General features: G+C 36.8%; 4 protein-coding genes and 1 long non-coding RNA gene across 5 annotated transcripts in view; 3 read left to right on the forward strand and 2 right to left on the reverse strand.

The window, feature by feature from the left end:
* LOC140170359 (cystine/glutamate transporter-like) overlaps positions 1-1,764 on the forward strand; it is a 20,699-nt gene extending 18,935 nt beyond the window's left edge. The window contains exons 9-10 of the mRNA XM_072193729.1: positions 1-172; positions 506-1,764. The exon at positions 1-172 is cut by the window's left edge and continues 3 nt beyond it. Coding sequence (XP_072049830.1) covers positions 1-172; positions 506-570 — 237 coding nt within the window. The 3' untranslated portion in view covers positions 571-1,764. The remainder of the gene's footprint in view (positions 173-505) is intronic.
* An 8,462-nt stretch (positions 1,765-10,226) lies between these two features.
* LOC140169097 (uncharacterized) lies at positions 10,227-22,826 on the forward strand. The gene is made up of 9 exons (XM_072192369.1): positions 10,227-10,336; positions 11,358-11,413; positions 12,863-13,157; positions 17,829-18,170; positions 18,517-18,582; positions 18,851-18,916; positions 19,128-19,193; positions 20,371-20,602; positions 22,409-22,826. Exons 1-9 carry the CDS (start codon positions 10,285-10,287, stop codon positions 22,590-22,592), a joined length of 1,359 nt encoding a protein of 452 aa, XP_072048470.1. The 5' UTR covers positions 10,227-10,284; the 3' UTR covers positions 22,593-22,826.
* A 9,522-nt stretch (positions 22,827-32,348) lies between these two features.
* LOC140170361 (cell adhesion molecule 2-like) lies at positions 32,349-49,393 on the forward strand. Its single transcript, XM_072193730.1, has 5 exons — positions 32,349-32,488; positions 33,358-33,413; positions 43,352-43,646; positions 44,587-44,931; positions 45,708-49,393. Exons 1-5 carry the CDS (start codon positions 32,434-32,436, stop codon positions 45,800-45,802), a joined length of 846 nt encoding a protein of 281 aa, XP_072049831.1. The 5' UTR covers positions 32,349-32,433; the 3' UTR covers positions 45,803-49,393.
* An 854-nt stretch (positions 49,394-50,247) lies between these two features.
* LOC140169098 (uncharacterized) lies at positions 50,248-58,001 on the reverse strand. The gene is made up of 5 exons (XM_072192370.1): positions 57,733-58,001; positions 56,259-57,482; positions 53,324-53,389; positions 51,853-52,075; positions 50,248-51,195 (listed from the first exon to the last, which is right to left on the reverse strand). The coding sequence occupies exons 1-5, from the start codon at positions 57,785-57,787 to the stop codon at positions 50,967-50,969; spliced, it is 1,797 nt and encodes a 598-aa protein (XP_072048471.1). The 5' UTR covers positions 57,788-58,001; the 3' UTR covers positions 50,248-50,966.
* Positions 58,002-70,571: 12,570 nt separating this feature from the next.
* Positions 70,572-72,089, reverse strand: part of LOC140169099 (uncharacterized) — a 13,852-nt gene continuing 12,334 nt past the window's right edge. The window contains exon 3 of the long non-coding RNA XR_011861352.1: positions 70,572-70,697. This is a non-coding gene — a long non-coding RNA (uncharacterized lncRNA). The remainder of the gene's footprint in view (positions 70,698-72,089) is intronic.

The raw sequence follows: 72,089 nt of genomic DNA on the forward strand, positions 1-72,089 counted from the left end.
CCGCTTCTTTTTCCAATCTTATTCATAATAACGTCTTTGTATATTGTGGGAGTATCGTTGTACTCTGCTCCCGTGGACTGCGGCATCGGGCTCCTGATTACACTGGTTGGAGTTCCATTATATCTAGTTGGGGTGACGTGGAGGGCACCACAACGTTTGGAAAGTATAAAGAGTACGTGAATATGGTTTATAATTTTGCGATTTATTTGTTAAAGAAAGATTTTAAATCTTGATATCAATACAAATATTTGTAGTGAGATTTGAATAAGGTGACAAGTGACAAAACATTTATGACCGAATCAATATATGTCACACTTTCAGGGTTCGAGATCGAGTAATTCCGCTGTATTGAGAATTAAATCAATTAGATTTGCGATTAGATAGTAAAGTGCGGTAATAATAACGGAATTGACACCTCTTTTTATCAATCATTGTCTTCAGAAATGCTACACATTCATTCATATTGTCGTGTGTACTTTTTAAACCTGTTCTTTTTTCTTTTTAGGAAAAGCGACACATCTTCTCCAGAAAACATTTGTAGCAGTGCACCAAGAAGTCAAGATGGACTAACTATAAAACAGTACATAGTTTTTTTGGTTTTACCTCAAATGCTTACCGGAGTAAATTTCGCAAACCTCGCGATCGCCATATCAAGAGCTATCAAGATACTCATAATTTCGAAAAGTATCTTCCCAAAGAGAGAATGGTTATGACCACACTCAGCTTAACTTTGAAATGTGTCTACGTATATGTGTGTGGCCTCTTGTTTCTGAGACCAAAGTAGGTTGCATTACGTTTCACTACCTGATGTTCTTATCTGTCAATGAGTTGACCAGATCACAAGGATGTCATTATAGCAAGAGGCAGTATAATATAGCATAAATGAGTCAATGAGTTACATAAAAATGACCTTGTGTGGTATTTGGTTCCCAAGAAGTGAGTTTTGTCTGAGGCAATTTGTGGTTAAATGTTGATCCCTCACTACTATTACTGTCGATTTGGTTGAAAAAGAAGGTGAGACATGATCAAATCTCTCCAGGTAGCAAAAGGTAATGCGGACCGACTAACTTTACAGCATTTATATTAAATAGATTTACATACCTCATAACATAGATTCCTGTCATCTGATTGGTTGAAAGTGCAGTCATTGAATTAACTATGCCCGCAAAATGAACTATGGACCGGTCCATGGAAATGGACCGGTCACGTGCGTCACGATCAAACTGCGCGTTTTTCCCAGAGTAAAATGATTTTACGCACGCGTTAATATTTTCACGCGCTATAAATACGCAAAAATCGCAGATTGTAATCTGTGTGCCGTTCGCATTGAAACTATTAATTTCTCTTCCCAAAATCGATGCTTTTAACCAAACAGATGACAAGAATCTTAAGATTTGGTATATAAAACAAATATTGACTGCTTTTTATTCGGGGCATGGTTAAAATTATAGGCCCGCGGTGATCTCAAAACCATGACTATGCCCCTCGGCTACGCATCGGGGCATAGTCATGGTTTTGAGATCACCGCGGGCCTATAATTTTAACCATGCCCCTCATAGCAGTCAATATTTGTATAATAAAACATATTCTGCACCCCAATACACATACTTTTGAAAAAACACACCAAAAACAGTAGGATGCAATGATGATAATACTGTTATAAAATATGGGAATGACGAAAAATGCTATTAGGCTTACGTGGACATAAACATTAGAAAAGGAGGGATATAAAAAGGGAAAAAAGAGAAGAAACGAGGGAAAAGGTTCAAGAGCAGATAAAAGTATTGGAAATATGGAAGGAGAATAATAGAAAATGTGAATAGAGAACAGAAAGAAGAATGTCTTTAGTACGAGTTGCGATCAAGCGTTCGATTTTTTTTATTTTGTCAATAGAGGGCGATGTTACTGATTTATACCATATATATATTTATGTGTAGAAGGCGAAGATACATTGCGATCTTAATGATTTATACTTTGATTCTACTCGGCTATATGCCTGGATCACAACGAATATATCCGCAGATAGGGACCGGGGATGGGGAATAGCTAACCCAAAATGCCAGCAAACACAAAAACGTTTTTAAAACGTTTTAAATAAGTTATATTTTGGGTTTTGGTTTAAGTAAAAACGTTTTAATAACATTAAAATGTCGGGTTATATAAAGGTCATGAAATCGTTTTAAAACGTTTTGTATGAAAACACACTACAACAATTTTTTTTAATGTTTTCGAAATGTCATTGTAAACTATTTTTGCAAACATTTTTGGCCAAATATTTTGTCAACACTTAAATAACATTATGTTAAAATATTTGAACCCAGCAAACACAGAAATGTTCTTAAAATGTTTTTTACAAAACGTTTTCATAACATTTAAATGTCGGGTTATATAAAGGTCGTGAAAACATTTTAAAAACGTTATTGTAAATATTTTGGGCAAACATTTTTTGCAAAATATTTTTTCAACCCCAAAATAACATTCTGTTTAGAATGATTTGTACCAAGTTTTCAAAAATGTTTTTGGAATGTTATTAAAACCCTTTATATAACCCGACATTTAAATGTTTTCTGTAAGCAATTTGTGTTTGCTGTGCAGTAAATTACCAACAAATGTTTTGAAAACGTTTTATACCATTAATGTACCCTTTATACACTGTAAATTGGCCAGAACACATGGAACGCGTTCATTAATGTAACGGTTTTTTAACACATGACACGTGTTCAACTTATTTAGAGAACACTAGTGTTAATGTAGAGAACACAGGTGTTATTACCTCAGAACACTAGTGTAACATGTTCTAATCCTTTAAACTCTGGTGTTCAAAATTACTATCTATGAACTCCTCGGACACATGAAAGAAATGTAACAGTTTTTTTACACATGACACGTGTTCAAACATTGATTTTCAGAATGCTGGTGTTCAACCTTTATTTATACATTTTCAAAATCTCATTACTCGACAATAAACAAATGCATGGTAGTATAAACAAGATAATGGCGGTGTTCCGAAGAATTACGATGAAATCAGAGAGTTTTCACCTAAGGCAAGCCCAAGGCTCGAACCCTCGCCGATCGTATCTCCCGGCTGACAGCGCAACGCATTTTAATCCGATTAAAATCGCTCGGCCATAGTCACCCTCTTGTGTCTCTCCTATGCTTGTTCATCGCTGTCAACAGATAAACGGGCTCCGAGTCGCTCCCAAAGTTGCCCTGAATTTCATTCTTCTCTAAATCCTTCGAATTTACTCTCACTATCATCCCATTTGTCTTGGAAAAGACAGTTTGTTATAGCGTTTCCCGGAAGCGTTTCCACGTTGCATCACCATTGTTGTTGTTGTTGTTACTTATATCCCTCCTTCAAAGGAGCACCGTGTATTTCTCGCTGACACGTCGCAGCTCTCCAACGCCTCTATCTGCTCATGCGTTCCATTTTTGAACACCAGTATTCAATATAATCATTCAGAACACTTGTGACACGTCTGATCAATACTATGTGTTCTACATTATACTAAAAAGAACACTAATGTGCAAGGCTTATCATATTTTCAAATACACTAGTGTTCTAAAGAGACAATTATGAACACCTCGGACGCGTCTGTCAGTGTATATAGTTGTAGTTCTTGCCCCTATAATATTCGTATCTTACTTGTCACCAATGCGCTATAATTTTTGAGAAAAATGCAAAAATAGGCACAAAATTGGCCAGGGGTGTAGTACCCCCTTAAGGCTAGATTAGTGTTGTTTAACCTGAACCCTCGTATCACATCATCCCAAAATATATCACAGGTGATCTGATTTAAGGTTAGAGTTAGGCTTGGGTTAGATTAACACTGGTTTTGGGATATATTAACGCTGGTTTTGGGATATATTAACACTGGTTTGGGGATAAATTAACGCTGGTTTTGGGATAGATTAACACTGGTTTTGTAGATTAACGCTGGTTTTGGGATAGATTAACGCTGGTTTTGGGATAGATTAACACTGGTTTTGGGATAGATTAACGCTGATTTTACTCATTATCTTGTACTTATTGTTCGTATCATCAATTGAACATGTTTAAGTTTTTAATTTCTCCTTGTGGAAAAATATGACTCTTATAAAAAATGCACACCTTTGCACGGTCAAAAATATCTTTTCTATTGGAGGTGACAAAATGTTATTCATGATGACAGAATTCCATTGAGGTTAATTTCACAATATAGGCCTATATAGTGTAAAATAGTTTGCAATAATACTTGAAAAATGGAAATAGATACCATACACAGAAACTAAAACGTTTGTTGAGCTCTTTATTATATTGCCTTAATTAAATATCTCACTGGAATTAATCCAGAATTTAGTTTTAGTTTTAGCTTCACCAACTAAATAGGAGAAACGGAAATAATTCTTTTCGTCAAACTATGTTCACATTTTTGTGTATTGTTTCCTTATTGAATTGAGTTCTAAATATAGTTCCTAGAATTTTGTTATTATTGGAATTCGATTTCTGTCGGATGAAGAGCGACAAACAGAACTAGAAGGCTATATATTTGTACACAAATACGGCTATACCCGCATGTTATCGGTTTGCACAAACTTACAGTCCTTATTTGCTGAGGACTTAGGTTGCTGTTGTCAGTCTCTCTAATTCACAGTGAAGCTATGCAATTTGATAGATTGAAATTCACAATGTGCAATTTGATTAGGGAAAGCTATTCCAGAGGGAGTATGTAAATTAAATGGAACAGCCATTTCAGAGGGAGTATGTAAATTAAATAGAACAGCCAATGGGTATGTAATTTAACTGGAACAGCCTTAACGTTTCTGTCATCTATATTATTATAATTACGCAATTGTCTGTGAATGGGATGGGGTGGGTGTTATTAACAATATAATTCGCAGGTGCAATCTGTGTACAAACTCCGAGCCCTGAAGTTGCTTTATTTGATGATAAACGGACAGCCCTTTTTAACATTTAGGGCCCTGGCCCATAATATTTGACTTATGAGGCTCATGTACACATGTTGAAGTATAATTCTCAAGTGCTATCAGTAGACTTAAGCTGGGCACTGTAGCTGCTTTATTTACTGAGTAACGGCTGGCCCTATGTTTTAGCGTTTGGGGCCCTGGGCCCATATTATGTGACATATGGGGCTTATAACAATATAATTCTCAGGTGCAGTCTGTGGCCCATAATATTTGACTTATGGGGCTCTGTGCATATGTTGAAATATACTTCTCAAGTGCTATCAGCAGACTCAAGCTGGACATTGTAGCTGCTTTATTTACTGAGTAACGACCGGCCCTATGTTTTAGCGTTTGGGGCCCTGGGGCCCATATTATGTGACACATAGGGTTCATATATACATAAAACAATATAATGCTGAAGACCTATTAGTGTACCAAATCTAAACCCTGTCGCTACTTTATTTGTTGAGAAACGACCGGCCCTTTGTTTTAACATTTGGGCCTCTGGGGCCCCTAGCCTTAAACATCTGGGGCCAAAATGGGCAGAAGACACATTACAACTTAGGGCCCATACATGTGCCAGATATGAGCCCTAGTGCCCTTGTAGTTTTATAGCTAGCCTTGTTAACCTGTTGCCCTTATTTTAACATTTGGGGCCCTGGGGCCCATAATATATGACATATGGGACTCATGTATACTTGTATATATAGAGTACCCCTGGCTCTATCAGTGTACCAACTCAGGGCCCGAGGCTGCTTCATTTAATGAGAAACCGCATGCTTTGTATTTTTACATTTGGGCCCCTGGGGCCCGTGACCTTGACCTCTGGGGCCCAGATGTGCAAAGGATAAATCTACGGGGTAGGGCCCATAAGTGTACTACATTGTAGTTTTAGCGCTAGCTTTGTCAATCTGTTACCCCTTGTTTTAACATTTGGGGCCCTGGGGCCCATAATATATGACATATGGGGTTCATGTATACTTGTATATATAGAGTACCCCTGGGGCTATCAGTGTACCAACTCAGGCCCCTGAGGCTGCTTCATTTGATGAGAAACGGCATGCTTTGTATTTTTACATTTGGGCCCCTGGGGCCTGTGACCTCCTCTGGGGCCAAGATGGGCAAAGGATAAATCTACGGGGTAGGGCCCATAAGTGTACCCCATATGGGCCCTGTGGCCCTTGTAGTTTTAGCGCTAGCCTTGACAGAATGTTGTGTTTGATGGAGGAAAAGGAGAAGTAGAAGGAGAAGAAACCATACTAGAAGGCTATATATTTGTACACAAATACGGCTATACCCGCATGTTATCGGTCTACCCAAACTTACAGTCCTTATTTGCTGAGGACTTAAAATAAAGAAATTGTAAAAAAGTCGCCCAATTGGGCAGAAAATGTGTAAAAAGTGAAAGTCCAAGTCACAAGCTTTAATTGAATGTAGGTTGCACTATCGTAGCACTTAAAATAAAGAAATTGTAAAAAGTCCCCGTTTCCAGAGGGAGTATGTAAATTAGATGGAACAGCCATTTCAGAGGGAGTATGTAAATTAAACGGAACAGCCTTTTTGGGGACATTTCAGAGGGAGTATGTAAATTAAATGGAACAGCCAATTGGTAATAGTCTCTCTTACTCACAGTGAGGCTATGCAATATGATTCAGGGGAAACTATTCCAGAGGGAGTATGTAAATTAAATGGAACAGCCATTTCAGAGGGAGTATGTAAATTATACGGAACAGCCTTTTGGGGCCATTTCAGAGGGAGTATGTAAATTAAATGGAACAGCCAATGGGTATGTAATTTAACTGGAACAGCCTTAACGCTTCACGCTGGTATTTCCAATTATGATAATACAATCTGTCTGTTTAGTCCTACGTGTGTGGGGTGGATGGGTGTGTGGGTGTTAGTAACAATATACTTCTCAGGTGCTATCTGTGTACATATTCTGAGCACAGGAAGCTGCTTTCTTTGATGAGAAACGGTGGCCCTTTGTTTTAACATTTGGGGCCCTGGGGCCCAATATATATGACTTATGGGGCTCATGTACATATGTTAAAGTATGATTCTCAAGTGCTATCAGTAGACTCAAGCTGGGCATTGTAGCTGCTTTATTTACTGAGTAACGGCCGGCCCTATGTTTTAGCGTTTGGGGCCCTGGGGCCCATATTATGTGACATATGGGGATTATATATACATATGACAATATAATACTAAAGACCTATCTGTGTACCAAATCTGAACCATGTAGCTGCTTTCTTTACTGAGTAATGGCTGGCCCTATGTTTTAGCATTTGGGGCCCTGGGGCCCATATTATGTGGTATATGGGGCTCATATGTACATATAACAATGTAATTCTCAGGTGCAATCTGTGTACAAACTCTGAGCCCTAAAGCTGCTTTAATTGATGAGAAACGGCCGGCCCTTTGTTTTAACATGTGGGGCCCTGGGGCCCATATTTTTTTTTTTACTTATGAGGCTCATGTACATAATGTTGAAGTATAATTCTCAAGTGCTATCAGTAAACTCAAGCTGGGCATTGTAGCTGCTTTATTTACTGAGTAACGGCCGGCCCTATGTTTTAGCGTTTGGGGCCTTGGGGCCCATATTATGTGACGTATGGGGGTTATACATACATTTGACAATATAATACTAAAGACCTACCTGTGTACCAAATCTGAACCCTGTAGCTACTTTATTTGTTGAGAAACGACCGGCCCTTTGTTTTAACATTTGGGCCTCTGGGGCCCCTAGCCTTAAACATCTGGGGCCAAAATGGGCAGAAGACACATTACAACTTAGGGCCCATACATGTGCCACATATGAGCCCTAGTGCCCTTGTAGTTTTATAGCTAGCCTTGTTAACCTGTTGCCCCTTATTTTAACTTTTGGGGCCCTGGGCCCCTTCGCATGCGGGTATAAGGAGGAGGAGAAGAAACCACAGGATGGGAAGATACCCTGCATGCTATTGCATGCGGGTATAACCACAGGATGGGAAGATACCCTGCATGCTATTGCATGCGGGTATAACAAGCTGGACATTGTAGCTGCTTTATTTACTGAGTAACGACCGGCCCTATGTTTTAGCGTTTGGGGCCCTGGGGCCCATATTATGTGACACATAGGGTTCATATATACATAAAACAATATAATGCTGAAGACCTATTAGTGTACCAAATCTAAACCCTGTCGCTACTTTATTTGTTGAGAAACGACCGGCCCTTTGTTTTAACATTTGGGCCTCTGGGGCCCCTAGCCTTAAACATCTGGGGCCAAAATGGGCAGAAGACACATTACAACTTAGGGCCCATACATGTGCCACATATGAGCCCTAGTGCCCTTGTAGTTTTATAGCTAGCCTTGTTAACCTGTTGCCCTTATTTTAACTTTTGGGGCCCTGGGGCCCATAATATATAACATGTGGGGCTTATGTATACTTGTATATATAGAGTACCCTGGCTCTATCAGTGTACCAACTCAGGGCCCGAGGCTGCTTCATTTAACGAGAACCCGCATGCTTTGTATTTTTACATTTGGGCCCCTGGGGCCCGTGACCTTGACCTCTGGGGCCCAGATGTGCAAAGGATAAATCTACGAGGTAGGGCCCATAAGTGTACTACATATGGGCCCTGGGGCCCTTGTAGTTTTAGCGCTAGCTTTGTCAATCTGTTACCCCTTGTTTTAACATTTGGGGCCCTGGGGCCCATAATATATGACATATGGGGTTCATGTATACTTGTATATATAGAGTACCCCTGGGGCTATCAGTGTACCAACTCAGGCCCCTGAGGCTGCTTCATTTGATGAGAAACGGCATGCTTTGTATTTTTACATTTGGGCCCCTGGGGCCTGTGACCTTGACCTCTGGGGCCAAGATGGGCAAAGGATAAATCTACAGGGTAGGGCCCATAAGTGTACCACATATGGGCCCTGTGGCCCTTGTAGTTTTAGCGCTAGCCTTGACAGAATGTTGTGTTTGATGGAGGAAAAGGAGAAGGAGGAGAAGAAACCATAGAATGGCAATATACCCGTTCATGCTTCGCATACGGGTATAAGAATGGCAATATACCCGTTCATGCTTCGCATACGGGTATAAACACACAGATATTAGCGCTAATTATGACAACAGGGTAAGGGACAGCAGATCATAATCCCTGCTGGATTCAATCGTTTTTATCTGATCCCGCATTGACGTTATCATCTGAAAAACGGTGAGTGTTCTTTTGACCTTCTTGTTCTATCCTGAGTAAATCTTACTTCAAATGAGATAAACGAATAATCTGGCAAACTGAACAACCTTGGCTCTGCCAACCTACCCACATCCCTCAAATCTGCCTGTAACCTGCCTAGTAATTCATTTAATAGTTTTACTGAAGTACTGAAGTATGTTTGCACGTTTTACTAAGGGGTGGGTGCAACTCCCCTCACTTTATGGATCTCTATGAAACCCCATATGATGTTATATTTGCTACCAAAAGATAGCTAAGGGTATGCTCTATCCAGTTATACTAAAATAAGTACCAACATTCTCCATAAAGCGATATAGAGAATGGCTAAATATGAAAGAAAATCCCTAATCTAATCTAAACAATGTTATCAAATTTTAACTCAATATTAATGAGAATATTTTTATAAGAGCTATAAGCATCTGCCAGCTGTGTCAATCCCCCCTCACACATGTACGGTTGTATGTCAAACATTTTGTAATAATGAGCGCAAAAAGATGTTTCTAAGATTAACTTAAAGGCCTATTCAACGACTTGCTGTGAAAAATATTTTGGCCATCTGCACCACCAAATGATCAGCAACTATACCGGCCGATTTGATCGCATAAAACATGTATAAAAATCGTTCTGAAAGTGTAAATAGCTATCTACGCAGTACCATGCCGAATTCGACAGCCTGCTCCTGTGATTAGAAGAAAAAGAAACGGAAGTAAAACAGTACGAACGTATATTTATTGTATCTTCATTTTGATATCCGATTTTGTTTGTACATGTATCAAACTGCTTTCACGTTTACCAATTTTCTGTTTCCAATCCATAGAATATCTATTCATGTTCCATAAATTTAAAAATATAAATAATAATGAGGGATAAGATTTGCGATACGCACCTCTCCGCACCTCTGTTCGAGGCGAATGTAATAAACTGGAAAATAAATGTTCAGCTATAAGAGTTCCCTTACAAACATGCTTGAATTAACACTAAGTTTTGAATGGTGTGCCTGTCATTTTGACACTAAGTTTTGTCTTTTCCTCCTAGGTTTTGATTTGAACAGTGTTTCTCATAATTTTCTACACACGTGGAACACCGGGCAAGGTCCCAGTGCTGACAGTCAAAAGCATGGAGGTTGTCAACTGTCTTCTTTGTTTCATCTTAGTCACTTCTTTACCAGGTAAGTTGCCTTGCAGGGGGTATCGAACCAACCAGTCCACAAATCATTGCACCAATCAAGCTAATCCAAATACTTCCATTCCCAAACGTCTCAGAGCAAGGCTGTGTCGCAAGGAGGTAAATAATACGTTACTGTGTGGATAATTTATGTTGATCTTGCTCGAAACTAAGAACAAATTATTTACTAGGTGTAATTTTAAAGACATTTTAAAAGGAAATGGTAATACAATTTTATTGATTTTTTTGATGTACATTTCCTGTATGTTATCTTATGTTAGGTCTTAAACGGGTTTTTTTGGTAGTAAAATAATGTTTTTATAGTGACACACATCACTAACAGATTCGAGGGGCATGATTACCTGCTTTAGCGTTTTCTGAAACATGTTGACATTTATTTTAATAAGACATTATAGCAATTTGTTAGTAATTCAAAATAAACCATGAGCAAAACATATTTCTAAAATATAAATTATTGCAGTATTTGACCAGATATAATTTTCCCGATATTCCTGTGTAATTCCCACGTTTGGCAGGAAATGACCAACCCTTGCTATCCAACTATGATAATACTTGATGTTGCACAAGTATAGAAACAGGTAAAATCACCATCGAAAAGTGAAAAATAAAGAAAGAAAGAAACAGCAGACAATCCATTCTTTCAACATTTTATTAACTACAGATAGATTATATTTAATACTATTTTAGAATGCTCAAAGACTTGTTATGAGCATGTATACCGTAAAACCTCGTCAACAAGCATATAGAGTGTCATTGATGAATTAATAAATTAATCCAAGTGCCATCCATCGACAAAATTATAACTTATGGAGTTTGCGCAAATAAATTACCTATACACGCATAATCAAATAAGACCAATCTATTGTATTTTATATGTACGGTTAATGGCATTATGTTAAATGGTTTATGAGGATGGTCATGTCTCATGCTGGTCAGCAATTCCACGATTAAATCTTAAAATATTGTTTTAACAAAGTCCGCATTTATCACACTCTCTTTCTTAGTATGCTTTTGTACTACATATATTACGACCACTTCCGGCAGCATCACAAACGGTCAGGTATGTTAGTACTTATCATTTGAACCAAGAAACCTGTGAAATGGGGATACTTTTAGGCTCTATGTATGCTTTCAATAGCCCAGTTGGTTACCCCTGCCCTTGTTGTCGCGCCTGCCCAACACCTTTTGCAGGCTTCAGAACTACAAGTTCAACGGTATCATACTAGTCAATACTATACCGTAGAATTTCATCTACAAACATACCTCTACACGAGTGTTTCGAGTTTGAGCAACTATATTACTGACATAGGCGGCTGTACAGACGTGCATCATAAGACCAATCTATTGTAAAATTGTGTAAAAGGGTGTAATAATGTCATCCTTATATACTAGTATATATTCTTTATACATATTTTATTAGCTAACCTTTGTCCTGGTACCTTCCAGAAACCAATACAACCATTAGGCAATCATTGTAAAAGGCATCTGGACATTTTGTGAATTTCAGTTTTGTTGTCAGTACATGTGACCCCTGTCATTCCGTCAATTAAAGTTTGTTCGGCTTTTATTAATTAGGCGGAAATTATTCGGCTTTTCTTACTGCGCGAGTCAATAAACTCCCAACTCACGCTCGGGTTAATTCATATAAGCGTGCGCCGGTCACGCATAACGCAACGCTCAACTAGCGTAAGTACTGTACCCAACGGTGTTATGAGTCTTATTTTTTACGCCTTATATAAACCGAACAAACTTTAGCTTGATCTTACTTATTTCATACAAAAACATTGCATTACGTAATGGGAATTCGACAGGATTTTAGGATTTTGGATGAATGTTTAAATTACAGTTTATCGAAATCATCCTTTTCAGCGATGTTGTAATACTTTGGGCCAGTGTGTGTAGACACGCAGCTCATGCCAAACCTTAAGAGATTGAAGTTCGTCTCACACGCGGACCAGAGGATGATTTAAGTACTACCCACCACCCCACTGTGTTTATCGTGCAGCAAGCGAGCAGTGTGAACATGACACCACTACTTTGCTATGCTGCATAGAAGTGCATGGTTAAATTTGAATTTGTACAGTTATATTTACATAAAAAACGTTGTGAAGATGCTGATCGATTTCATATTTTATGTTATCTACAGAAGGTGTGAATTATCCTTTATGCATACATCACTTTTGTTCTGAAATCGACCAAGTAATAATGACACACGCACAATTCTTAAACAACATCTTTTGCACAGAATTCAATGGGATTTGAAAAGTAAAGTGGCAGTTGAAACTCTAGTGATAACACGTTTGCAGTGCATGATGGGGCTTCCTTAAATCATCCTCTGCACGCGGACGTAACACTTCAGTTTTATCGACATTTCCGAAAAAAGGATGGTTTGATGATATGCTTCTCGATTTATCACATTTTTAAACGACTTCAAAAAACGACACTGATTTGTTTGGTCCTCGACGGACATCTGAATGTTACTTTAATACATGTACCACTTTATTTACAGCTGGCTGTAAACAGCGGTTCTTCCATATCACTGATTTGCACCGTCAACAAGGGTATGAATGGTGAAGATGGCAGTGCATTGTGGGATCGCTCATCAATCCCTTTAACATATAACGATAATTTACTACAAGATGCGGATAAATATGGAATCACTAAACGAGACAGCCCTACTGGCAATCACACACGGTATATTTTGACGATCCGCCGTGTTACTTTGATGGACGAGGGTAACTACACGTGTCAGAATATAAAGGTCACTCCTCCGGAAACTCGGGGTGTACACGTTTCTGTTTCTTGTAAGTACAGCACATAATGCACTATTTTCGAATTCTTACTCTCTCATACGATAATTTCCCTCTTTTGATAGCTTCCTTTATAGAATAAATAAGTATTAATAAGTATTTTATAACTTAGTTATCGAATACATCATTATGCTTTCAAAGTGTTTGATGCACCATATCAAAGAAGCTAATCATTGTCACATTTTCACAACCACAACAAATTTACTAAGACCATTAATTGCAATTCTGGGTAAAAACCACATGTGCCTGCTAACGGTCAAAAATTTTTATTGCATGAGGTGAAAGGGCTTTGGTAGTAGGTTACAAAAAGTCACATCAAAAATTCCTCCGGAGCTTGTTGCCGTAGCAACGGCAGTTTTTATGATTTTCGTGATTTTTGCTTATTTTGGGGTGAAAATAAGGGAAAATATGTACTTTTCTGAATTGCTCCTGACTTTAAATTTGAGGTCACATTAAAAAAGCAACCTTACCACCATAAAGTATTATTTTTGTGCTTTCCCCAGATGCAAGAAATATTTCAATAATATTTCTCCATGTGCAATTTTAGGGCTGGGCAACATTGCCAATTAAGCACTTTTGAAAAAATGCAATTTTTACCCTATCTTTGAAGTCTGAAAACTAATTTTGCTTGAGCACCCAGAATTATTTCCTCTTTGATGGTACTTGAGCAGACATTGCCCCTTTCAAATTTGGTAAAAAATCTCTGGGGCTATTTGACCTGTAAAGCCAGTGTTGCCAGAAAGTTTGATAATTTTCAAAAATGCATTTTTCGAAATAATGCATTTTTCTACATGTTTACTCATGTAACCTTTAATACCACCAACTTAATTGAAATATTTGCACACTTTGCACACATGATTAGACACACACTGCAACGGAAGCAACACTTTGCGGCTGGGGACAAGTCCTGTCCTGCAAAAACCGGTATTGCCAAAAAATCTTACTTCATTAATCCAAATTTCCAATTTGTGCATTTTACAATATTATGTATTAAGTTTATACTATCAATGTTAGTTGAATATAATGTGCATTTAAACATCATCTGATACAATACATGTTCAGACACATGGGCAAGTTTCTCGACAGGTGGCTTAGTAAGCCTTAGGCTTAGGCGACCTTGAGGATACTATAGGCTAAAGCCTAGTTTGACCCAAAATAGTAATTTTACAATTTTTACATTTTTTTGAAATATGACAAATGCATCTTGGAAAGTGTATCAGTTTATTAAGATGGATGTTAAATCAAAAAAGTGACCTATGATTTTGACCTATGACCTCTTGTAATTCATAAGCAGGCCTAAAATGCCGGTTTTCAATGATATTGTTCATTTTGGGTAAAAATGGACCCTTTTTACCATTTTTAGCAATTTTTTGCATTACAAAAGTTTTAAATTACACTTAACTTTATTGATAAATAGGGCTTCTTTAATTTTAGGCTATTGAGAGAATTCAACAAGTATGCAGTTTCCATGGCAACGACCATTAACATGATTAATGCTCATTTTTAAGCAAATATCTGTGAAATAGAGCTAATTTCCCAGTAAAATTAGCAAAAAATGGGCGTAAAAGGCCGTTTCCTTGTAAACTGGCATCTCTTTGAATTCTCCTAATAGCTTAAAATGTTATGCCAATCAAACAATATTTTAGGCTTTATGATAATCCTGTTAATGAGAATACACGAAACTGCTGATTCTTGATTACGAATCCACAAGGCATAGCCGAGTGAACTCGTATCAAGGAATAACAGTTTCAAGTGTATTCGCTGATTTAAACCATTGCTTTATACTAACAATACACTCTAAAACTGGATTCTTGCATAGAAACGTGTCAAGTGTTCATTCGTAGAAAATAATCTTCAGTAATGAATAGACGTCATAGCAATGGTTTAAGTACATTTTCCAGACATAATTTGTGTGATCTAGCCTGTAAATATATCAGATATTTTGTGTAATCTATTATGAGAATGATGAGTTTTAAACCTGACTCAACAGGCTTTCGTAGACTACATCTACACAATTTTTAGCGAAACATGGCACACAAGGCTAACAAAGAATCGAGGCTATATATTGTAGATGAATCCAATTTCATGCATTCCTACACCTCAATGGCAGCCATAGCTGGCCATAGCTGCCCCCCTTAGGTCTATCCCACCTGAAATGTGAAATGATATGGCCTTGGCAGTGGCGGATCCAGGGCAGTCAGAGGGGGATTTGAGAAAAATAGAGAAAAATGTACGAAATGGAGTGGCCCTCCCGTCCCACTCGGGCCCTGCATATTGGCGGGCCCGCAGTAATTTTCACATGCGTTTAGGACAAGGACCCGCCTTCAAGCAATGCCTAAAATAATCGCCTTTCCTCCCTTTTCTCTTCTCTTTTTCCCCTTCCCCTTTCTCTTCTCTTCGCTCCTTTTTTTTTTTTTTTTGGGGGGGCGGCCGGAATGAGGGGGCCGGGCCCACTGCCCCTCCCCCAAATCCGCGCCGGGGTCTTGGCGGGGATATGAAACTGCTCCCCCTTCCACCGAATGATCATACCATGATACTTTTGGAATGACAATTTTTAACCAAATTGATAGCATATAGGCCTACACATACAGATAGAAAATTATCTTGAGGATTGTGTTAGAAATAAGGGGAAATAGGGAAAATAGGGAGTGTTTTAATTGCAACAGCCTATCATGACCCACTAGCTTCTTCACCAGTTGGATTATTATTTGCATTGTAAACATGGTAAATATTGTCTGCACGGTTGTTTCGATGTGATGTTACCTTTCCACCCTGGACAAGTATATCTTCAACAGGTCCTGTATCAACGTAAAAGTAGAAGTCAAATTGATGGTATCAGAACGGATGTCTTAATTTAGGAGAGAAATTCAATAAGGGTGTCAAATAATGCAAATGTCAATATTGATGCCCCGATGGGAGTTTGAAGTTTATATTATTGTGCGTATCATTAATTTTACATGGCTACGTTTTCAAACAAATGCACGCATGTTTCACGAACTCAAAAATTACGGGGAAGCCTGTGGGTAAATTAATTGTCATATAATCTGGCAATACCATCATTGCCTAAGTTTCAAAACCTGTTTGTGATGGTGGTTAAAAGGGTCCATTTTTGCCCAAAATGACCAAAATCATTAAAAACCTGCATTTTAGGCCTACTTATGAATTCCAAGAGGTCATAGGTAAAAAAAGGTCACAGAAAAATATTGTGATTTACTTTTTTTTGACCCAAACGTCCATCTTAGTAAGCTGATACACTTTTTTATGGTGCATATATCATTTTCCAAAAAATTTTCTATGTAAAAATTACTATTGTGGGTCAAAAGCAGGCTTAGTATCCTCTAGGTCGCCAAGCCTAAGGCTTACTAAGCCACCTGTCGAGAAACTCGCCCATGTGTCTGAACCTGTATTGTATCAGATGATGTTTAAATGCACATTATATTCAACTAACATTGATACTATAAAATTAATTGAATAAATAATTGTAAAATGCACAAATTGGAAATTTGGATTAATAAAATATGATTTTCTGGCAATACCGGTTTTTTTGCAGGACAGGACTTGAACCCAGCCTCAAAGTGTTGCTTCCGTTGCAGTGTGTGTCTAATCATGTGTGCAAAGTGTGCAAATATTTCAATTAAGTTGGTGGTATTAAAGGTTACATGAGTAAATATGTAGGAAATGCATTATTTTGAAAAATGCATTTTTTGAAAATTATCAAACTTTCTGGCAACACTGGCTTTACAGGTCAAATAGCCCCAGAGATTTTTTACCAAATTTGGAAGGGGCAATGTCTGCCCAAGTACCAACAAAGATAGGGTAAAAATTGCATTTTTTCAAAAGTGCTAAATTGGCAATGTTGCCCAGCCCTAAAATTGCACATGGGGAAATATTATTGAAATATTTTTGCATCTGGGGAAAGCACAAAGACAATACTTTATGGTGGTAAGGTTACTTTTTTAATGTGACCTCACATTTAAAGTCAGGAGCAATTCAGAAAAGTACATATTTTCCTTATTTTCACCCCAAAATAAGCAAAAATCACGAAAATCATAAAAACTGCCGTTGCTACGGCAACAAGCTCCGGAGGAATTTTTGATGTGACTTTTTGTAACCTACTACCAAAGCCCTTTCACCTCATGCAATAAAAATTTTTTGACCGTTAGCAGGCACATGTGGTTTTTACCCAGAATTGCAATTAAGTCCATCCTGTTTTTAGCTTGACAACAGTTAACTGCTGGGTTCAAAATCACGAATGGTGCATTAGGTGAAAGTGCCGTATTTAACGTTAGGTTTGGATATTTAATTATTTTCCTTATTTTCCACCCAGCTGGGAAATAATAAAAATAACTAAATATCCAAACCTAACGCGAAATACAGCACCTCCGCGTAATGTGTTATATTTATATTCCTGAGCAAAAGACCCGTAAGGTCCAGGGATATATTGGAACGGCTCTATAGTGATACTTTAGAAACATTACTATGTGTTCATTAAACAATTAAAACAATAATCTCAACCATATGAAGTGAGTATCCTCAAACGGACGTCACAACAGAGCGTGTTCACAGACGAAAATATCGTCATCACCAGTGTGTTATCTCTTAGCATCAAATGAGACTATATCTTTAAATTATCATCTAATTTAACATTTCACTTTTCATATAAAGTTCCTCCCACGAGCTTCAGAATGACACATAATGGCATCGATGTTATGGTGGTGACGGCATTAGAAGGAGAATCATCAGATATAGTTTGCACATCTATTGGTTCCCGACCAGAGACCGATATTTGGTGGTATCATCGCATTAAGGGAGGAAATTTCACAAGGATCACTAATGGTGTGTCACAGAATGCTACAACAAATCCTGATGACACTGCTAGATTTGATACAATCAGTACTTTGCAATATATCAACAGCAAAGAGTTCAATGGTGGAGAACTGAAATGTGAAGTAAACGGAATGGAATGGGCAGATAACGTGGACGCCATTTCTTACTTAAATATACAATGTTAGTGTGTTATTTCTGTTTTATTTCTTAATTTTGTTTTGTATTAAGTTATTTTTAGTACAGCCACAACACAGATACCTCCATTATGAGAGATAAAATATAAGATAGATAAAATGCCATTTATATAGCGTACTATGCGAAGCTTCGATGTAATATACATTAAAACTTGCAAAACAGTATAATATTTTTAATCCATAAAAATTAGTGCTGTATTTTTCTGGAATAGGGAGTAGCCACATATTTTATTATAAAATGCTGTAATCAATCCCATTCAGTCAAAGCCATATTCTATAATTCTATAATATGAGTGTAACTAATATTTAAAAAAACATGTTTCTCCTTTTAGTTGAAGGAACTACGAAAACAAACTTGGCAACTGATGAGCTATTAGATGTGCCGCTTACATACACCGGTATGTTGAAAACTCCCTGAGTATCTTTCAAAATTATAGTCAAGGGATTTTTGACTATATTTTGTACATTGCTAAGACTTTCCAACTTAGTGAGGGCGCACTTACATTTTGTCATCTTAGCTTAAATAAATAACGTTGTTGGTGTTATTTAATGTTTTTTCTATTATTCTACAGCTTTTGCTAGAACGTGTCGTATACTTGATGTTTAATGTCATTAGCAATCATATGTATAACTTAGTAGATAATTAAACATGTATGTGTCTTTTAGATGAATTAACGGCAAAAACAAACTTGGCAACCGAGGAGGTATTAGAAGTGTCGCCAACATACACAGGTAAATGAAAAATGACCCTTGTCATGATTATTATTATGAATCTATCTGCACTTGTTCAGTTCAACTGGTAAAGCAACTTGCTTTTGTTTTGTTTTTTAAATAGTGTAGTGTATTTTATGTGAATGATTATATAATGTTATTTGCAATCAGATTCAACGCACTCTATGTCTATGGATGTTAATACTAATTGGAAATGTATGTTTCCTAATAGATGAAGAAACTGCTAATACAAACTTGGCAACCGAGGAGATGTTAGATGTGTCGCCTGCATACACAGGTAGGGATATTCAGGTGTTTCTTGAAGTCATAATGGATATATAAATGATCTTATTATGAAATAGGTTTATTTTTTTTTCGAACCTGATTTCTTTGCATATTAGTAATGTTTACACATAGCCCAACTTACACAGGAACCAGCCAAATTTGTTATGTTTGTTGGTCAACAGAGCGAATTTTGACATTAAAGTCATATTATGACTTTAGTCCGCCATAGAACTGCATGTTAAGCGGCCAAAATAGCTACATGTAATAGGGTTTCTTTCAGTTTGCGTTGTTATTTGAGTTTAAAATGGAGAGGAACCCTTCCCGCCAGTTATTACTAATATTATTTCAGCACTATTTGGGGGTACAGAATAAATAAATTTGATGGAAATCGTACATTATGGCTTTATGGCTGACAGATGTTTTCCATGGGACATGTAACTTCACAATAGGAGAGTGGGGAACAAGTTCATTCAATCAAATTGGAAATTGCGTCTTTCTTTAAAATAATAGAACAATTAAATTATTACAAAAACGAAAAAATGAGAAGCTTTGTAGTTGTAGTAGTAAGATTAATAATAATTGTGTAAGCTAATTTACCTTTATCATGGTTATCTAATTTGTATGACAAAGGAAGTGGTCAGATGTTAAGTTTTATCTACACCCCTCCACAACGGAAGTGACAAAAGCCATTGCCCCCCGTGGTAGCTTTGACCTTGTATTTCAAAATAACCGATCTTATGCATTTTGGTGGTCAAGGCGACCATTAAGATTTTTTTAGTTGTTCAGTTGAATTTATCATGTCAGAAAACATATCTAGAGACCAAAATCATTGACATTGGGTAATCTTAACCGTTTTAGTAAAAATGCACCTAGCCCAAAGTGCGTTGACCTTTGTCACGTTTCTGACTAAAACTCCGTAACGAAAGGTCACATGTAGAGCAAACTATACCTTTTTGGATTCCTTATGACCAGGGAGTAATTTGGTATACTTTTCAAAAGAATTGGGATCATTTAAATTTGGAACCTTGTTTGACCTTAATTGACCCCTACCTAAAATGCCTGACACTTTGAAGAGGACAGCCTAAGCCAAATATGTTCAGTACCTTTCAGTCATGCCAAAAACACTTTCAAACCTATGTTCCAAGATTTTGTCACGAAACATTAGCATTCTTCTTCTACTAATGTTGCAGTGAATCACGGACAAGGAATGAGGTCGATGTCAGGATTAGGGATACCGATAGGTCAGACCAAAACATCGCCATCATTGTCTTACTCACAAACTCTTCCTATGATGAATAACATTCACAATATCTACATTCATCATTCGTGGAAATCAGCTATAGTTGTTCTCAGTGTTTTGGTAGCTATTCTCTTTGTGGCAATCATAGTAATAGTGTTTGTATTGGCTGCTGTATGGCGCAGGTATGTTTTTGTACAAAACATTAGGCGGACGCCTTATTTAACATTAGCTTTGGACGTTTAATTAAATAAAGAAAATAATTAAATATCCAAAGCTAACGCTAAATATGACGCTTCCGCCTAATGATCGGACCTGTTAAAATAATATAATTGCCGTTTTCGTAAATAGCTAGGTAAATAGTATCCCTATGGAATTAAACTTATCTAACAAGTCACCCGAGATGATTTTGCATGGCGAGTATTTTTGCATGGCTGCTGTATGGCGCAGGTATGTTTTGGTCCTGTAAAAAACATCAGGCGGACGCCGTATTTAACATTAGCTTTGGACATTTAATTATTTTACTGATTTTTCACCCAAGTCACCAGAGATGATTTTGCATGGCGAGTATTTTTTAAACATCTGGACATTTTGTTTAAGCGCACGACCCTTTATCATAATTTGTTTGTTTGTATGTTAAATTGTATGTAATTAAATAATGAGGTTAAATAATAATTAAATAATAACCTCCACGCTATGCGTTTAGCAGGGTCCTCGTCAGTCAATACCGTATTTATCATTTCAATCATTGCATGAGATAAATTATTTGTATTGTAAATTGTATGCCTGTATAGCTAAGCATTATTATATTAATTTATCATGTATACTAATTCACATCATAAACTGTAATATTATATACATTGCCTAGCTTATGTATTCAACTATGCAAGTAAATTGTATGCCTGTATTCTAATATAATCATATTTATATATTATTATTGCTTATATATTACCTTACATCATGAACTGTAATATTATATAATACATTGCTTGTGTATTCAAATTATATTAATTATTACAAATTATTGTTAATACATGATTTCGTTCATATTCTTGCAATTTACTTTAATTAATTATTTCTTATTAATATATTTAATGAATTACTGTACTCAATGTTAATATTGTCTATGATGTATATGTTATTGATTGATGAATAAACTTGAACTTGAAACTTGAACTTGATTTTACTTTTGACCTTTCCTATGTACATATAACCATGATAACTCGGGAACAGTATGCTGCGGGTAAGTCAATCTTCATGACGTCATATTGGCATGGGACCCGTCAATCACTTTCTCCCCAATCAGAGTCAAACATAGACTAAGTGCCCCTCAATATCAATCCCGACGCTATGCCTCTGCTTTGGTATACGAAAACAAAATTTAAGCTATTTTGAACTTTGACCCGTGTCGAGGGCTTCCTGTTTGTTTGAGGATGGAAAGCGTGTTTTTTTGCACCAAAGAGGTTTGGAGTAAGAACCGTAACATACTGGGGAAGCTTTAGGGGCGCGAGCTTCCCCAGGTAAAGTGAAGGGGTGGTGAATATAACAGGGCATCAGAAGAAGAAGAAGGGGCGACAAAAAAAATTATTAAAGAAAAAAGGCTGAAAATTATCAAAAATGTTTGAAATTGTGAAACAAATGTAACTCTACAATTTTGTTTTTGTTTTTAGCTTGTTGGCGCCTATTATCCTTTTTTTACCTCTTCACTTTTTCAAACCATTGAAAAAAAAGTTGGGCCAACCTTTTCTTCGGGCTGATGAAGCGGGCGGCAAAATTCACCTTTTCTCCAGCCCCGGGTAGGAGAGACCTGGGTACGCCACTGCGTAATCATTATGTTTACGTGACCTTTGAAAGCTTGACTAATACAAACACCTCACAATCCCCATGTATATACTATTATGTGTTTGAAATGATTAATCATTTACATTTATCGATAACAAAAGAAGTTTCTTCGGAATCTAACTAACCATGTTGTTATGGCAACCTTGCAGGCAAACACATGGAACATGGCGGGTAAAGCAAAACGCACTGAAATTGAGGGCGCAAGGAGCTCAAAATCAACAAGATGTTTCCTGGATATCTCTACCAAACATTTCCGACGTGAGTGGATACTCCGAGCGTGATCACACTAGCGAGGAGCGCTTTGTAGAACATGAAGATGAATCTCAAGCTTAAGTGTCGATACTGTGCAGATTGGTCTCAAAATTATTCAGAAACGTTAGTATAAAAAATAACAAATAAGGGACATTGTTTTCTGGCAGGGAGTTGTACTCATCCCATGGCACCTACGGACTGTCGGTACATATCGCCACATGAATGCCAGAAAAAAAATTCGCTGATGAAGCTTAGTTTTGATAACGTAGTCATGTGAAGTTGTGAACAAATAATATAAATCATATTGATGCAAAATTGCCCAAAATTGTAGTATTATAAGAATAAGTGTTTGGAGTCTGTTAATTTTGATTTGGAGGAAACCCTTTTTAAAACATATGATATTACTAACAATATAAGGCCGTCGGTACATTTGCAATTGTGTGCACCCTGGTTTCGAAATGTTGACTATCGATATCACTTAGTAGCCGGTATCCAACAAAGGCATCTAACAATTTTTTTGAAAACTATGGCGTGTGAAGTTAAGATAACTCAATTTGCCGACGACACTACAATATTTGTGAGGGATTAAAAGTCAATAGTAAGTGTTATATAAATTCTTGACCGTTTAACAGAAATTTCAGGTTTGCAACTGCAACAAAAAGTGACGCAGTTGTATTGGCGCAAGCAAATGTTGGAAATAAAATCGTTGGTGATATTAATTGGAAATTTGAACTAAACAATAGCGTCAAATTATTATCAGTAGTAGTTAACCCGTCAATTAATATTGAAGAGTTGCCTGCAAATCGGGAACCAAAAATGGACTCAATAGAAAAGTCAATAGGAGCTTGATCAAAGAGAAACCTCTCAATGCTACTGTTGTACTGGCCCTCGTCTCGGTTCATTGTTGTTCCTTGCTTTCCGATGGTGATGGTCTCCTTTATCCATCTTGTGTATTTGTCACTCGCTATTTCAACAATCCAACAATGAACCGAGACGAGGGCTAGTACAACCTAAGTCACATCGATGACGACCTGTTGATGGAGAAATCGTCCGTTGCCAAGCAGCGATCAACAACAGTTGTTCAGCGATCATCACATCAACAGTAGAATTGAGAAAGATAGCTGGTAGCTATCGAAACGTCTGCACGTAAGTGTGTTTAACTTGGACTAGTATATGAAAAAATATACAGTTTTATGGAAAAGTACAATAATAGATTTACCGCAATGATGTAAATAAAGTATATGATGTGTTTTGTTTTAAGTTTGTATGGGGAGGTTCAGAAAATGTTAACCCACTGAGCACTACCTGCCGATCTAACATTGCCACTGACTGGTCAATTACATGATATTTTCGCTTTAATCACCAATCAGAATGGAGCTTTGCAAATAATTCACCCCCAATTTTTTGTGTGGTGAAATCATTCTAACAATGTTGCTGATTGGCCAATTCATTATGAAAACTTCTTTTTGGCCAATCGGCAGGTAGTTCTCATGGGGTTAAGAACAACATTCGTAAATTAGTACGACAGCGGTTTCTTAAAGTGTTTAATTTTAAATTCTTTTTGGACTCATTGAAGCTGTTATGGAATAAAAATAAAAGTTGGTTTCACTAGAAATCAGTACATGGAATGTTTTCTCGTGTATGAAAATTGAAACAAAAAATCACATGATTTTAGATGTTTCCTTGTCTGTTCAAATTTCTCTTCCTTGTTGCTCTTGACAAAGATATGAAACTTTTTGGAAAAAATGAAACAAAAATAACTTGATTTTGTTTCCTTCTCTGCACCACTGATCATGCTGATCATCTCTCTTCCTTGTTGTTGTAGATATCAAAACTTTTGAATATGGGGTTTTATGGATAATAAACACATGTCAAATACTAATGCAACTATAGTTTGATCAGGTCGTAATCGCCGGGAATTGTTAGGCTTCTACCACTACGCTGAAAAGTAGACCCACATTAAGAGTGATTTAATTGACCTGTCTGGTATAAAGTGTACATGTAAAGAAAGTAGACAAAGTATAGGACTTAAGGTTATTAATTATTTTAAACTGTTGTGATTTGGTAGTTCACGGCATCTTACGAATGGTAGTGAGCTTTGGCAAAAATTGCATTGCTCAATTCATAGCGAGCGTATAGAAGAATTAAAATATCACAGATATACTTTATAGGTGCTGCGGTTCTTGAGTTACGTTGTGAAGAGGGCTGAAACAACAACACTTTTGTAAAACGTACATAACTAATTAACAACAATAAATTAAGCAATTTTGCAGAGTATACGATTTGTAGAAAGAACTTTTGCAAAACATCAAGGTGTTAATTTTCAATAATATATTGATCTAGATAATGAAAATCGATTTTAGGTTGCTTCGACCAACAATACCTCGTCTACCCTTAAATTGACAATAATTGATGCTTTTGGTGAGATGTTAAAAGACAATTTAGGAAGATGTGAATACTGTATTATTACACTGTCATCCCAAGAAACCACCACGCAGTGTATACTTTAATGAAACTGCCTTTTAATTCGGAAGCAAAGATATTACAAATACCATATACTTCATGGAATGCAGTTTTATACTTAAGGTTAGCAACTATTTTAAACTGTTGCGATTCAGTATTTCACAGCATCTTGCTAATAGTAGTGAGCTTTGACAAAAATTACATTGATCATTTCACAGCGAGTGTGTAGAAGAATTCAGATAGCACAGATATACGTTTGTAGGTCCCGAAACAACAACACTTTTGTAAAACGTACATAACTCATTAACAACAATAAGTCAAGTATGGTTTCAAAGTATATGATTTGAAGAGCTTATTTCCAAACCGTGTTAAGTCCACTATCCCATGTTTCTGATTTCCCTGTGCGATATTGCAATGTGTTGTGATGCTAGGTATTATAATTTCAGTTGGATGCACCATTACAAAGCAAACAGTGGATGGACGCACAGTAACAATACTGTATGAGGCTTTTGTCTCCCAAATGAGAACAATAGTCTGCATATTGTTATGGTAAATAATAGCTTGTTGATGGTACAACTCATTGTTGCTAATGTCAAACTTGTCAAAGTAATTATGATTGTATCTCACAAGTAAATGAGACACATGGGGTTGTGGACTTAACACGGTTTTGAAATAAGCTTTTCATTTGTAGAATGAACTTTTGCAAAACATTTTAGATTTAGATTTAGATAACAAAAACGATTTTTTGACTGCTTCGACCAACAATACATCGTGTACCCTTGAACTTTATGTACTTAAATCCCAAGTAAACAGGCAGTATCTGCTTCAGATATATGTGATGTGATCAAGCAAAACCAGTCAGAAGTCGGTTACATTGATTTTGAGATATAGCCAAACAAAGGAAGTATTTAATTATGTTTCTCATTATTTTGGAAACTCTTTGACTGATCACATCTTTGAAACTGGTTGTCCAAATTCAATGGTTATTTTTGCCTAACGTAGCTTTGCAAATGCTGTTTGCAATCCCATAAGAAACTGAAAATTGAATAATGTCCGACTTCAGACTGATTTTGGTCAATCACATTATGTGATGTGATCATGAAAATCAGTCAGAAGTCGGAAATATTTTGAGATTCAGCCAAAGAAAGGAAATATTTCCCTTTGTTTTCTCCTGTTTGGAAACTCTTTAAAGGCCCATTCAGTGATTTGCTCATCCGGACGATCGTAAAAATCATCAAAATTCAGATTTTGGTACCTTTGTCATTGTCATAGATATACTAACATAGCCTGCGAGTGGTTCAGCCGAAGGCCGTGTATTTAAGACAAAGTAATACATTTCACACGAATCTGTAATTTAGATACTGACAGTATCTAAATTAGCTACGTGTATTTGACCAGCATAGCAACCAGCTCGAGGAAGGGGAACTGCATTATGCGCACACTGGTAAGGTTATTTTCCCTTTGTAACGTCAACCCGACCAATATTGGATCAACAAGGTATCATTATCAGATACTGCTTGTAAAATTACTCTCTGAATACAAAACAAATCACTCTTTTTATGGAGTGCCTACAGTGGACACTCAAAATTGGTTTTGTTGTTGTTGTTTTGTTGTGTTTTTTGAGTGTGTGTTTGAGTGTTGTTGTTTTTTTTAATGTCACTGCTAGTTCACTCTTTTCAGATATTATTTTAAACTGTAAATCATTGAATTGAATTTATACTCCTTACTCTCACTCTTTGTGCGTGATCACTGTACAGGCTCTCTCTTAGAGTGAAATTCATACTTTTTCTTTAGACTCAGTCGTCATGCATGACCTTAGAAACCTGAACTAATAGATAACATCAACAGGGACATAGAAAGTAAATCGGTTGTTTAGCCTGTTATAAATATAGCACTGATTAAATAATCACCGTACCTGAACCAGAGTCCATGCATGTTGCTTTAGTTTCAAGGTTTAAAGTTCTAATGTAGGGCGTCGAGGAAATAAAACTGTTATTGTCCTCAGAAAAAGTAGGTTCTTAAAGTACTGACTATTATTAATGAATAATTAGTGAATGTAATTTAATAGCAACATGGTCTAAAGCAATAAGGGAGTGTAAGATTTAAAAATTAAACAATAAAGAGCTGTCATTTTCAGATATGGAGATCAACATAGCTTCTCTTTTGTATGTAGACTTTCAGCACGTAAATTTAGCATTATAGCATAACAAAAGTGTAATTTCCACCAGAGGCACGAATCTATTCGAGTGTCAAATTGCTTATTTTCACACTAAAGAACATAATTATGTTATCCTTTCTGGCGCAATTCGCTGTATAAGTGACGTCATAATCGGATTAACTACCATAGCAATAGAGGAATACAATTTTTGAATAGCGTCCTGCACTACAAGCAGATTGCACTCTAACAGGTGCTAGTGATCATCATAATATGAATATTCAATAGAATTACGAATTAGGTCTTTATCCCAGTTCTTTGACATCTATGGTTCAATGCATAGGTACCGAGTGAACGTTGTAGTGCAGGGCGATATATTCAAAATTGTATTCCTCTATTGCTATGCATGGTAGTTAATCCGATTAACTACGTCACTTCTACGGCAAATTGTGTATAACAGATATATCAAGGTATAAAAGCTTTCTTTTGAACAAACTCAAACTTTTACACGTATAAACTTTCAAACATACACGTGACTATAATCCTCTCCTGGCTGACAAGGCCCTCTTCAGTCGGAATACGTCCAACCTGAACTAAGTATCAACAACCATCATTCTGATGATGCCTACCGACCATGATAGGCAAGTGAGTAAAAGTTCGGTTTTGTTCAAAATGAATCTTTTTATAATGTTTACCAACAAACCTGACGAATCTATTCAGTGAGTAAAATATGCCATGGTTTGGTTTGGATGATAAAAGTCACATTGAGTGGCATGTACAGTACATTGTACACACTCGGATTCACAACTTGCTCAGCTATCAGGCCACAGTTCTTTAACCCCAATACATTTGTACATTCATTGAATGACCTTTGAAAATTTGGGTACAAAAACTCATACTCTGCAACTTGAGGCACAATTTTGCATGACCAGTGTTTAATTGAGGTTATTAAACTATGCCATTGGGATGAGGCCATTGTGGTCCATAGTGACAGCATTGGATGTAGGCATATTCTGGGATGCTGTGAAAATCTTCTTTAGGTAAGAGGTTGACATTTATTAACACGTGTTCGGGAACCGAATCCCGTTCTCGTGGGTTATGTTGCTCCATCTTTATGATTCGCGGCTGGTTTACATAGTTGATAGTCATTGTGTATACTAGATTATTTAAGTTTGTTAATTACCAAATACTCAAACATTCATAGATTATTACAGAAAGGCGATCATTAACTACGCATTCAACTTAGAACAAGTTTCATTTTATATAATATTGGTTTTGGCTCTTAAAATCAAACAATTTGTTTCCCGTAGGCCGCAGGATTGAATTTTTGGAGCAATTTTACTGCATTTTTTATTTGATAAATCCTGAACAACTATACGTTCAACCAAAAAAAATGAACACCAAAATCTTTTAATAGATTTCAGATTTTTGTTTCGTACATTTTTGTTTTACAAAGCAGTAAATCCTATGTAAATCAATATATAACATGCCCTGCTCTATGACATTAAATATTTGTATTAATGAAGTATACATTCCCATAATTATATCATTTCTCTAAGGCCAAGGCCTAAAAAATTGTTTGATTGGCGTAACCCGACCTACCCTAAAATTGGGCCCGACCAAAAAAAAAAAATAATAATAATAATAAAATTAAAAAAGATTAATAAAAATAAATAAATCTAAAAAAGAAGAAAAAAGTTCCAAAGCCTTATCAAACCAAGAAAAAAAAAAAAGAATCCCGACCTACCTACCCTAAAATTTGTTTTATGTTACGCCAATCAAACAATTTTTTTAGGCCTAAACATAAAATCAAAGGCAATAAAAAACAGGAAACAAACTCGTTGCTATTAGCCTTATGCTAAAATTTGCTCCTGTTTCATTTTCTTTGTACAATGCCAAATGCTATAGGTTTCTACTGAATACGAATTTATTATATTTTCGTCAAACCCTTTTCAAATTATCTTTTTGGATTTTAGCCCTAAATATTATTCCAAGCAGTTCGTCTTTGCAAATCAATTTGTGTTGAATTAAGAGCGACACAGCACAGAGACGGGAAGAAAGAGGAAATATTGGCGTCATATATGAAAACAAAAGGAGTGTATATGTATTAAAGGGAAACAGTGCATAGTCCCGACTGGATTTAATCGTTTTTACTTGATCGTTATCCTCTGAACAAGGTGAGTGTCCTTTTCAATCGTTAAGTTAGGCGTGCAGCCTAACTTATTTCTTTCTTGCCATTTCTTTCTTCTTTCTTTCTTTCTTCTTCTTCTCACAATTTGCTACTACTTCCACATCCTTGATCGGATTTTGACCAAACTCAGTCACAAGCAGTATTGGGTAGCTGGCTACAAAAGTCATGAGTTGTTTAACGTCAGAGGTCATCCAAGAGGTCACAGGGGTCAAAAAAGGTCATTTTAACCGAAAATGCTCCGATTGAGCTGAAATTTAAATGCAATGATCCTTATGACATTCTGAACCTATTTTAAATATTTTAAAATTTATTTAAGGTCATTAAGGGGCCATAAAGGGGTCAAAGGTCACGTTTTTCAAAATGCTCCAATTGAGCGGAAATTTAAATGCAATGATCCTTATGACATTCTAAACATTCTAAAAACATTTTAAAATTCATTTAAGGTCATTAAGGGGTCATAAAGGGGTCAAAGGTCAAGTGTTCCAAAATGCTCCAATTGAGCTGAAATTTAAATGCAATGATCCTTATGACATTCTAAACATGTTGAAAATATTTTGAAATTCATTTAAGGTCATTAAGTGGCAATAGGGGTCAAAGGTCAAGTTTTCAAAATGTTTCAATTGAGCTGAAATTTAAATGCAATGATCCTTATGACATTCTTAACATATTTTAAATATTTTAAAATTCATATAAGGTCATTAAGGAGGTCATACAGAGGTCAAAGATCAAGTTTTCAAAATGCCAGCTTTCAACGATGAAGGTATATTAAAACGGCAATTAATGAAACAGTCTTATTAAAATTAATACTATCCAGCACAGTGTTGCTGCTTGATCAGATCGTCACAGTCATCCGCCTAACTTACCTCGTGCCCTTGCAAAGGGCACAGTTGCTCTAGTTGTAATTATGTTTCTCTATTCTTACTGAATCTAATCCCAATTTAAAATTATGGATTCAATTGGTAAGTAAAATGATGTAGGCTATATTTTAATTGATGGGGTGAACGTTTGGACAGTATTTATTGTGGGACATTAGAGCACATCAGACATATCGAATTGCATTCTGAATACGAAGAATGTCCTTTTGATATCAAATAATTTTGATATTTTGAAATTCCCAATGTAATACACATTTTATGACAAATGATTAAAAATTGATATTTTTGATATTTAACAGTACTCGAAGTAAACTTATACTTAAAGTGTATGTAGGTGGGATGAAAAGCCGACGATCAATTAAAAATTTTGACCTTTCGTATTGAAGATATGGATTTTTTTTCCCAAAACACAAAAAGAAATTAGGTCTTTTTGGGAAAATCTGCAATATGAAAGGTCAAAATTTTCAATTGATCGTCGGCTTTTCCTCCCAGCTACATACACTTTAAGAATATATCATTAGATTTATAAAATTTACTTCGAGGACTGTTATATATCAAAAATGTGAAAAATATCAAATTTTAATAATTTGTCATAAAATTTGTATTATATCGAAAAAAAAAAAAAATGAAAATTATTTGATATCAGAAGACATTCTCCGTATTCAGAATGCAATTCGATATGTCTGATGTGCTCTCATGTCCCACAAAAAAAATACTATCGAAACGCTCAAAACGCTCATTCCTGATCTCTTAAACACACATAACTATCTACATGATCTACATATGCCGCTCTAGTGAATCTAATGGCTGGAAGTTTTAAGATCCCCTCGACATTTTCTGTCTGAAATATGCCTGAATCAGTTTCTTAATTTTCGCGCGCTACTCATCTTAGACATTTTCAGTGTTACAATGCGGTACCATGGATTTGACTTATGGCGCGCCTAAAACTTCGGTTTACTCACTTTATGAGATGCGAAGATTATGTGTTATCCAGTATGTATACCTTATTATGTTTAAAGCAATTCTGTGTGATTTGCATAAAGAATAGTTTCCTATTTAGATGTTTGCTTTCACTGATCACATTATCCCCTTTTATTTTCGAGCCAAACAAATGAGGTATAACGAAGAAAATTGCGATTTCATTCCAGCGCCTACAATGCGTGTTGTTAAATATACACAAAGACCACAGATGGAAATTGTCTTGTGCTTCACCAGCGGGATCATCAGTTGATTACCACCTGTCTTGGGGAGTTTCGGCCCTCTTATAGACGAATCCAACGAGCCAAGTCATGGTCAGGATTTGGTCGGCCATATTTGGTTCCCCGCATGCACCAAACAGGTGTTGTGAGTGCCCAATTGGGTGGATTAAACCCGCTTAAAATTCGATGTTACATTCTTTTGTGTTGTAAACTGTCATCATTCTTTTGTCTACGTGTAACACGGGTGATAGAATGCAGTTTAAAATACCCTTCAAGGCCGCATCATTTCACATTTTAGGTGAGATAGCTGGGTCCCCGTCGCGGCTATGGCTGCCATTGAGGAGTAGGAATGCGTGAAATTGGATTCGTCTATAATAAAGACTCCCTCGAGGTGGGGGCCGGCAGTGAAAACACCGCCTCCCGCTCGTGAGCTACTAATACGACTAAAACTATGCTTCTAGCATCTGTTGCTAAATAAATAATCTGCTTCTCAGAAAATGTAACAGGCACAGGCACAGGCCAGCCAACCAAAATAGGAGATCAAGCACCAGCTAGCACCCATACTATCGTATTACATGATTGTAATACTTCACGGAGCATCGCATCGCACTCGACGTGTGTACACATATGCTGACATCCATAAGCTGCAAGCACTCGATCGGTGAACTCTGAATAAAACCGGGCATCCCCGGTTTTATTATAAAAAGTTACATTTTACTGTTATTAAAGTACTTCAGGCTTAGTCCTTTACGTGGTATTTTAGTACACCACTGGGATTATTTATGCAACAAGTAGAAATCCGAGGAAAATTGAGGGCGTCGCTGTGAAGCAAATCACACATTATGGCTTTAACTGCAAGTGTCTACTATTGTACTATTGTAATACTATTGGTATTATGATTGTAATTTTTTTTATAATAACATGATGCAAATCATGTATTTTGTCCCCAGAGCCAGGACAGTAGTTCTAAATACATAAACATATAAATGGTGAGTGAGCAGCGTCAGGCAACGTGCGTGTCAGTGCTGACAGTCAAAGCATGGAGGTTGTCAGCTGTCTTCTTTGTTTCATCTTTATAGTGACTTCTTTTCCAGGTAGGTTAGCACTAGATAGGAGATCAACACCGCCAAGACACAGTCCGCAACGCCCTCGAACCAATAATACCAAAACTCCCCTTTACAGTAATGATTTTCTTCTTAAGAAAAATGTTGTTGGAACAATTTAGCTTTGAAATGAAATTTAGACACAGAAAAAGTAATAAAAAATCCTTAAAATTACAAACTAAAAACTAAAAAAACCCTGATTTTGGGCCAATTTTGGGTCGGTCGGTGGAGGGCAAGCAAACATTTTTTTTTTGCCTAATGGCAGTCTTCGCGCAGCCTTGAAGAGATAATATAACACAGGTTGCGTAGGCGGTGTTATTACTATAAAGCTTTTTCAACCATAGGAAGTGGAGAACGGGTGTTCAGAACCCCACTAAAGTTTTAGGTGGGGGTCCGAACCCCTAAAATCATAATAGAAGAAATAGAATAAAGCAATAATTGTCCTCTGCGTCTTCCTTTTTAGTACGAAAACACACCTTTTTGGGGGCTTGAATAGTCTGAAATTGACATTTTTCAAAGCAAAAGAAGTCCCAGTAAAACTTTTATAGAGAATGCTCGTCACTTTGGTTCTGATCCTGGTTGCGATAGATAATCTAGATGTAATCGGATTAGGATACTGCGCCTGTATAGAACTGCGCAGCATCCTTGGATGATGCAAAATGAATTTGATGTGTTTTGACGTAGTGGTTAGCGACTTCTGTCAAGCGCAATGATGACCTTTGTGTAATGCGCTATATATATCCGTAGCTTATTTTAAACACAACAGGATTAAATTTATGACGATTTAATTTTAAAATATTGTTTTAACAAACTGAATGTTTTAAGACATTAAGTACTGTTGATGTCCTCTTGTTTCTCAGTATGCTTTTGTACTACATATATTAATACGACTTCTGGCGGCATCACAAATGGTCAGGTATGTTAAATACTTATCATTCTGAAACACAAACAACCCATAGTGAAATGGTTTCTGGCCAGTTATATTTTCTTCAAAGGGACAAATACCAGATCAATATACCGTTCTTTTACAACAGTAGACAGCAGACACTGTGACAAATTCGAGAACATCGCCCTCATTGTTTGGTAAAGTACAAACAGTAGTTTATATCAATCGGGCGTCTCTCAATATGAAATACAGATTATCGTCACAGTGACACCTCGATATGACCATCTATTGATTTAGATCAATATACTGGACAGAGGAATGACAGAGAGTTTTGTCTTATAGAAACATTAATGGAACATTCAGAGGTTCGTCACTCCCAAACTGCATTTCTCACATTATACAATAACTTTATGAATAAGCTAGAATCGTGTCATCATGTCAAAAGAGAGATAAAACTTAATACGGGAAGGAAAGTATTCAAACTGAAATTTACTTTTATATATAACGCCATCGTTACTTGTTAAGTTAGGCGGGCAGCCTAACTTATTTCTTTCTTGCTATTTCTTTCTTTAAGTTAGGCGTGCAGCCTAACTTATTTCTTTCTTGCCATTTCTTTCTTAAGTTAGGCGGGCAGCCTAACTTATTTCTTTCTTGCCATTTCTTTCTTCTTTCTTCTTTCTTTCTTTCTTTCTTCTCACAATTTGCTACTACTTCCACATCCTTGATCGGATTTCGACTAAACTCAGTCACAAGCAGTATTGGGTAGCTGGCTACAAAAGTTATGGGTTGTTTAATGTCGGAGGTCATCCAAGGGGTCACAGGGGTCAAAAAGGTCATGTTAACCGAAAATACTCCAATTGAGCTGAAATTTATATGCAATGATCCTTATGACATTCTAAACATGCTTAAAATATTTTAATATTCATTTAATGTCATTAAGGGTCATAAAGGGGTCAAAGGTCAAGTTTTTGAAAACGCTCCAATTGAGCTGGAATTTAAATGCTATGATCCTTATGACATTCTAAACAATTTAAACATATTTTTAATTCATTTAAGGTCATTAAGGGGTCAAAGGTCAAGATTTTCAAAATGCTCCAATTGAGCTGAAATTTAAATGCAATGATCCTTATGACATTCTAAACATGTTTAAAATATTTTAAGATTCATTTAAGGTCATTAGGGGCAATAAAGGGGTCAAAGGTCAAGTTTTCAAAATGCTTCAATTGAGCTGAAATTTAAATGCAATGATCCTTATCTTATCCAGCACAGTATTGCTGCTTCATCAGATCATCACAATCATCCGCCTAACTTACCTCGTGCCCTTGCAAAGGGCACAGTTGCTCTAGTTCTTTCTTTCTTTCTTTCTTTCTTTCTCACAATTGACTACTAGTGCTACATCCGTGATCGGATGTGGACCAAACGCATAGCCAAGCCGTATTGGGTAAGTGGCTACAAAAGTCTTAAAAAGTTTTAATATCGGAGGTGATACAGGGGTCACAGGGGTTAGAAATGGTCATTTTTGCCTCATATGTGCCGCTCCCCCCATTATAATTAGGGGCAAAACATGGAGACATCTAGTCTAGTGTTTTGATAAACAAGAGATAACCACAGGCAATGGTTCTGCTGTCTGTGCTTCAAAACGTGTAAAATTTCGTCTGGATTCGTCTAGTGCCAGGTGGTGAGTGCCGTGCATTCTCTAAATTCAGTAAATTTCCATCGTCAACCGTGTGGAAAATGTCATACGGCCGGGCGGTTTCACAAGTTGCCGGCTCTATCATACCAGTCGCTGCCTGGCTATTGCAGCTGCAATCCATACATCAAAACGTGTAAATTTTGGCTATTCCAACTGCAATCCATACACCCTTCATGCAAGACATGACTGGAATCGTCCACACAGGGAGTGAATATTACAAACGGAGTCACCCATTGAGGTAGGCCCATTCGAAATTCACACGCCCTGTGTGGGAGATTAAGATAATGTCTTCCGGAGAGGTTGTATGAATTTCACCTGAACAGCCCAGTTGGGGTGTATGAAACCCCAAGTGGGCGATTCACACGAAACAAACTGAGGTATGTTCAGATGCCAATTTTGTTACATATCTTGAGTGTAACTTGTGATGTGATGCCTGTATGCTAGATATAAACAGCTACATCATTTCCACTGATGGCTATAGGGTGTGGGGGTGTGTGGGGGGTGATATCTTGGCTAAAACTGCATCACGCCTTCCCATGATGCATTTATGAAAATCAATAATCCCACTATATAGTTTCTACAGATGACGCAATAATGGTGAATAAGGTGGTGAGGGGTAAGTAAAATGTTGAAATATGACCGCATTAAACCGCAAAGGTCATGTGAGGTCAAAGGTCAGGTCAAATTTAAAGTTGCTCCGATTGGGCTGTAACTCGGGGAAAATGATCCCTGACACTTGGGGAGTATGAAACCGCAAAGGTCATGTGAGGTCAAAGGTCAGGTCAAATTACAAGTTGCTCAAATTGGTCTGTAACTCGGGGAAAATGATCCCTGACACTTAGGGAGTATAAAACCGCAAAGGTCAAGTGAGGTCAAAGGTCAGGTCAAATTTGAAGTTGCTCCAATTAGGCTGTAAGTCGGGGTAAATGATCCCTGACACTTTGGGAGTATAAAACCACAAAGGTCATGTGAGGTCAAAGGTCAGGTCAAATTTAAAGTTGTTCCAATTGGGCTGTAAGTCGGGGAAATGATCCCTGACACCTGGGGAGTATAAAACCACAAAGGTCAAGTGAGGTCAAAGGTCAGGTCAAATTTGAAGTTGCTCCAATTAGGCTGTAAGTCAGGGAAAATGATCCCTGACACTTTGGGAGTATAAAACCACAAAGGTCATGTGAGGTCAAAGGTCAGGTCAAATTTGAAGTTGCTCCAATGAGGCTGTAAGTCGGGGAAAATGATCCCTGACACTTTGGGAGTATAAAACCACAAAGGTCAAGTGAGGTCAAAGGTCAGGTCAATTTTGAAGTTGCTCCAATTAGGCTGTAAGTCGGGGAAAATGATCTCTGACACTTTGGGAGTATAAAGCCACAAAGGTCAAGTGAGGTCAAAGGTCAGGTCAATTTTGAAGTTGCTCCAATTAGGCTGTAAGTCGGGGAAATGATCCCTGACACTTTGGGAGTATAAAACCACAAAGGTCAAGTGAGGTCAAAGGTCAGGTCAAATTTGAAGTTGCTCCAATTAGGCTGTAAGTCGGGGAAAATGATCCCTGACACTTTGGGAGTATAAAACCACAAAGGTCATGTGAGGTCAAAGGTCAGGTCAAATTACAAGTTACTCTGATTGTGCTGTAACTCGGGGAAAATGATCCCTGACACTTGGGGAGTATAAAACCACAAAGGTCAAGTGAGGTCAAAGGTCAGGTCAAATTTGAAGCTGCTCCAATCAGGCTGTCCGCCGGGGGTAATGATCCCTGACACTTGGGTAGTATAAAACCACAAAGGTCATGTGAGGTCAAAGGTCAGGTCAAATTTAAAGTTGCTCCAATTGGGCTGTAAGTCGGGGGAAATGATCCCTGACACTTGGGGAGTATAAAACCACAACGGTCATGTGAGGTCAAAGGTCAGGGCAAATTTGAAGTTGCTCCAATTGGGCTGTAAGTCGGGGGAAATGATCCCTGGGAAGTATTAAACCGCAAAGGTCATTCGAGGTCAAAGGTCAGGTCAAATTTAAAGTTGCTCTGATTGGGCTGCAATTCGGGGAAAATGATCCCTGACACTTGGGAAGTATGAAACCGCAAAGGTCATCCGAGGTCAAAGGTCAGGTAAAATTTAAAGTTGCTCTGATTGGGCTGCAATTCGGGGAAAATAATCCCTGACACTTGAGAAGTATGAAACTGGAAAGGTCATCCAAGTTCAAAGGTCAGGTCAAATTTAAAGCTGCTCCGATCAGGCTGCAACTTGCGGCAAATGATCCCTAACACTTGGGGAGTGTAAAACCGAAAAGGTCATCCGAGGTCAAATTTAACGTTGCTCAGAATATGAAACCGAAAAGGTCAACCGAAGACAAAGGTCGGGTCAAATTTAACGTTGCACAGTATTGCTGCGTGATGATGTCATCACAGTCATACGCCTAACTTACCTCGTGCCCTTGCAAAGGGCACAGTTGCTCTAGTTCTTTCTTTCTTTCTTCTTCTTCTCACAATTTGCTACTACTTCCACATCCTTGATCGGATTTTGACCAAACTCAGTCACAAGCAGTATTGGGTAGCTGGCTACAAAAGTCATGGGTTGTTTAATGTTAGAGGTCTTCCAAGAGGTAAAAAAAAAAAAAAAAAGGTCATTTTAACCGAAAATGCTCCGATTGAGCTGAAATTTAAATGCAATGATCCTTATGACATTCTAAACATATTTAAAATATTTTAAAATTTATTTAAGGTCATTAAGGGGCCATAAAGGGGTCAAAGGTCGCGTTTTTCAAAATGCTCCAATTGAGCTGAAATTTAAATGCAATGATCCTTATGACATTCTAAACATTCTAAAAACATTTTAAAATTCATTTAAGGTCATTAAGGGGTCATAAAGGGGTCAAAGGTCAAGTGTTCCAAAATGCTCCAATTGAGCTGAAATTTAAATGCAATGATCCTTATGACATTCTAAACATGTTGAAAATATTTTGAAATTCATTTAAGGTCATTAAGTGGCAATAGGGGGTCAAAGGTCAAGTTTTCAAAATGTTTTAATTGAGCTGAAATTTAAATGCAATGATCCTTATGACATTCTTAACATATTTTAAATATTTTAAAATTCATATAAGGTCATTAAGGAGGTCATACAGAGGTCAAAGATCAAGTTTTCAAAATGCCAGCTTTCAACGATGAAGGTATATTAAAACGGCAATTAATGAAACAGTTTTATTAAAATTAATACTATCCAGCACAGTGTTGCTGCTTGATCAGATCGTCACAGTCATCCGCCTAACTTACCTCGTGCCCTTGCAAAGGGCACAGTTGCTCTAGTTGGCCTTTCTTTCTTTCCTCTTTCTTTCTTCTTTCTCACAATTTGCTACTACTTCCACATCCTTGATCGGATTTCAACCAAACTCAGCCACAAGCAGTATTAGGTAGGTGGCTACAAAAGTTATGGGTTGTTTAACGTCAGAGGTCATCCAAGGGGTCACAGGGGTCAAAAAAGTCATTGTAACCGAAAATGCTCCGATTGAGCTGAAATTTAAATGCAATGATCCTTATGACATTCTAAACATGTTTAAAATATTTTAAAATTTATTTAAGGTCATTAAGGGGTCATAAAGAGGTCAAAGGTCAAGTTTTTTTAAACGCTTCAATTGGGCTGAAATTTTAATGCAATGATCCATATGACATTGTAAACATTTAAAAAATATTTTGAAATTCATTTAAGGTCATTAAGGGGTCAAAGGTCAAGTTTTTCAAAATGCTCCAATTGAGCTGAAATTTAAATCCAATGATCCTTATGACATTTTAAAAACATTTTAAGATTCATTTAAGGTCATTAGGGGACATTAAAGGGGTCAAAGGTCAAGTTTTCAAAATGTTGCAATTGAGCTCAGGTGGTGTATGACGTGCATTCCCTAAATTCAGTAAATTTTCATCGTCAACCGTGTATTTGAATGGGATTATTTTGAAATTTTAAAACGCTTGAAATATCACAAACAAATAGGCCTATGTTGATAAATAATATAAATACAAGCTAAAACCGTTGGGGTTCGATAATGAACCCCACAAAACTAACCGAGTATATGGAAAATGCCATACGGCCGGGCGGTTTCACGAGTTGCCGGCTCGATCATGTCATCCGCCGCCTGATTGAGCTGAAATTTAAAGGCAATGATCCTTATTTTATCCAGCACAGTATTGTTGCTTCACCAGATCGTCACAATCATCCGCCTAACTTACCTCGTGCCCTTGCAAAGGGCACAGTTGCTCTAGTTCTTCTTTCTTTCTTTCTTTCTTCTCACAATTTGCTACTACTTCCACATCCTTGATCAGATTTCGACCAAACTCAGTCACAAGCAGTATTGGGTAGCTGGCTACAAAAGTTATGGGTTGTTTAACGTCAGAGGTCATCTAAGGGTCACAGGGGTCAAAAAGGTCATTTTAACCAAAAATGCTCCGATTGAGCTGAAATTTAAATGCAATGATCCTTATGACATTCTAAACATGTTTAAAATATTTTGAAATTTATTTAAGGTCATTAAGGGGCAATAAAGGGGTCAAAGGTCACGTTTTTCAAAATACTCCAATTGAGCTGAAATTTAAATGCAATGATCCCTATGACATCTTGAACATTTTAAAAATATTTTAAAATTCATTTAAGGTCATTAAGGGGTCATAAAGGGGTCAAAGGTCAAGTTTTTCAAAATGCTCCAATTGAGCCGAAATTTAAATGCAATGATCCTTATGACATTCTAAACATCTTGAAATCTTTTAAAATTCATTTAAGGTCGGTAAGGGGCAATAAAGGGGTCAAAGGTCAAGTTTTCAAAATGCTTCAATTGAGCTGAAATTTAAATGCAATGATCCTTATGACATTCTTAACATGTTTTAAATATTTTAAAATTCATTTAAGGTCATTAAGTGGCAATAAAGGGGTCAAAGGTCAAGTTTTCAAAACGGTAGCTTTCCACGATCAATGTATATGAAAATGGCAGTTAATGAAACAGTCTTATTAAAATTAATCTTATCCAGCACAGTATTGCTGCTTGATCAGATCGTCACAGTCATCCGCCTAACTTACCTTGTGCCCTTGCAAAGGGCACAGTTGCTCTAGTCTTTCTTTACAAGCCGACGTCAAACGTCGGCTTGTGCTGTCTCTTCTCAATTCTTTCTTCTTCTTCTTACAAGCCGACGACGGATGTCGGCTCGTTCTGTCTCTTCTCAATTCTTTCTTCTTCTTCTTCTTCTTCTTTTTCTTTCTTTCTTTCTTCTGGCAACCGCAATCAACTGCATGTAGCTCCGCAAGGGATTGACAGATTTCAACCAAAGTTGACCCAAATGACCATTGGGCTAGGCCAAACCTTCCATTTGACTTTGACCTCGCTGTGACCTTTGACCTAGCTATAATGGTCAAAAATGTGATTTCAAAAAAAATGCTACTCCTTCCACAAATTTCATGCAATGATCATGTGACTCATGCATATGAATCAACATGTGGCAGTGCTTAAAACTTCCTAAAAAGAATTGAGGTCAAAGGTCATTAAGGGGGTAAATTCCGGTCTGAAAGCTAAAAATATTCAAAAAATCACTGTCTTTACAAAATATATAGCAGAGAGTCGCCATTAGCACACATGCATTGCTACTAGCCAGGGTCTTTAGGATGCCTACAGGTTTGGGGTCAAAGGTCATTAAGGGGTTACTTCCGGTCAAAAACCAAAAATGTTCAAAAATTTTTATCTCAAAATGTAAACAGACCAGAATAATATAACCAACATACATGAATTAGTGTTCCCTGATGTAAGCATGGTATTTGTATTTTGGGGGTCAAAGGTCATTAAGGGGTCACTTCCTGTTTTTAGCTGAATAACTTCAAGAATTTTTATCTCAAGAACTGAACATGTTAGAATTTTTTAATTAAAATTGGAACAATGCATTTTGTCGGTGTACATAAGGTTTTTTTTACATTGAGGTCAAAGGTCAATAAAGGGGTCAAAAGGTCAATCAAAAATTTTCAAAAAATCAAAATCCATGTATAAGTTCCGATTAAGCTGAAATTCACCAGGAATATTTCTTATGACATCCTAAGCACAGTGCAAGAGCAGTTGACCCCATCCGTAACCCAGGGGTCAAGTTATAGGGTCAAATTGCGGCTTGTATTCAGCGTCTGTTGACTCTAGTTTCTTCTTCTTTCTTCTGGCAACCGCAATCAACTGCATGTAGCTCCGCAAGGGATTGACAGATTTCAACCAAAGTTGACCCAAATGACCATTGGGCTAGGCCAAACCTTCCATTTGACTTTGACCTCGCTGTGACCTTTGACCTAGCTATAATGGTCAAAAATGTGATTTCAAAAAAAATGCTACTCCTTCCACAAATTACATGCAATGATCATGTGACTCATGCATATGAATCAACATGTAGCAGTGCTTATACCTTGCTAAAAAGAGTTGAGGTCAAAGGTCATTAAGGGGGTCATTTCCGGTCTGAAAGCTAAAAATATTCAAAAAATCACTGTCTTTACAAAATATATAGCAGAGAGTCGCCATTAGCACACATGCATTGCTACTAGCCAGGGTCTTTAGGATGCCTACAGGTTTGGGGTCAAAGGTCATTAAGGGGTTACTTCCGGTCAAAAACCAAAAATGTTCAAAAAAAATTTTATCTCAAAATGTAAACAGACCAGAATAATATAACCAACATACATGAATTAGTGTTCCCTGATGTATGCATGGTATTTTTATTTTGGGGGTCAAAGGTCATTAAGGGGTCACTTCCTGTTTTTAGCTGAATAACTTCAAGAATTTTTATCTCAAGAACTGAACATGTTAGAATTTTTTAATTAAAATTGGAACAATGCATTTTGTCGGTGTACATAAGGTTTTTTTTTTTTACATTGAGGTCAAAGGTCATTAAAGGGGTCAAAAGGTCAATCAAAAATTTTCAAAAATCAAAATCCATGTATAAGTTCCGATTAAGCTGAAATTCACCAGGAATATTTCTTATGACATCCTAAGCACAGTGCAAGAGCAGTTGACCCCATCCGTAACCCAGGGGTCAAGTTATAGGGGTCAAATTGCGGCTTGTATTCAGCGTCTGTTGACTCTAGTTCTTTCTTTCTCACAATTTGCTACTACTTCCACATCCTTGATCGGATTTCGACCAAACTCAGTCACAAGCAGTATTGGGTAGCTGGCTACAAAAGTTATGGGTTATTTAACGTCTGAGGTCATCCAAGGGGTCACAGGGGTCAAAAAAGGTCATTTTAACCGAAAATGCTCCGATTGAGCTGAAATTTAAATGCAATGATCCTTATGACATTCTAAACATGTTTAAAATATTTAAAAATTTATTTAAGGTCATTAAGGGGTCATTAAGGGGTCAAAGGTCAAGTTTGTCAAAATGCTGCAATTGAGCTGAAATTTAAATGCAATGATCCTTATGACATTCTAAACATTTTAAAAATATTTTAAAATGCATTTAAGGTCATTAAGGGGTCAAAGGTCAAGTTTTCAAAATGCTTCAATTGAGCTGAAATTTAAATGCAATGATCCTTATGACATTCTTAACATGTTTTGAATACTTTAAAATTCATTTAAGGTCATTAAGGGGGCCATACAGAGGTCCAAGGCCAAGTTTTCAAAATGACAGCTTTCCACGATCAATGTATATTAAAATGACAATTAATGAAACAGTCTCATTAAAATTAATCTTATCCAGCACAGTATTGCTGCTTGATCCAGATCGTCACAATCATCCGCCTAACTTACCTCGTGCCCTTGCAAAGGGCACAGTTGCTCTAGTTCCTTTTGTTTTCGATGTAAAATATAAATTCATCAAATGATGGTGCACAACGCTACAGTAGGCCTACCCCAGCAAACACAAAATGTTTTTTAAAACGTTTTTTAACAGGTTTTATTTTGGGTTTTGGTTTTGATTAAAACTGTTTTAATACCATTATATAATACTATATTTTTTTTTTGGTCGCTTTGGATTAATATATGTTTGAATAGATTGAAATTATTCTTTCATAACACTATATATTGTTAAATTTTATGAAAACGTTTGATATCTTTATATACCCTTTATATAACCCGACATTTAAACGTTTTCTGGCAACCTTTTCTAATCTTCTGCGAATAATGTCAAAAACGGTTTTTGTTTGCTGGGACACTAGTATCCTTCATATTGTATCGACATTTTGAAGAGAAAATAGTTTAGGGGTATTCTCCAGAAGTGATTTTGGATAATTTAGATATTTTGGTCCTCGACGGATATCTTAATGTGGCTTTAATATTACCATCCTTACAGATGATAGTAAACAACGGTTCTTCCATATCACTGGTGTGCACCGTCAACAAGGGTATGAATGGTGAAGATGGCAGTGCATTGTGGGATCGCTCATCAATCCCTATAACATATAACGATAATGTACTACAAGATGCGGATAAATATGGAATCACTAAACGAGACAGCCCTACTGGCAATTACACGCGGTACATTTTGGAGATCCGCCGTGTTACTTTGATGGACGAGGATAACTACACGTGTCAAAATATAAAGGTCACTCCTCCGGAAACTCAGAGGGTACACGTTTATGTTTCTTGTAAGTACTATTTTCCTATTTGATAATTAATTCAATAACCTTGGTGGGGTTTAAAACAAGATTCGAGCAATTTAGAAATTTGACCCCCAAGTAACCTTTGACCCCATGCTGGGACCACCTGTAGAGGATTGATTTAGTTGGCCACCCAAAAGTTTTTGCCCATGACTCATAGAAAACACCTAAACATGCCAACTTTTTATCAATCGGGGTGCACCGCTCAGTCCGACACGCTGCTAGTTCGACATGCCGCTAGCCCGACAACACAAATTCCCTATACTTCGAGGTGCGTCAGTACGAAAATGAAAAGCACGACGCTAGTCCGAAAAAAGCATGCGCTAGTCCGAAAATGAAAACCACTGTAAAAGTCCGACACGCCGCTAGTCCGAATCTGAAAACACAGTTTTCAGTCCGACACGCTGCTAGTCCGAATCCGAAATACACTGCGCTTGTCCGAATATCAGACTAGCGCAGTGTTTCGCCCAATTCAAATTCGGACTAGCGCAGTGTTTTTCAAATTTGGACTAGCGCAATGGTTTTCAATTGCGGACAAGCGCAGTGTTTTTTAGATTCGGACTAGCGCAGTGTCGGACTGAAGGAGTGTTTTCCAGATTAGGACTAGCGCAGTGGTTTTCAATTTCGGACTAGTGCAGTGGTTTTCATTTTCGGGCTAGCGGCGTGTCGGACTGGTGCAGTGCATTTCAGATTCGGACTAGCGGCGTGTCGGACTAACGGAGTGTTGGACTAGCGGAATGTTGGACTAGCGGCGTGTCGGACTAACGCACTGTACCCCGGGCACTGTTCCCCCAAGTACTAACCAATATCATCATTATCTTCACCATCATCTTCACTATTCACACATCATGTAGTGTCTTTTAACATTGGATACGATTACATTTGTAATATGTAAGCTATCATCTCATTACATTTACTTTTCTTAAAGTCCCTCCCATCAGCTTCAAAATGACCCAAAACGGCAGTGACGTTACCATGTTAAAAGTATTAGACGGAGACTCATCAGATATAGTTTGCACATCCATTGGTTCCAGACCAGATATCGATATTTGGTGGTATCATCGCATGAAGGAAGACGACGACTTTACAAGGATCACAAAAGGTGTATCACAGCATTCTACAATTAACGTCAATAACACTCTTAGATTTGACACAGTCAGCACTCTGCGATATATCGCCAGCAAACAGTTCGATGGTGGGGTACTGAAATGTGAAGTAATTGGACTACAGATGACAGAGAAAGTGGACGCTATGGCTTACCTAGATGTCCAATGTAAGTGGGTTATGTCTGTTTTATTTATCAAATTCTTTATACAGTTGAGGCTCTTATAATTATGTACAACAATATAGAGTTTCATCTACAGATGCACCTATTGTACCTGTTAAAGTCCCATTCAGTGATCCCAGCGAAAATGGAAAAAAAAAATTGTTTACAAATTGCTTAAAAGTGAAGGACAAGTCATTCAAATTGTCGTTTGATATTTTTGAAATGAAAAATTTGGCCCAAAACGAAGAAAACAGCAGTATTGAGGATGTTGAATCCCCATTCAAATACATGTAGCTGATTTATATACTGTCCGTATATAAATTACAGATTCATATAAAATGCCTTATTTTGTCTTAAATACGTGGCATTCAGATGAACCACTAGCAGGCAATGTTAGCGCATCTATGACAATGAAAAGGTACCAAAATCTGAATTTTGATGATTTTAACGATCGTCCGGATATTAAGCAATTCACTGAATGGGCCTTTAAGTAGTCATGGCAGTACATTGCCAAGTCAGATGTTCATCTGATGCCGGTTCAAAAATACCAGAATCTTATTATCGTCAACGGCACAGATGTATTGACATCAATCTGTTTAGATTGTATAGATACTATTCATTCGGAAGTGCTGTATGGCATATTTCTAAGGTTGTTAATATAGATTGTACATGAACACTAGTCTAATCATTTCTCTTCACTGCGCAGAAAATAGTTGTAACAGTTAAATGTATAACTTTTGATTTTGAAATGCCCATTTTTTGTTATTTTTGTTGTTTTGTAGATTCATTGTCGATGTCTGGAGCAACCAACTTCGTAGCAGCATCCCCTTTAGGGCTCCTTGCAGCAGAGTTGATATATTTGGCTGTTATCGCTTAGTGTTTATACAAAAATATTAAAGATCTTTTAGTATAGGTTCTAGCTTATTTATTTCAAATGCGTTTGCAAGCATTTGGTATTGGCCATTTACATTTGATAGCGCTCTTTACCAGTGTATTTCGGTTATATTTAAAAATGCGTTTTATAAATACGCACGTGACCCTTGGGTACGACATACAAAGACCAGCAAGCGTGACAAAAATCTTCGTGCATTGACCAATATATTCCAAATTTGTAATATGTTATCAAAAACAACATTTTGAAAGTATTTGACAACGGAAAATATATTCAACGACGGAAACGTTTACACTATAATCACAAAGTTAGACAATTTTGCTGCACAGCAGTCTCATGTTGTTCCGCCTTTGCATTCAAATGTACTGGAAGACCACTCGCTATGTAGAAGGTCACTTCGAGACTTACTGTTAAGCTGTTATGGCAGCGCGGAGGTGGTGACGTGCGTATGTATAAAAGCACGTTTATAAATATAACCGAAGTACACTGTTTACAGTGATCTACTTTTTTCAGCTGAAAAAATTCCAGTGTGATACAGTACTATAAAAAAATAAAACTATAGACGGTTATGTTTTGTACCTCCTCAACGGGACGGAATTTAATAGGAAAAATAATTTTTATTTCGTATAGACGAATCCAACGAGCCAAGTCATGGTCAGGATTTGGTCGGCCATGACGGGTCCCCGCATGCACCAAACATGTGTAGTGACTGCCCAATTTGGTGGATTAAAGCCGCTTAAAAATCGATGTTAGATTCTTTTGTGTTGTAAACTGTCATCATTCTTTTGTCTACGTGTAACACAAGTGATAGAATGCAGTTTAAAATACCCTCCAAGGCTGCATTATTTCACATTTATGTGAGATTAAGCCATTAAGGTATAGGAATGCGTGAATTTGGATTCGTCTATACGGTGCATTACACCTAATATATCAAAGCGTTTTACAATATAAAAAAAAGCATAATTTACACTGATAACCCATTTCTTATTAAATTTAAGGCTCCAGAACCAAACTGTTTCGATCTTAGGGTTGACCGTCGTAATTAATGTACTAATAATCAAAATGAACGGTAAAATTGTTTCGGTAAATGTATATGCAGTACATTATAAAAAAGATTTAATCTTATCACAATTACAATTAGCCAAGTAATTGATATTTCATAAATTATAAGGATCGACCAAGTATTGATGGTCGATTGAAAGATCGAACGATTTTGGTTCTATTGCCTTATATAGTGGAAATTCCAATTGAATGAACGCAGCTTTTAATAGCGTGACGAATTTTTGCGTACACTGCGTGATGTACGCCAGCATGTGCGACTGTGCGTGAGTAACGCGAAAGTGAATCCAACCATGCCAACGCACTCATGATTGGTTAGCATTGTATCCAAGGTCGTGCGTTCGCGTTGTAGTTTGAAATACGCGATATACGATCGCGGTTGGATCGAGTGCAGCTGTTCAAAACTGCGTTCATTCAATTGGAATTCTTAGTATAAAATGCTTCAGCAGATTAACTTTTAAAAAGCAAGCATTGCAAACTGTACATAAGCTAAAATTCCACGAATAAAAAACCACAGCAGATCAAACTAATACAGAACAGTCCAATATTCAACATTTTCTTGATAAATGTATGACATAATATTTTCTTGCTTTATAGCCATAATAATATTTAGCTACTGTTAAAACTATACCCGGAACATGTCAGCACACCTGCTGTTAAAATCAAGATCTCTAAAGATAAAAACTATATAAATTGTTGAGTATCTGAAATTGAGGTTTTGGTGTTTTTGGATGAATCTGTGTACGCTTTCTACAATGTATATTAACTATATCCAGAAATAACTGTTAGAAACAATTTCCCCTAATAGTGTAATATTACAGTACTATAATAGACTAGCAGAATATAATCATATAAATCAGAGTCGAGTTATTTTGTGGTCGAGTCATTTCTAGCGATTTCTCGAGTCGAGTCGAGTCTAGAGTCATGACTCGTTACAAGCCCGACAGAAATATTGAAGGTCATCAGGGTCACGGCGATTGTGGAAAGTATTGCTCCCGAGATGCTCTTCATTTCTGGGGTCCATTTCATTCAACTTTTAGAAGCTTCGTTAGTCTCAAAATCAATCGTAACTTGTGACGCATCGTTTAATCCCATTTCACTAAATTGACTTACGGTCGGTACCCTTCGTAAATAATAGAGATTTACTACAGAGACCTATCGCAAATTTACGTTTAGTAAAATAGTGTTCGTAACTTACGACCGGCTACTACAAAAGGGTTAAGGGACGTACCATTAGATATTATGGAGGAGGGGCTGGGGAGTTTTTTGGAGAAAAAAATTGCCTCACTGGTGAGTTAAAAGAGTTTTAAAAAATTTGTCTCACTGATGAGTAAAATAAAAATTGCCTCACTGATGAGTAAAAAAACACTTCACCGCGGAAGGCGGCGAAAAAAATTAATAAAACAATTTCCCTCCAAAGGCAGTGAAAAAATTCTGCCTGACCCTATTAACTCCCTAGGCTCCCCCCGATAATATACGAGTATAATGGTGTGTCGCTAAGTGTAGTGAAATACACCTCTGGACTTCTGCATTCAGACATGGGCAACGATGAAGTATGAAGTTCCGCCACCACCAGAATAAGACCAGTCATTATTATGTTTTTAATACTTTATACATAATAGTCTACGATATTTTATAATAATGTTTATACGTAAATTGGCTCAAACAAGTATTTGTTTTCCTTTATAGGCTAGTAATAGCCAATGCTAAGCGTAATATATAAATGGCCACAAGTCCATCTCACTAAACTTTTTACTAAACTAAAATGTCTCAAAATCAATCGTAACTTACGACGCATCGTAAGTTCAATTTCATTTACGTTCGGTACCATTCGTAAGTAATAGGAATTTACTACAGAGACCCTTTGCAAAGTTTCGTAAAATGGTATTCGTAACTTACGGACGGTTTCTTGAGTTACGATGGGTTTAAAGGTTTAGTGAAATAGACCCCTGGTATCTATGGTACAAGTTTACAGTTTACAAACAGACAGGGGCGTAGCAAGAGCATTAGGGGCCCATGGACAAGGAGCAATACGGGCCCTTTTAACCAGGGCGGGAATTACCTTATATGGGGCCCTGGGCCAGGCCAAAATGTGGAGGCCCCGGACTCACGTGCCGAGGATGTGCACTCAAGTCAGTGGCCAAGTTTTGGTTTACGTATAATACAGAGGGGAACAAACATTATTTGTTCCGATGTTACTAGGACATTTTGTTATTTGAAAATTTTACAATTTTGCCCTATTTTGATCAAAAACATGCTGTTATTGGGGTTAAAAGAAAGATGCATAAGGCAATTTTGGGGCCCTGGACCCGGGCCCATTTGGCCTAATGGTAAATCCGGCCCTGCTATCCATTTATATCAGCCCTTATGTTATTTTCACTTTTGTGCTCGGGGCCCCTGAACCCTCGGGGCCCGTGGACTTCGTCCACCCTGTCCCCCCGCTTGCTACGCCCCTGCAAACAGAGAGGTTACAGACCTCTCTGTTTTGTTCTCTTTTTGGAAATACCAAATTACCAAGACCCAATTTTCAATTTCTTTACTAAGATATTGTTCTTTTCCGTTTACGCATGTGCATATATATTAATTAGACGCATAACATAAAGACGCATACAATTATGCATCATTCACGCGAGCCATATCAACATGGTTCAACTAATAGTCTCGTATTGCGTTTATTAAAATTCTCAGATATTGTCGTAACTGCAGCACCTAAGGTCTTGATTTTTGTGAGGTATATTAGTTCCTTACACTATGAAAAAGTCCAGTAAATGTAACAATAGTGCTTGACCACCCCCCACCCCCCACACACACCCCTGCCGAAAATCGAAAATAAATTTACCCCCCGTGCCTCCGGATATTTTACAGCATAGAAAGGTTATAAATATGCGTTGTTTAGCACAGTAATTTATAGTGCACTACGCACAACCACAACGCCTAGACGTTGATCCACAAGCCTCAACACACTTTACAGGTTGATATTTTTTGGTTACAAATATCAAATAAAAACAAATTTTCATCTCTTGATAAAAATTAATGCTCTGATTTAAAGTAAATATGAATTCCCTATATTCGGTGAAAGTCTTGGTTTATTTTTTTTAAAATATCAAGCAAATCGGGGAGATAACGCTGACGAAACTTCCATATGAAGACCTGAGCGCAAAGAAGACCGTAAGTCCACTTGGCCCCTCAACATGTATACACTAAAGTTGCGTATAGTTTTGTATAGTTTGGTAATGTTTTATACATGTTCAGGGACCAAAACAAATCTTTCACAACCTTTCATGATGTTTTCACTCTGGAACATGTATTAAACATTATAAAACCCTAAGAAACTATACGTAACTTTAGTGTATACATGTTGAGGGGCCAAATGGACTTACGGTTTTCTTGCGCTCAGGTCTTCATATTTACATGACAAGCAAGTATAGTCGACAATAGTCGACAATCAGACGTTAACCTAATCGAGACTGACTGTAACGACGTCTGTATTATGGGTCATTTGTCTCGCCTTTTGCAGATAAGCCATGGTAAATTTTGTAGGTCCTGCAGAGATTTGAACCTAGGACCTCTAACACCAAATGCCAAGACCGTAATCAGTCTGCCATGCTACTCCAAGTCAATATTATCATTTGAAGTGTTTGTGTCTGAGAGCGGCCAACTCTAACAATAGCGCCTATTGTGTGGCTGCGCTCTTGTATATAAGGTTTTATATAAGAAACAAACTACCTGACACTCAGGGATGAAGGTGGGAGAAGTCATCAGATATAATGAAAATCTTTTGATGATGTGACCATTATTGTATCTCATGCTCCAATATGTCTAGATTTAAATTCTCTAATTTTGCTTTTTGGACAAATTGGTAAACCTTGGCAATTTTAATCTTAAAACACTGGGATATAAATCTGATACGTTGACATAATTTGAAACGATTTCTCTAACCTTCATCCCCAAGAGTCACGTGGGTTTATAAAAAGCCAAATAGCCCGAAACCCTTAAATATAAGATTTTATACTGGATTTTTAACTGGATTTTTAAACCCGATTACTCATTAATAATATTACTACATTACAACGTGGGATTTGCGAGTCACTTATTTGTGGATGCATTCATACGTTTCTGAATTATCAGGAACTTTAAGGTCCGTATATACGCTATCAGTAATGTTTACCTGACGCTCGCTAGTCTTATCAAGATTGGTGTATACACTAACGTCAGCAATATTTTGTTGAGATGTCGCGGACACATCTTGTTGATTTTGAGCTCCTTGCGCCCTCATTTCTAGCGTGGTGTGGTTTTCCCGCCATGCTCCACGTGTTTGTCTGCAAGGTAACAATACAATAAGAAAGTGTTGGAAAACATATTTATCATTTTCAATACCTACATGTGTACATGTTCATTGTATAGTATATGAGTCAATTAAATTAGCCAATTTGTATTACTTCAAAGGTCGCAAACCTTACAGAAACTTTGGTGGCAGAAACGCGTTTTCTCAATAAGGAGGCTCCAAATTCCTACATTCCTCCTGAACTCAAGATAGCTCAAATGTTGTTAAACTATATTCTAAAGCAGTGACGTAGCGTGAGTCATCTGATTTAAGTAGGTGCGTGCGTCGGACCTGACCGTGAAGCGCTGGATATCATTGATAGAGCGATATTTTTTGTTTCCTCAGATATGATACAAAAAGGAATAGTTTGCCTAATCTATCTGAGGCATAGCGCTCCATAGTTATGTACAAAAAGGAGCCACCAAAAGACAATATATGATCTCTATGAGGGTCATAACCTTAAACAAGTATCCAGATTTGAACAAAATATTATGAAAAAAATGTACACAATAACAATACAAAAGCGAAACGGGTGAAATGTTTGATAATTTTCATTTCAATGGGGCAAAGTTTGTCTAACGTCAATTATGTCAGTTAATAAAAGTCCAATTTTTAATATAAAACTTGTTGTTCATCATAATAAAAAGTATACCTGCGCAAAACAGCAACCAGGACATATGTTATGACAATGATAACCACAAAGAAGATAGCTATACAGACACTGAGTACCAATATGGCTGAATTCAACGAATGATGGCTATGGTTTGGTGTCATAGGTGGAGTCTGCGAGTAAGATAATGATGGCGTAGTTTTGGTCTGACCTGTTGACATCCCCAGTCCTGATCCTGACCCTGATCCTTGTTCCCGATCCACTGCTGCATTACAACAGGGTAAAAAGCGAAGTAAAGGTTGTGTTCAGAAATACTTCGGGGTGGGGCAAGATACAAGGGGCCAAAAAGGTTTTTGATTATAGAAGTGGAGACCGAAAAAGTTTCAACTTTTCAAGCAAGCCTACAAAGGTAAAACATACATACAACTATATAGACGTAAGTGAAGCAAATGGGAAAGTTAGTGTAAGATAATATAAAAAAACACTTATTGTGATTTAGTTTTAATTAATTTTCATTAATTAGTGTAAAATTAATGAAAATTAAATCACAATAAAAATTTTTACGCAGTGTACACATCCTTATTTTGAATTCAGATAACAGTCTTACATGAAATGTCCATATTACAAACAATACAATATGAAAACATGTTTCTTGAAATCAATCTTTAGAGCTTCGTTGCATAAAGCAGGATATTATAATATTTTCAACCCCCAACTCCTGGAAATTGTGCTGGGTACGCCACTGCGTGGGACCCCAGAAAATGGTTATTCCAGAAAAGGTGCGCCTGAATGACAATGTCAGATTACACTGAAAAAAACCCCATTTAAATACCTTTAAAACGGTTGAACTATGTTTTGTTATGAGAAAACCTTTTTTGATTAATTTTTAACTCTCTTTTTTTATCCGTCATAAAAAAGCTCATTTTAGTGACACAATTTTTACCCCAGCACCTTACCCGGGGGTAGGACCGACCATCGAAGATGACCATAGAGAGGTGGGGGACGCGAAGTTGGTGAGTCCCAATATTTTTATTTCGCTCTTGTGAAATTATTCCAAGAGCTACTGACTTTTTTATAGCCGAAAATCAATTTTGCCTATACTTTTGTACATAGCCACAATTTTGCAAATATGCACGGGCGCCCTCACATTATGACGCAATAGCGATATTATGTGGGGAATGTTTGTAATTATTTTGGTATTACTGTGCGTTAGTACCTAATATAACGGTATATGACGTTTATAATTTAAAATGGGCAGGGGGTGCAAAAAATAAACAAAAACTTTTCTGAACACCCACTAAGGTGTATCCTTGAATGACCAGTCCATATTTTCGTTAAATTGAATTAGGCATGGGAAAATGTTGCTTTCATCCAGGCCTAATTGCAATTATGGAAGTGCTCCTATCAAATGTAAATCATAAAGCGTAAGTCCGTGTGTTTTTATGGGGGAAAATCACGTAACGTAATGGCAAATTTCCACCCAATTTAGTTAAGTATCCATTGATATTCCTACCTTTGGAAGTTGGCGACACATCTAATAGCTCATCTGTTGCCAAGTTTGCTTTCGTAGTTATTTCATCTAAAGTGAGACATATATTTATAATTATTGTTATGCCACCCAGCCAGGTATATTTTGCTTATGCTCTCATTCGACTGAAGAGTGTAGGTGTGCCAACACCTATACGAAACAGTGCTGTATCGAATGACGGTTTAAATACCAAGATTCACTACATTTAAATATAATTATTGTTATCTAAATTAATAGACATACACATAAAAGCACATAGCACATAGAATAACATTTCTAATCAAATTCTTACATTATTAATTATTTGACCCGTTGATATAAAATCCGAAACATGCAAAGCAAAATTTATATTGTTTTGTACCACGTTTAATTTTGAGGATATGTTGTCAGTTGTAAAATGTTTGTTTAGAGGTTTTAGGAATGTATTACAAATGACAAAACAATGCATGCGCTTTTTTTGTTTTGTTTATTTATGTTTCTTTTTTTTACATAATTTTGAGGGAACAAATAAAAGTGGGGTTAAACAGGAGTATATTGGCACATGCAATGTATGGGACAACATTTTCCAGAATAATAACCATTATGTGGGGTCATACATTTCAGTGTCAAGATCACTCACTCACTCACTCACTCACTCACTCAATTAATCAATCAATCAATCAATCAATCAATCAATCAATCAATCAATCAATCAATCAATCAATCAATCAATCAATCAATCACTCACTCAATCACTCACTCACTCACTCACTCAATCAATCAATCAATCAATCAATCAATCAATCAATCAATCAATCGCTCGCTCACTCACTCACTCACTCACTCACTCACTCACTCACCCGCCCAAGCCACCCACCCACCCACTCACTCACTCACTCACTCACGCACTCACCCACTCATTTGGTAGTCAATCGATCAAACTATTCCTCGATCAATCACCGATCAATAATCAATAATTGAAGGATTAATCCATTATAAATAGATTATCGATTAATTAACTGCTGAAACGATTGATTATTATACTCAATCGATCGACCAATTAATTCACACTCACCTTTCAATAAGCAAAAATAATTATGAACTCAAATCAATAGTTCAATCATCAATTTGGGCGAATTACCGTATCTGGAACAAACACAAACTGTACAATATGTGGAACAGCATTACCAAATCTGATACCAATTTTATAATTCTACACCCTGGGGAATTTAGCGGAGGTCTAGAACAGCTCTTTCTTTTGTTTTCGCAATGTACATGAAAGTTACCACAAATCTATCCTGAGGTTTTAATATTTTGCGGTGAAGTAAATGTTTTAATTATTAAAACAATGAAATTAACAGGAATGTGTAATCAAACAGTTTAAATATTGTATTTTGATTATTTTGTCACAGAATTGTATATAATAAACCTTGAAATAACTTTCTTGTCAAAAAAACCTGATTTTCTTTTTTCAATTTAGTCTATATTATGTTTGATATTTTAATTGTAAAGTATATTTGCAATGCATTATGGGCTTCACTAGTTACAGATCAGGTACAGGATCACACCACTCCACGCCATACATAAATTCTCCCAGTCACATTTCCCCAATATGAAATATGAATTTTAACATTAATGTGTATTAATAGCGCTCAATTGTTGTTAACTGCGTGTTATATATACAAAAAATCCAACAATAAACATGATAAATGGGCATCTATATGGACAATACATTATATCGATTTTGACGTGCTCGTGTCTCAGTACATTTCCATGGTCAGTAAAATACTATAGAGGAACCTACCATTTTTCTTGTATACACGTTCGATGTTTTGATCAAGTATGTAAATAATCGACATTAGACCCCAAATGTTTTTTCAGGAAACAGTAATCTTTGGTGGGGTCTAATGTAATTATCACATAGAATTTTCAACGTTTTTCCTATCCTTATTCTTGCACAATTAAAAAAATATTTTGGCGTATATAAAATTGAAATAAAATTCTCTGCCTCTTAAACGACATCAAATGTGCCACAGTTGGGTATCACGAATCGTTATATATGATGTGCAGCTAATATTCATATTTTCTTTTATACAGGGGATGCTTCAGTGACAGGAAAAATATTTTCTTGAAAACCCTCTCACTCGGTTATTTTAAAAAGGTAACCACGCTTCCCCGGGGGGGGGGGGCACTTCAATTTGAAATGGATATAGGTGTAGGGCTGGCACTTTCGCACTAAGGGGCATTCGATTGGGTGAGAGCATGATTTTTGGCATTTTTCGAAATGAAAAATCCATACATCCCACCGAATACCGGGTCAAAATATGGGGTCATTGGGTGAGAACATGATCTTTTTTTGAAATGGAATCTTTGGGTGAGAACCGAAAAAGTGCCACAGAAACCTCGAAAATCGAATTTTTAGTTCTAAATGGCTTCAAATTTCTTTGTTTTTTCAAAATAAGTAACAAAATCAGTGATAAATGAAAGTTGCTGTTGAAATTGAACTTGTAAGGGTCTTTGGGTGACAGATCAAATGGAAAAATAGGGGGTCTTCGGGTGACAGAGCCGGGACAGAGCATGTGTTCGTAAAAAAATATGGGGTCTTTAGGTGACAGCGATGCTGAAAAAGGGGGCCTTAACAGCCCTACATACGCGTCACCTCCAAAGTTGAAGTGCCCCCCCCGGGCGCTTCCCTAGAATGTGCAATAAATTAGCATTAAAATTGATCTTATTCTAACAGCAAGCGTTTCTAAAATGCAGTATGGCGAAATGTGGTGTAGTACATGATTATCAGATTAGGACCATTTCCAGGTGCGGTATTTTGCTCTGATTGCTCATTACGTAATCAAGCAACCAAGAAGGAAATCAAATCATAATATATGGCTATCATTTCGTTGAGTACCTCTCCTATACCCTATCTCTTAAATATCAAGTCTGTTACCTTCACTATATGAAGCAGCATTAAAGCCTGCTGGATAGGCATAGGCAGATCCAGCCTGGCGCAGACCATAAACAGCAACAGTGAACTTGGCATCTGGATCCTGATGACTCACAGTATGGACACCTGTAGTCACGTGTCCTCGAATGATGCATATTTCATGGTCATCCAGTCGCTCCCAATCTCGCATCGAATTATTCTCATCAAACATTAGTTCATTTGCGTATATGCAGTTGATTGTTACATGCATATTATACGTGTACGCTTTTACCATTTCTATAACTGGGAAGGTAACGTTGTTAACATACGAGTTCAGCGGAGGGATGATAATCATAGCCGGGTCGTATAAATTACCTTCGGCGCCCTTGCTCTTCATTATCTGAACGACCAGCACAGGTTGATCTGACATGATAGTAATCACAGAGTCACCAGAGATATCATCTTCAAACCAACTTTCAGCTTCAATATCAACACTACCACGATTGGATATGTTCATTGTTGATCTGTTATGGGAAATAACTCGGTAAACGTAACCAGATGTCCTGTCCAAAAATGGTGCTAGAATAAAATGGTATCCCCAACTTTCTACGGGAGGTATCATTTCTAATAAACCATCTGTTCCAGATATTCCTGCAGGCACTTTAGTGTAAACGCCTGATATCACAGATACTGGTTCGGTGCTCTCTATGAAAGTTCCAGTAAGGTCTTCATATGCGTTACCATTAAATCGATAGCTTTCATACGCCTCTAGGGTGATTTGAAATATTTCTCCAGCGTTGGTTTTAATGTCTATTACAGACCCAGTATTCAAGGCAGAAACACAGAAAAATGCAGGATAAGGTGGATCATAGGGTTCGTAGGTACTATGGTAGGTAACAACATAGTATTGTTTTCCAAGTTCAGCGGTCGGTAAAACGAGGAAGCCATCGCCTCCCCACATCTCGTTATCGATGCAATGTACAGACACGATATCTGAAGACGTAACTTTGATGGTTGCGTTACTTTTACCACTGGTAGTAAGACGAATTGATGTTGTTAAGGCAATTGAAGCATGTCGGTAACGTGTAACAGTAGTGGTGTATTCGAAACCAGTCCCAACGCTTACATTGACACTAACTGGATCCAGGGAGTTTGTTGTTATCAGCACACGCGGTTTGTTACTTGCTTTCAAAACTTGTGGAATAGCGAAAACATGCTCAAAGAGGGACTGGCAATTGGCAACATGACCTTATCGGTAAAAACAAGAAACGAATAAACGATTTATGTGATGTTTGATTTTACAACCACAAATATATCATATTCAAAATATGCATTTAACGGTTCAACATCTGAGATTTAACAATTTCATTAGAATAATTATACCGGCATGTTATTGGCAACAATCGGTCAGGCATTAAACCCTCGTAATAAAACATGATAAAACGATATAGTAGTGCTCACATATCATCTCAGATTCTATTCTTGATCAAGTACTTACCAATGAAAGCAGAGCAGAGAAGTAAAGCGCCTACGAATCGAATTGTACAGTCCATGTTAGATAAAGCAAATATTTTCTCGTATATCTCAAATTAAGAACAGAACACTCAAAGATGTCTGTCCTATCAATGCAAGACAGGTTATGAAACCAGTTTTACATTTTATAGCGATTTAAAACTTCATCAACTCAACAATATCATGATTTAAAGTTCGTTTACATTAGACAACATCTTTAACTACCATAATAGAAACTTTTTAAGTAAATTATTGTTTAAGGGAAGGGGTATGAACGTTTGGACAGTATTTATTGTGGGACATTAGAGCACATCAGACATATCGAATTGCATTCTGAATACGCAGAATGGCCTTCTGATGTCAAATAATTTTGATTTTTGAAATTCGCAATGTAATACACATTTTATGGCAAATCATTAAAATTGATATTTTTGATATTTAACAGTACTCGAAGTAAACTTTATAAATCTGATGATTTCTACCTAAAGTGTATGTAGGTGGGATGAAATGCCGTCGATCAATTGAAAATTTTGACCTTTCGTATTGAAGATATGGATTTTTCCCCAAAACACACAAAAAAATTGGGTCTTTTTGGGAAAAAAATCCATATCTTCAATATGAATGGTCAAAATTTTCAATTGATCGTCGGCTTTTCCTCCAGCTACATACACTTTAAGACTATATCATTAAATTTATAAAATTTACTTCGAGGACTGTTATATCTCCAAATGTGAAAAATATCAAATTTTAATAATTTGTCATAAAATTTATATTATATCGTGAATTTCATAAAATGAAAATTATTTGATATCAGAAAGACATTATTCGTATTCAGAATGCAATTCGATAGGTCTGATGTGCTCTCATGTCCCACAAAAAATGCTGTCGAAACGCTCAAAACGCTCATTCCAGTTCCCTTAAGCAAATGTTATAATTATACAAAGTAAATCGAACTTGCCGATATTGTTATATCATTTTATAAATTCCCATCAACGGGAAGTTGTCTGTTAAAAACAGTTGATAGAAGCAATGAAAGAGGAACAAAATGATTAAAAATACAATGAAAGAGGAACAAAAACACAAAATAAATGAAACTTTTGAAGGCTCTTCTTTTCTAAAGAATGATTTCTAATAATATTGATTGGTTAATTAGCAGGGAAAACCTTAACCCTCATCCACAAAGTAATATTTTGAAGATTTATACCAAGTTCATTCTATCGATGAGTTTTTATGACTTATTCTCACAATATTAAAATATTCACTTACCATGCTTACGTTAGCTTTTGGCTTGCAGGTCGCTAAGTAGTGGCGTACCCAGTCCGGGGTAACCAGTGTGGGGCCCGGGAGCAAGCTGCCCCCGGACACAATTGCGAATAAGAGCAGAAAATAGGGAAGGGGAAAAGGGGAAAGGAGAGAAAAAGGGGAAAGAAAGAGGGAAGAAGAAAAAGGTCTACCTCATCTGCAGTTGAAAGGCCCACCTAGATCTATCAGTTAAGATCCTTATTTCTTCTTCTAGCCACTGCAACATTTGCGATTTTTTTAACAGTTAGACCTTCCTTGGTAAGCGTTTTCTGTTTCAGATTCCAGTCATTTATTATTTGCGATATTTTGCGGTGTGCTACAGTCTATCTTCTTTTAAGTCCGCTGACTTGCATTTCACTTGTGCTGATGAAGAACCTTTGAGTTGCTTGGCTCCTCTACACCCGAGCTCATATATTTTCCGTAAAGTTTGAGGTTATGAGTCTTTATATTTTAATTATGTATGGTAGGCATATATTCATTGCAAAATATCCTGTAATGTTCCTGTATTATGTCTCACAAGAGCGGTTTTCACTCACGCGATATGATGACGACATATGCCAAAATATAGGCCTAGTTCAAGTGGCCACTGTGTATAGATCAGAGATCCTAAAACTTCTGAAGATGCTGCAGACGGATTTCTTAAACAGAAGGGGGACTGATTTGGCTTTGGAGATGGCGGCGATGATCACCCACATGCTTTGTCAAAAATGGATACAGAAAAGCTTGAACAGGCACCCATCCATAATATATCTGCAGAACACAGTGTTGGTTTCATCAATTAAAATCAAGCAAAATACCGCAAATAATAAATGACTGGAATCTGAAACAGGAAGCGCTTACCAAGGAAAGTCTAACTGTCAAGGAAATTGCCAATGTTGCAGTGGATAGAAGAAGAAGTAAGGATCTTCAAAACCTGAAAGATCTAGGTGGGCCTTTCACAACTGCAGATGAGGTAGACCAGTACCTAGATAGTGAAATAGAAGAGGTAAAGGTGTCAAGACTTTATCTTGAAGTACGATACGCCCGGGATACTACTCTGTCAATACCAAAATGTAGCGACATATTTAGACTGAATAAGGATTACAAGAACCTGCCATTAATCACCTATGCCAACAACTTGAAGGTTTATCTGAACAATGTTACATCAAAGGCTGAAGCGAGCATTGGTGATTTTAGTGAGTACTTAGCTCAATAAACTGAGATATCTGTATGGATGTATAGCCTACATACTGAGGTATGTGCCACCCCCCATCCCCCTCTGTTGACTGAATATCAAATGCAAAATATCAAACAATATGTGTTTTTATGTATGCCAAACAATTACAGACATTTAAATTGTGGTAATAAATTGTATTTGAACAATGTCATCTCGATGGTCACAAATTCCCAATACTTTTGTACCGTGCAAGTCATTCGAATTCGGCAACCTTAATTTCAAATGTTCACGGGGTATGTACAGGGGGCTAGAATTATTTGATTTCAAAATCAAGTTGATTTATATGTTAAGATAGATCAGCTACATATTTTAAGAGGTGCAGAAATAAAAGGTTGATGCTAATTCCACCCCTTCAGTGTGTAGAGGTAGTGGAGGACACAGTTTATGGATTAAAATGTGATACATCAAATTTGGCCCCATATTTTCAAAATGTCCTCACATGTAGGGATTGTAGAGAAGAATGTCCTGTATAGCTTTACAAATACCATACCGTAAAAACTCGACAGTTAGCATATGTGCTTACTATCAAGCGCTTTTAGAGCCCCATCCACAAAGGTGTAAAGGGTTTTGAGCAAATCATCGATACACATAGTTATATACGAACAAATAGACCTGCAAATGTGTGCTTCAACCCCATTACCTCAGTTGGTAAAGCGCCGGACTTTGTTAACAATTTTATGTTTTCAAAAGCGCTCGATAGTAACCAAATATGCTAACAATCAAGTTTTACAGTATATTGAGGAGCTTGCTGAGTGACTGATTTGGACCAATAATGGCATCGTATGGCGAAAGAACATGCATTTCAGATCATTAGTCCAATACATCTGGCGTTAGAATTCTGAGTAATTGCGTTCAACATGTGAAACGTGATAGTTTGAAGATTTCATTATGTGAAATACAGTACATACATGTAATTGTAATTGCTACATGACTAAATATATATAGATATGTATGAGCTATATACAAGTTACTTGTGGTTTTTTTAATTCTTAATCAAAATAAGTTTGAGATTTGAAAAGATCATCAATCCTGGCGGAAAATATTGCCACACCATGCCAACATGTAAATTGTCCAACATCCTTCCCCGCTCCACAAATGCAAAGTTCATTTAGACACCATCATCACCATTTCTATATTATTGTCTCCCAACATTGGACGATGGGGGAGGGAAGAGTGCAAGCTGAATGTGCATTTTATGTTCAAAGATTATGCGAAATGTAACATTTTTAGCTCTTGCGAGTGCATGTTGTTTTTATACAACAATGATGGTGTGGCACCAGGATTGCAGGTAATGTTAGAACTTTAAATGTACATTACCCGTTTCCTCCTCCCCATTTCCATCACTAACAACCAGTGGCAGCGTCATGGGACATGGGAAAAACCTAGCTCCATAGAAGGGGGGGGCAAAAAGTCACACAAGCTCCCAGGAAAAATAGTGCCGCCATTGCCACTGGCACCACCATCGCTATTAGAAATGCATTGTTATTACATTCCTCATTACATAATACCATACAACAAAACATTTATTGCATAGCATTATAATAATATATCAAAGTACGTCTCACTATAATAACTAGAGTTACATTACACTAGAGTTACATTTTAAAGATTACATTGGCAACATTTTCCAATATGTCAGCGCTCTAATCGGACACAATAGAACAACAAACCCTGCAGTGCGTTGATTCGAACAACAAGAAACAAACCCATTATCATATAAATAGTACCCTGTTTACTTTTTAAATAGATAATTTAATATGCCTAGTTCAATTACTACCCAGCAAACACAAAATATTACAGAAAACGTTAAATGTCGGTTTAAAGGGTATGTGAGGGTCAAGGGTATAAAAGGTTTTAATAACATTCAAAAAACATTTTGTTCAAAACTTGCTGCAAAACATTCTAACATAATTTTACTATAGCATTTCGAATTTTGGTTTAAAATGTTGTTGTATTTTTTTTCAGTATAACACGTTTTAAAACAGAGTTTTCATGATTTTTATATGAACCGACATTGACATGTTATCAAAATGTTTTGACTAAAACCAAAAACATATGCAGTATCATGTTTTAAAAAAATTTGGTGTTTGCTGAATAGTATCCATAAGCAAAACTATGGGCGGCCACATGGGTCAAAAAGGGTCTAAAACTAAGAAAGGGTGTAAAATCCAAAAAGGGGTCTAAGACTCAGAAAGGGGTCTAAATTCAGAAAGGGGTGTAAAATCCAAAAAGTGGTCTAAAACGCAGAAAGGGATCTATACACATCAGAAAGGGGTCTAAAACTCAGAAAGGGGTGTTAATTCAAAAAGGGGTCTAAAACTCAGAAAGGGTTGTAAACACAGAAAGGGATGTAAACTAAGAAAAGGGGTCTATAACTCGGAGAGGGGGCTAAAAACAGAAAGGGATCTAAACACAGAAAGGGGTGTAAAATAAGAAAAGGGGTCTAAAACACAGAAAGGGGTCTAAACACAGAAAGGGATGTAAACTAAGAAAAGGGGTCTATAACTCAGAAAGGGGTCTAAACACAGAAAGGATGTAAAATAAGAAAAGGGGTCTATAACTCAGAAAGGGGTCTAAACACAGAAAGGGATGTAAAATAAGAAAAGGGGTCTATAACTCAGAAAGGGGTCTAAACACAGAAAGGGATGTAAAATAAGAAAAGGGGTCTATAACTCAGAAAGGGGTCTAAACACAGAAAGGGATGTAAACTAAGAAAAGGGGTATATAACTCGGAGAGGGGGCTAAAAACAGAAAGGGATCTAAACACAGAAAGGGGTGTAAAATAAGAAAAGGGGTCTAAAACACAGAAAGGGGTCTAAACACAGAAAGGGATGTAAACTAAGAAAAGGGGTCTATAACTCAGAAAGGGGTCTAAACACAGAAAGGATGTAAAATAAGAAAAGGGATTTAAAACTCAGAAAGGGGTCTAAACACAGAAAGGGATGTAAAATAAGAAAAGGGGTCTATAACTCAGAAAGGGGTCTAAACACAGAAAGGGGTGTACAATAAGAAAAGGGGTCTAAAATTCAGAAAGGGGTCTAAACACAGAAAGGGATGTAAACTAAGAAAAGGGGTCTATAACTCAGAAAGGGGTCTAAACACAGAAAGGATGTAAAATAAGAAAAGGGGTCTATAACTCAGAAAGGGGTCTAAACACAGAAAGGGATGTAAAATAAGAAAAGGGGTCTAAACACAGAAAGGATGTAAAATAAGAAAAGGGGTCTAAAACTTAGAAAGGGGTCTAAACACAGAAAGGGATGTAAAATAAGAAAAGGGGTCTATAACTCAGAAAGGGACTAAAAACAGAAAGGGGTGTAAAATAAGAAAAATGGTCTAAAACTTAGAAAGGGGTCTAAATACAGAAAGGGATTTAAACTAAGAAAAGGGGTCTAAAACTCAGTAAGGGGTCTAAACACAGAAAGGGATGTAAACTAAGAAAAGGGGTCTATAACTCAGAAAGGGGGCTAAAAACAGAAAGGGATGTAAAAGAAGAAAAGGGGTCTAAAACTTAGAAAGGGGTCTAAACACAGAAAGGAAAAAAAAAACTCGGAACGGTGAAACTTGTAAACAAGGTATCTAATCGGAGTATAGTATTATAAAAACGGACAGGTTAAAAATGAAAACAGGGTGTCTAATCAGAGTATTAAAAACTCGGAACGGTGAAAAATGAAAACAGGGTGTCTAATCGGAGTATTAAAAACTCGGAACGGTGAAAAATGAAAACAGGTGTATCTAATCGGAGTATTAAAAACTCAGAACGGTGAAAAAATGAAAACAGGGGTATCTCTTCGGAGTAAAGAAACTTGAATCTGTGAAAAAGCTAAACAGTGGTTTACTCTTCGGAGTATTAAAAATTCGGGAACTGTGAAAAATGGAAACATGGGCATTTCAATACTGTATAAAAATATTATTAAGGGAGTGTTCATAAATACTTTGGTATACTTTTGTATTATATTTCACCAGTTTAGCTTCAATATGGCAAATTTTTTGCTCGCTTCGCGCGCATTTGTACCACAAACTTATTTTGGCGGCAAAAGGTGCTGGATTCAGTGGACTTCAAGAAATTTTCTCTAACCCCAATGTCAAAAAGAAATCTATGCCACTGTTAATGATGTATAATATATTTTTGGTTTCTTTTTTAGGCATGAAGGGGGGAATCAAAAATATTTTAGACCATAATTAATGTTGAATATATCAAATATTTCATTAAGGGAACTGGAATGAGCGTTTTGAGCGTTTCGACAGCATTTTTTGTGGGACATGAGAGCACATCAGACCTATCGAATTGCATTCCGAATACGAAGAATGTCTTTCTGATATCAAATAATTTTCATTTTATGAAATTCACGATATAATACAAATTTGATGTTGAATATATCAAATATTTCATTAAGGGAACTGGAATGAGCGTTTTGAGCGTTTCGACAGCATTTTTTGTGGGACATGAGAGCACATCAGACCTATCGAATTGCATTCCGAATACGAAGAATGTCTTTCTGATATCAAATTTTCATTTTATGAAATTCACGATATAATACTAATTTTATGACAAATTATTAAAATTTGATATTTTTCACATTTTGGAGATATAACAGTTCTCGAAGTAAATTTGATAAATTTAATGATATAGTCTTAAAGTGTATGTAGCTGGGAGAAAACCGACGATCAATTGAAAATTTTGACCTTTCATATTAAAGATATGGATTTTTTAACCAAAAGACATAATTTTTTTTGGTGTTTTGGGAAAAAAATCTCTTCAATACGAAAGGTCCAAATTTTCAATTGATCGTCGGCTTTTCATCCCACCTACATACACTTTAGGTAGAAATCATCAGATTTATAAAGTTTCCTTCGAGTACTGCTAAATATCAAAAATATCAATTTTTAATGAGTTGCCATAAAATGTGTACTAGGCCTACATTGCGAATTTCAGAAAATCAAAATTATTTGATATCAGAAGGCCATTCTTCGTATTCAGAATGCAATTCGATATGTCTGATGTGCTCTAATGTCCCACAATAAATACTGTCCAAACGTTCATACCCCTTCCCTTAATATAAGCTTTTAATTAATAGGCTATATATCCCAATTTAAAATGTAGTTTGCCCTATCTGTGCCGGACCTTTAGTTACGACGCTATGCATGCGCAGAAATGTAGCAAAGGTCAACGCACTTTCGGCTTGGTGCAATTTTACTAATAGGCCTACGCTTAGTTGTTGGTCTACCCTTCATACTCGTTCAAACCGTTGTTCCGGGGGAGGGGGGGACTCCTATAATATTGGTACGTGTCATGTGCCTGTCAATAGACCCCCATTTTTCCAGTGAGGCAAATCTGCCACCCGATGACCCCCTTTTTAAATCAGCTTAGGGGCTGTGCAATGAGCCCTGGGTAGGGTAAAATGGGGGGGGGACTTTTTGGCAAGCCGAGAGGAGGGGGGGCAAGCAATTTTGGGTACACATTCAAGGGGCGCCTTTAAAGTAAAAGGAAAACAATACGGAAACGTTTATGCAAATTTTCCTGCTCGCTGCGCCCGCAACATGTATCATTTTTAGACCATTAAGGTTTGTAAATTGAGATCCCAAAAATTTGGCATGAGCAAGGTGAGAGGGGGGAAAGAATTTTTCGCAGGCTGAGAGTGGCATATAGTCTCCTCCTCCGCCGGTAATAATGGAGTGAGTAGGATCAAACCGGCCGCGGTGGAGACTATGAATTATTTTGCTGTCTACTGTAGATAGCCGATAACTTCGAGCGAAATAAACACTGAATAAAAAATAACACACACAAAAAGAAACTTACCCGTATCGTGAGATAGGCCTATAATACTATGCTCTCGAAATAAATGCTCTTGAGATAAATATAGGCCCTGCACCTTTTTCTAAATGGTAAACGATCCTTTATGAGAAATTTAGCTAAAATAGAAACAAAATTTACAGGGTCGTCGTGAATCATGATCCCTGCAGTAGAGGGGTGACCGTATTTGCCGGAATGTCAAATTTGACACCCATTGTTAGTGCAAGGGGTGAATGTGAAATATTTTAATAAAGCATCACAAAAGGAACCCATAAATTAATGGAGGCAACTTATTAATTCAATTGTTTTTAGCTCAAAAACATCGACATTTTTTGCTTAAAATTGTTTCCCCATAAATTTTTACAAACGTGTATATTTTTTTTTCATGTTCGATCACCCGTTCCATTAAAAAAAGCTCACCCATTAATTTAGTCCAATATTGATCAGTCCTTACACCAGTTACCATGAATTGAAAACAAACACATATATTACATTTTAATTTGGTAAGTGTCACTTTATTTTTCTAGTCACCAGTCACCACGAAAACAAACACATATTATGTAAATTTGTATTCTTATTCACTGTATTTTTATTTTTCTAACACATGATTGACATGGTGCCAAAACACACACAAAGTATTCCAACATGTGGTCAGCAATCAGCATATGATTCAAACCAAAAATACACCAAAGTTGAATGTAACAGTATAACACCTAAAACAAGTGAACATTTATTTGTTACCAATTTTACTGGCAGTGTATTATTCTGAAGATCAGGGACGTAGCCCATGGACTTCGTCCACCCGCTTGCTGCGCCCCAGTTGAATATGCATGCTTAACATTAAAAGGTGTTTTGTCTTTCAATGTTTTTTGTTGATTTAGGACAGTTGAATATGCATGCTTAACATTAAAAGGTGTTTTTGTCTTTCAATGTTTTTTGTTGATTTAGGACAGTTGAATATGCATGCTTAACATTAAAAGGTGTTTTTGTCTTTCAATGTTTTTGTTGATTTAGGACAGGGGTGTCTATTCTTCCAGAAAATATTCCTACACCCTACCGCGGTGTGTCACAGCCTCACAGGAATCAAAATGGACCCAAAATGGAAAATGTTATGCTGATTGCTATCTATCAGGGGTGTGAGAGGCCACAGACCAAAAACGTGGAAAAAGGAAAATCACTAAAAACAGCGTAAAATCAGGGTAAAAACGCCAAATATGGGCTGAAAATAAAAGAAAATTTTGGCAACGAAAAAAGAGGAAATCAGCTGAAAAGAGGAACTCTCACATCCCTGATCTATGTGTCGTTTTCTGTATTTTTCTTGTTCCCTCCCTTCCCTGACTGAATATGTGAGTATTATTTTGTCAGCCCCAGAAACTCTTTATCAGTGGCGTAGATGGGGTTGGAAAATAAAATACGTTGGCGCACTTTTTTCGTTTAAAGCACAAATTCGTGCCCCAGTAGGGGGGCATCAACATGGGGGATGATTTTCTGGGCCATCCCCTGGCAAAATATTTACCCCCCCCACCCGGATCTACGCCCATCAACTGTTAGGTGTTGTACGTTAATTGTTCTGATTCTGTTTTCCCTTTAAACATAAAATCCTTCCTTAGATGGTACAGTCTGGACACTGAACACCTCCAGGCTCTTATTTTCAGAACTGTGATTTATTATTTTCAGGATGTGTGAGAGTTCAGTTTTTTTGGTTTTGATTTTCAACTTTTTTGTACCTGGTACACTAACTTGCTCATACAAAAGTATAGGATCTTCCCAAATTACAGATTTTTGCTGGCTGATTTCAGCTTTTTGCTAGCTGTTTTCAGCTTTTTTTTAGCTCTTTAGAATTAAAATTCTTCTGTAGCAGAGTTTCGAGATTGCCACTCATCTAGGGAAGGATAATCAATGGTTTGGATCTGAAGCTTAAAGGGAAGACAAACTTGGACAAGTTAATATTCATCATGTTCATAGAGCTGTTAAGAGGGTATTTCACCCTGCCCAATTTTGTGCCCATTTTGCATTTTTCTAAAAATCAAAATTATAGCGCATTGGGGCAAGTAAGATAATATTATAGGGGCAAGGACTACAACTACTGCACTGGACATTTTATTTCTGCACAGACAACAGTTGTGGAGTTACAATGAAAAATGAGTGAAAACAAATCAATAACTACTTGCTTTGAAATGCTGAATTTTCAGTACAGTAGTTGTATTCCTGGCCCCTATAATATAAATATCTTACTTGTCACCAATGGGTATAATTTTTGAGAAAAATGCAAAAATAGGCACAAAATTGGACAGGGTGTAGTACCCCTTAAGGCCAGAGTAATGGGAGAGAACATGGACCTTTTCGAGCATCATTATTTCTGAATTGTATGTCCAAAGTATATAAAACTATACATTTTAGAAAGGAAATGAGTAAAGGAATCCATGGTGACGTCAGATTTGTTCAAAAATCTCGAGTTTTTGAAAAAATCACAAAAATTCACTTTTTTACCCCAATTATTTTGTGACAATTTAGAAAAAAATCCGTTCGGAGTAAAAAAAAAATCAGTTCGCTTTTCATGAAGAGACATGAACTAAGGGAAGGTTTTTGTTATATTTTTTTGAAATTTGTCTCTTTTTTCGAAATATTGAAAAAAGCAATTATGTTACTCTATTAAGCTAAAAATTGCACATAATGGTGTATATTTTTGTTTAAAACAAATATTTTGAAAAAATGAGAAAACCTTCCCTAGACTTTGATGTACTCTAAACGATAGTGCAAAAAGTTTACCTTTTGCTTGTATATTTTTTGAGTTATCTTGTCACAAAAATTGTGCAATATTGTCAAAAGTGAACTCTGAGAAATCGACGTTTTAGTAAAAAAATGTCACAATTATGCACAAAACGTCCTTATATTTTTAAACGGTAAGACTTTCACGCTTGTAAAAGCTGTATCTGGTGCACGGTCTAAATATGCATCTTTTTGCAACAATGAATCTATAATGTCTGCTTTCAAAATTCAAAATAATTAAAAAATCTAAACAGCATTTTGACTGAATTTTTGGTTTTGTTTACACACATTTGCTGGCATTAACGCGTCACGCAACGCGATTCGCGCGCATAATCACAATATTTCGCATTCGCGCATTTCTGACTCGTTATTTCCCGCCAATTTACTAAGCTGCCTTGAGCCATGTGACTTTTTAGAGTTGAAAAGAGTGAAATAAATCAAGCAAAAATACGAGTAAATATTAGCAAGTTGTATTTGAACAGTTTCAAGTGAAAGAATATATCTTAGTATTGATAAATATCAAGAAATCTCAAAATTCGGGCGTGGACGAATATGTCTTCCATTACTCTGGCCCAGTTCTATCTTCACTTAGAATCCCAAATGCTTCCCTAGAAAGTTAGGTGTCCAAACTGAAAAGAAAATAGATTTTGTATGAAATATGCGAAGCAGGAATCAGCTCCCTTTAATCATTGTGTGCATTATTACCTTTCCTATAGTATGACCACAAGTCACTATATTGCCCAGGCAGGGAAGAATTACTCGTCCATTTTTATGCTAAAGCATCCCTGGTTTCCCTCAAAATAATTATTTTTGGGATGGGGATGGGTAAAAGCCAAGAGACCACTCTGCTACATGTATAATGCTATTGAACCCATTATAATTCTTCCCTAAATGACACTTGATTCAGGTACCTTGTAGAGCAGTTACTGCCAGACAGTGACTATCTATTTCACCAAATTAGTTCATTTTATTTTAATCTTCTTTGAATCCTGTTGATTTTTTTCCTCTCTTTTTAAAAATCAATAACACAAAATTCCCCCCAGCCCAAAGAGGTAAAATTATTCCCTCCCTTTTGGGGGTGAATAATGGAAGAAAACTCCCCTGTTTAAGGGAAGGGGTATGAACGTTTGGACAGTATTTATTGTGGGACATTAGAGCACATTAGACATATCGAATTGCATTCTGAATACGAAGAATGTCCTTCTGATATCAAATAATTTTGATTTTTGAAATTCGCAATGTAATACACATTTTATGGCAAATCATTAAAGATTGATATTTTGATATCGTATTGAAGATATGGATTTTTTTTTCCAAAACACAAAAAAAAATTAGGGCTTTTTGGGAAAAAAGTCCATATCTTCAATATAAAAGGTCAAAATTTTCAATGGATCGTCGGCTTTTCATCCCAGCTACATATACTTTAAGTACATATCATTAGATTTAGAAAGTTTACTTCGAGGACTGTTGTATATCAATTTTTAATCATTTGCCATAAAATGTGTATTATATTGCAAATTTTAAAAGCACCTAATTTAGGCAAATTTTGGTGTGTTTTTTTAAATGTCAGCATTCATTAGTCTGTGTGGCAGTGGCACATCATTGCACAAAATGTTTTGAAGAACCCTGTCGGTCAAATTCATCAGGTGATGTCTACTAGTGCCTAATTGATAGGTAGGCCTACATTTAGGCCCTACCTGCAATGTTGTTGACAAGTTGTCTTTTTCTGTCAATTGTTTTTCCTCAAATTTAAATTTGATTTACACCACAGATCCTGGAAGTTTACACATATCATCATCTCGATCTTTCTCTTGCTTTAGCTTGCTGCTGTGTTGCTGCAGGTGGTTCCTTCCAGTTCCAGTACAAATATTATCTGTAAAATAAACCAAAATATCAATTAAAAATGTTTAAATTTAATACATGTTTCTCACCAATATTAAATTGAACAACCTACTGAGTCCACAAAGTAGTTTTGGCCTCAAATTAGTAGTTTGGGCCCAGACTTAGTAACTTAGGGCCCGACTTAGTAACTAGGGGCCCTGAGTTACTAAGTTGGGGCCCTTTGTCACTAAGTTTGGGCCTTGAGTTACTAAGTCAGTGACCCAAATTACTAAGTCGGGCCCAAGTTACTAAGTTACTATCACAGGGCCCTAACTTTCTATCCCCAGGCCCCAAATTGCTAAGTTAGAAAAAGAATGATTCTATGAAATTTGAATGCTTTTATGATACTCAATTTATTATCCATTAAAGTTGAAATAATATGACTACTGTATGTTGAATTTCGCACATTTGATTTGTGCATATTTATACAGAGCTAAGTACAATTCAGCTGCAAGTAGGTAGCTGCAACAGGGGCTATTTTAGGCGAAAAAAGTCACTGCACGTTGGTAAGCAGTGGTGGCGGAAGTATTAGAATTTAGAGATGCAAGCATATTTTGTGCCGGTTTGATTTTAGCCCCCATTGAAGGTGTGAAGTTTGGCATTGTGGGGCCAATGCGTGCGAATACTGTGTTTTGGTCCAAAACACAGTATTTTTCGGACTAGAAGGGAAGATTCACAGGGCAAATATTGCTTTAATTTTTCTTTTATTAGAATGTTTAGGGGGAAGTCCCTCCCAACATTTTGAAATTGACCCGCTAATACGCCACTACCATTAGTTTACCGGGACTAATGCGAGCGAAGCGCGAAAATTTGCAATTTTAATGTTAAAATGAGCCAAATGTGGATAATTATTGTGGCATAAAACCTGGCCAAAAAAAGATGCACATTACAGCTTTTGGTTAATTTTGTCCTGGTATTAGGAGCCCCGGGATGTCTACAATCCATCAACACATGTGGTGGAGGCTCATACCCTACAATTTATGACGCGATTAGCGCTCGAAACTTCCCTCCCTCATTATAATACTAAATTTTAATATGGCAATAATGAGGGTAAATTTTGCGCATTGACAAAATCTTTCAATTTTTCAATAATTATATATGGTCTTAAAAGGGGATTCCTCGAGCATAGGTTTAGAAAAGGCGCATTTGCCATTGTTACATGTGTAAGCCTGTTTTTCACACCAAATTTTCCATAATTATGGTGAATATTTAAAAGAAGAGGTCCAGATCCACTGTACTGTATGTTTGATCGATTTTGTCCCGATATTGAGCCGGAGGGGTTATCAATTTGCCTCATTATCGCCTACATGCCATTCCAGGCTACCTCCTTGCTATTGGGCCAAGGGGAGCACAATAATATTTCCAAGTCGACCCAATGGCCTAC

Source organism: Amphiura filiformis, chromosome 14 (genome assembly GCF_039555335.1).
Source record: "Amphiura filiformis chromosome 14, Afil_fr2py, whole genome shotgun sequence".
NCBI lineage: Eukaryota > Metazoa > Echinodermata > Ophiuroidea > Amphilepidida > Amphiuridae > Amphiura > Amphiura filiformis.

Coding starts and splice junctions, on each gene's coding strand:
- LOC140169098 (XM_072192370.1), bottom strand. CDS start 57,787: ATGGACTGTACAATTCGATTCGTAGGCGCTTTACTTCTCTGCTCTGCT. Junction 53,390..56,258: donor TGCTGCTTCATATAGTGAAG/GTAACAGACTTG, acceptor GTCTCACTTTAG/ATGAAATAACTACGAAAGCA. Junction 51,196..51,852: donor CTGGTTGCTGTTTTGCGCAG/GTATACTTTTTA, acceptor GTTACCTTGCAG/ACAAACACGTGGAGCATGGC.
- LOC140169097 (XM_072192369.1), top strand. CDS start 10,285: ATGGAGGTTGTCAACTGTCTTCTTTGTTTCATCTTAGTCACTTCTTTA. Junction 13,158..17,828: donor TGTACACGTTTCTGTTTCTT/GTAAGTACAGCA, acceptor TTTCATATAAAG/TTCCTCCCACGAGCTTCAGA. Junction 18,171..18,516: donor TTCTTACTTAAATATACAAT/GTTAGTGTGTTA, acceptor TTCTCCTTTTAG/TTGAAGGAACTACGAAAACA.
- LOC140170361 (XM_072193730.1), top strand. CDS start 32,434: ATGGAGGTTGTCAGCTGTCTTCTTTGTTTCATCTTTATAGTGACTTCT. Junction 33,414..43,351: donor GCGGCATCACAAATGGTCAG/GTATGTTAAATA, acceptor CCATCCTTACAG/ATGATAGTAAACAACGGTTC. Junction 43,647..44,586: donor GGTACACGTTTATGTTTCTT/GTAAGTACTATT, acceptor CTTTTCTTAAAG/TCCCTCCCATCAGCTTCAAA.